Source organism: Hemicordylus capensis, chromosome 1 (assembly GCF_027244095.1).
Source record: "Hemicordylus capensis ecotype Gifberg chromosome 1, rHemCap1.1.pri, whole genome shotgun sequence".
Classification (NCBI taxonomy): Eukaryota; Metazoa; Chordata; class Lepidosauria; order Squamata; family Cordylidae; genus Hemicordylus; species Hemicordylus capensis.
Window position 1 is genome coordinate 193691081 of NC_069657.1, and position 72089 is coordinate 193763169.

Consider the following 72089-nt stretch of genomic DNA (forward strand, 5'->3'; position numbering starts at 1 on the left):
GGTGGAGAGGACTCTGAGGTAAGGGGGCTGTGGCCAGGGGTGAGGGGAACAATCAAGTACTAGCGTGCAGATGCTCTATGCAGGTTAAGCTAGTACTTTATATTTTTGGCTCATACATCCTATTTTTATACTAGTGAGCTATACTACTCTTAAATAAATTGCATCTCATATGTATTAGTTTGGGGGAAACTCATATTTATAGCAAATTTTAAGAAAAATATATTACAAATATTCTCAATAATGCCAACCTATTGGTTAAGCTAGTACTTTATATTTTTGGCTCATACATCCTATTTTTATACTAGTGAGATATACTACTCTTAAATAAATTGCATCTCATATGTATTAGTTTGGGGAAAACTCATATTTATAGCAAATTTTAAGAAAAATATATTACAAATATTCTCAATAATGCCAACCTGTTTTTCTTGGTTTCTAAACATATCTGCTAGACACGTATGTCTTTCTTGGGCTTGAAACTTCTAGACACATCTAAGAAGACAGTAATTCTAGGGTTGATTTAATCAGTTGCAGGAAGAGTATGCAATTGTTCATGTCCTGCCAACTCTGCTTATTTCATCTCTGTTATTATTTTGAAAAAAGCATCTTTCTGTCTCTTGACAAGGTGTCATGCAGCCAAAACGTGCACACCGCATACTAATGGATTGCTAGGGAAAGGAAACACTGGATCAGCATTTCTCCTCTCTTGGAGTTGCATAGTTGCTGGTTTTCAATTCAAAATTGCCAGCGTTTGTGAAACTCATGAGGGAGTGAAGCTTACAAGAATGAGATATTTGTCCACATAGTGCAGAAAGGGGACAAACTCCTTAAAGTTTTTAGCATGCCTCAGTATCCCTCTGAAGGAACACTGGTCTTGATCACTTCCAGTAGAGTGTGTGGATCTGCTTGAGGAAATGTGAAAGATGGAGGCCATAGCTCAGTGGTAGAGGACATGCTTTGAATGCAGGAGATCAGAAGTGGCATCAGTAGTTGACCAGGATTGGCACTGGCTGAAGACCCACACCCATCAGAGGGCTTACCTAATGAATGCCTACATCACCAGCCACTGTCTTAGTACCTGGTATCACCACTGGCACCAATCAGCCAACAGAGTCACAGTACTATTGCTTTCACCCAGCACCTCTCTCAGCCAATGAGAACATTCTCAGAGGCCACTAATTGTGTTGTTGTGGGAACTCTAGGGGACACTTCCATTGGTCATTGGGGAAGGTGGGAGAAGGAGGAGCTGCCATGCAGATCTCTTGGCCAAATGACTCATGCAACAGCTCCTTCTCCTGCCTTCCCTCATTAGCCAATGCAAAGAAGGAGTGACATAGCTTCCAACTCCCACCCTGCTGAATTGGAAGCCACCTTGAACATGTTTTAAACTGAAAGGACAAGTAAGCAAGTTTATAATTAATTAATTAATGTTGATCTGTTGGCCACAGCACCATGGATCAGTCACTGTCAACCATGTTGTGCTTTTTAAGAAGGGGGAGGGAAGAAATGAAGAGAGAGTTGGAGTTATAATGAATAACAATAGTTAGCCATAGAGCACTCTAGATAATTCCAAAGATTAAATACAAAGAGTTAAATAATGATTATCTCCATAAATCTTACAACAACCTATACGTTGGTTCAGCATTATTAAACCCATGTTGAAGAGGGGAGGGGGCCTAAGACCGAGAGAGATAACTTTACCTAAGGCTGCTGACAGAAGTGAGATCTGAACTGGGGACTTCCAGGTTCACAACTCAACCTAGACACTATGCGGCAGTGCGGCACTACCTCTCAGGATCTAGGTTACTAGAGATGCGTAGGCTGGCGGAGCAGGGAGCAGTTCCCTTAAGGAGCTGGAAAGAAGCTCCTCACCTACTCATCCCCGCCCCACCACTTTTGGGGGGGCAGCACCCGGTTTTCATTCAGCTGTGTGGGGCTGTGGCATTGCTCCCTGCACCCTCCACATACTGTAGCTAAGGGGACAAGTCATGCTTGCTACCACAAGACCAGCTCTGAATAGTGGCTGTTCCATATGTCCAGGTGGTAGCAAGTGGGCAGACTAGGAGAACACTGGGACGAGGGATAGATCTGTACTCTCATTCAAATTTCCCAAGTTTGGACTGGCATTGTGGAGTATGCAGATTAGCCACTGTGGGGAATCGCAAGAGAGAGGAACCCCAATTATCAGTGACCCCAGGAAAGTAGGGTTGTCATACCGGGTGAAAATGAACATGGATGTATGCCAATGGACATCTGGAATGGCAGAGGACCTGCTAGAACTGCTTTTCTGCCACAGTTGCCAAGACCAGGAAAGGTATTGCTGGGGTACCCATCCCCACAGCTTGCTTGTGTGGTGCAACCAGGCTGGGTAGCTTCTGCCATCTGGTCTGCATGCATGTCTCTATGGACTTTCACTCTCATGCGACAGTGGTCCTTGAGAGAAGGATTATCATTGCACATTATTAGTGATTCTGCCTCATTCCTGTGTACCCCAGGACAGTTCTTCTCTTGAGTAGTGACTGAGTGTCTCCATGGCTTTCATTCTCATGAGAGAGTGAACCTTGGAACAAGGGGTATTGCCACACATTATTAGTGATTTTGCAGGATCCCTTTGTACTCCTGGATGGTTCTTCTCATGAGTAATGCCACAGAGTGTGTTCTTGCACCCAAGGGGAAGGGCCCATCTTCCCCATCTTTACTGTATGAAAAACAGAACATTCAAGAATTCCTGGGTGGGGCTACCTTTTAGGCCGACCCACAGGTATCAATGCTCTGCCATATGTTATCTTTGCAGCAATCTAATTGGGTTGCCCGGTTTATGTTGCCACCGTGAAAGCATGTGCTTGTGAGCATACTGTTTTATCAATTTATTTTTGGTGACCAACACACATAGTGACCATCCTCCCATCCCCCTCCCCTTTCTCTTCTGGTTTCCAAAGGAGGGAACAAGAGACACAGTGGAAAGTGGCCATCCCTTTGACAGGCTCCCTGTTGCCAGGCAATGACTTGAGGAGCGCAGAGACAGGGGGGAAGTGCAGCAGGCATGAAGTGGGTGCATTCCTGGGTGGGCCTGGGCCACCCTCTCTATCATTATGGTTCCAGAAACAGTATGAAACCACAGTTCTGCATTCAGATGTAATGCCGCTACCATCAAACTTCAAGTTGAAACAGCAAAACTCACTACAAACCAAAAGTTCAAACTGGAGTTTGGCGAGGGAAACCACAGGTTGCAATTGACGCAAAACTGTGGTTTCATGCATGCAGATGTACACAAATTCCAATCTCTGCCCCAAACAACTCCGGTTTGGCATTATGTGCGAATGGGGTCAGAGTAAGGGGAGAGGTTTTGCCAAGAGGAGAAAGGTAAATAGGGTGCTTCTCTTTACCAACGGAATATGGAGAAAGGGAAATAAATAAGACAGATGATTTAAGGAAAGTTAGACAGGAACATAGGTTTAAATTTCAAGCGTGTGTCAACAAAAATAGGGCATAGCTAGGGAGGAAAGTCATCATGTCCAGGAAGTCTAAAAAAATATAACAACCACTGTGGCCACTTCATCAGTTCTAATCTGTTTTCTTCCCAGTACTTCTTGGGCATAATCACTATTACTCCTACATAACATTTGGACTTTGTCATAAACTCAAACATCACTCAATTTTCAGATCTGCAGAATCACTTGGTACAATTTTTCTTTTGTTTTTGTCATATTGCATGGCCAGTAGCACTGGACTGGGCCCCATTTGGAGGAGATGCTAAAGATCCATGGTAGATGAAAGCAGAGGTTTCATTCATATATCCAACATTATTTCTCGATTCCTTGCTGTCTAGCAGGCACCTTTTTCTGCTGTGCAACAGTCAGAATGGAATTTGTAATTTTATATGCTGATTTCAGAGACTTGTACACTGAAACCACCTGCTGAAATCAAGCCAGAGGATTTGTTGTACACCCTCCCAGGTGCATTAGGGAGTGAGTTTAAGCTCCCCACTTTTGGAGCTGGCTTGCTCTCTTATGCACCAGGAATAATGCATTCTTCCTGGTGCATTGTGGGGTAAATCAGCTCCAGGGGAGACATGAGGGCTAGCTATAAATAAACATTATATAAGAATAAAGAGGAGGAAGGAAATTAAAATAAATAAATAAAAATGGCACAGCAGCTTTGTCACCACACACACACATGCACACGCACACACACGTGTGTGTGGGGGGGCAGTGTGCCCCTTTATCTCTATCTATTAACCTGTGTGCCTCGGGGTGAAAGCATTTGGGAAACCCTGCTCTACAGTAGTGTCGGCACACACATGGGCCAGCCATTTGTGTGGTCAGCAGTACCATGCTGACCATGCAAATGGCCAGTGTGCATGCCGACACCACACAGAGGCGGCAGGGATCAGCGCTGCAGCCCTGTGAACCAGATGGGGACCGGGCACTGTGCCCGGAAAAACGGCAGGGTGGCGATCAGCAGATAAGGAGCTCCTTACAGGCTCCTTAAGGGAACCGCTTCCCACCCTGTTAAGCCAGCTTGAACGCTGGCTCCCAAGCCGCTTCTGTGCTTCCCAGAGGAGGTGCCAAACCAGCTAGTGCACCTCCCTACAGACTACTAACTCAGCAAGTGTTCACGCTACTCTGGCCCAGAGGCCAGTTGGAGAATGGATCTTACTGTAAGCAGGGTCCACCTTGGTTGCATATGAGTGGGAGACTTGATGTATGAGCATTGTAAGATATTCCCCTCAGGGGATGGAGCCACACAAGCTCCACACAAGCAGCAGGGGGCCTTGATTTGGATGGCCTAACTCATGAGAGTGCAGCTCTTGAAGTCTCTGACCCTCCCCAGTGGATTGGCCCTCTCATGGGAGGACTAATCCCTGGGCAACAAACCAACATGGGGGCAGGAGTGTGCTTGGGTGTTCTTGGGCTGCTTTGCCAGGGTCTGCCAACACAAAAGCATCCTTGGTCACAGTGGACCAGACCCCAGGAACCTTTGTCCTCTCTCATATACATATTGCCTCCTAGGAAGTCATCATGATCCCTTCTCAGAGTAACAGCAAAATAGTGCCCCTCAGCATTCCCCCCTTGCTAGAAATTGTGCTTGTGTGAGAAGTTTTGGCCTGGGGCTTTTACAAGGGTGGCGGTGGTGCAATTGCAATCAGACCAAGGGATAAAATGCCATTTAAAGGGATTTAAATGCCCTTTCCCTGCCAAGGGTGTGTGGTCCATTCCAAAAAGCCATGATTATGCTCAGCATGCCCTCTTGAAGATCAAGGCCAATGGCTGCCACCATGCTGACATACTGACACCTTCCCACAGTCTTGCAATGCAATTGCTACAGAGCTTGCTGGGATTCAGACTCGGCAGATCAGGAAGAGGGAGGGATCTCTCCTACCCTCAAACCAGAGGTTGCTGGGCTACAGTTGGAGAAACATCTGCAATATGATTAACAGTTACAAAAATTAGCCTCAGGTTCATCTATCTGCGGCTTCCTGTTACATGCGAATGCAGCTTCTGTGTCGAAGCAGATGGCCCAGGACAGCCCTCCAGTTACGCTACTTCGAAAAATGTTTGTGGGATTTTCCCCACAAAAAAGTGGAAAGAAAGTATGTCACACCAGGTGCTCACATAGGAACATACATAGGAAACTGCCATATACTGAGTCAGACCATTGGTCTATCTAGCTCAGTATTGTCTTCACAGACTGCCAGAAACTCCTTCAAGGTTGCAGGCAGGAATCTCTCTCAGCCCTATCTTGGAGGTTCCAGGGAGGGAACCTGGAACCTAGATGCTCTTCCCAGAGCAGCTCCGTCCCCTAAGGGGAATATCTTACAGTGCTCACACTTCTAGTTTCCCTTTCATATGCAACCAGGGTGGACCCTGCTTAGCTAAGGGGACAAGTCATGCTTGCTACCACAAGACCGGCTCTCTTCCACATGACATACAATGGACAGCAGTGGTTTTTCAACCACTTGAAAGGGAGAAATGAAATATTACAGTACCACCATGAAGTTATATGACTCGACAAAAAACAAGTTTTTTGCATTGCCTGTTACTCCAAAATTATTATTACAATGCTTAACGCATTATAATTTGTCCTAAAAACTTCCAAAGCACCTACAGCTGGGTGTATTGTGCACTTCATTCCTGCCTCCCTCTGCATGTCACTGAAGGACTGTGGCCCATCATGCATTTTTGCTAGTCATTTTTCTAGTCTAAAACCAGTTTTTCTAGTTTTAAAAAATACTAAGGTGGGGAAAAAAGAAAAATAAATCTATTACAACCATAAACCTTTGCTAAATATTCATTTTAACTGTTCTCTGATGATCCATCTTGGTTTGACTTCAATCTCCTAAATCACAGGATAATGTTTCTGCTGTATCGCTAGATAAGAGAATCTGCTTGAATATCTGAACATTTCCTCCGCAAATGAGAAAAAAAATCTTTCTTTGAATGTCAGTATGGACACTTTACATGAAAAATAGCTATCCACACATATTTGTGCAAAAAGAAACTTATTCAGATGCAAGTCAAGGCAAGGGATCAATAACTCAGAGACGTACCGTATCAAATAGCTATCCAAAATTGACCAAAATGGTGGGAAATAATTTCCTTGCTATTTGCCAAGTTTTAAAAACAACAAAGCATATTGGAAGTCTTTTAGCTTTTGTAATATACATTTTTATATATGACATATTGATATATCCTGGCTGTTTATCTTGTACAACTGTACGCTTTCCACCCTCCTGTTACATCTGGCTATCAAGACCAAGCTCTGTTACACATTTGATGGAGTAATAGATTACATTATAGGCATGTTTGCCTTGTGTGCATGGGTGTTTGCTATAGTGAACATCATAAAACAGAGATGACACTGCAGCAGGTACATTATTCTAGTTCCCAATGCCCCTTGCTCTCAAGCACCACCCCTCTTCCTTATGCACCTCAGATGTTTTATTTAACACCATCCAACCCTCTCCCCCATGAGAGCAGTGCCTTCCCTGGATTATTTGTGTCAGGAACTCACTCCATGACAGTCGCCATGGACTGAGGTACATAAGAATAGGAAGACTTTGCAACAGCCTCTGTTGAAGTTCAAGAGCTCTGTGCATCTATATGGCCTCCCAGGGGGATGTGTCTGTTAATGGAGACCTTGACTGTCAGCCTTGGGGCTGACTCTAAGTTCCAGGGTCTCTCAGCAAACTGTTCTCCATGGGCCCCCATCTACTGACCCAAGAGAGTTGCTCTGCCAGCACCACCACACAAAAGCTGTAAATACAGAAGCAATCTCAGTTATCAGCAGTTGGCTCTTCTGAAGGCCCTTGGCAGCTGCCTGATGTTAACCCTCAACATTAGCTCTGGTTAGCCCATCAGCTCTCCCACAACTCAGAATGTAGCCTATGTAGTTGTGGACCAGGGCTGCCAAGCACCAAGGGCAGACTTCATATAAAGTGTGAAGGGCAGGAGAAGAACATGCTGTGGGCATATGCTGGGGAGCCACAACCAAGTATGGCTTATGAGCTTGTGCCTACATACTGTGGCCCTGCAATGATTCACAGTTCATGGAGTTCAACAGCAAACATTCTTAATGCATTAAAAAGTGTAAGTCAATCCTTAGATCCTTTGTTGTTAAAAAGCTCCTAAAATTTACAGAAAACATACATCTGGGCTCAGTTTCAATTAGGAGTATGCATGGAACCTGTTCACAGTGATTCGGTTTGAATTTGAACCAAATTTGAACCGAACCGCCAGCCCACGCACCAGTTCATTAGAACTGGCTGGCAGTTTGGTTAATGCAGTCAAGCTAGGTTGAGCCAGTTCAACCCGGTGTGAGGGGCTATCCTTGTAAAGGAGAATTTAGTGAGGATTCCCCTTTAGAAGCAAAGGGGATTCCTACCTCTCAAGGGGTTCAAGGGAGGGCAGGGGGCAGGCATGGTGTGGCAGCATGGTGGCAGCAGCTCCTCTAGGCTCTGCTGGCACTCCCCCCCACCCCAGCATCACGGGCCACCAGCAGCCCACACTGCTGAGGGGAGAGCGCCAGCAGGGCCTAGAGGAAGCTCCACCACTCTGCTGCCATTAAGGTGCCCTCTTGCTGGCCCCCCACCCACCGTTTGAACCTCTTTAGAGGTAGGAATCCTCTTTGCTTATAAAGGGGAATCCACGCCAGATTTCCCTTTACAAGCATAGCCCCTCAAACTGGGTCAAACTAGTTGAATCCGAACTGGGCCAGGTTTGGTTCAAACTCGGACTGGCCCCCTATTTGGGGGGCTGGTCCAGCTCAAGCTCAACCCGGTTTGAACCATTTCTACACATCCCTAGTTTCAATATCTGCACCCCCAATATTCCCTTATGAGTGGGGAGGTTAATTTAGACTGCTCCGTGACTACTGCCATCTCTCAGTTTGGGTGCAGCAATATAAACTGGACGGCTTGATACTGTTAATAATGTTGATAAAAAGAAATGTTCTCACTACAGGAGATATTGAATGAATCAATTCTGAACTAAGATGCTGGTGATCAGTTACTGATGAAACTACTTTGTACTGGTGGGAGTCTCCATTTGTTTGTTATGAGGATGATCCAACCAAAGTTAAGCACTTGTGTCTCCCTTTGTTTTAAACTGAGATTTACAGTAAATACTTGAGATTGAGATTAAACCTTTACATGGGTCACACCCTATACTGGGGTTTTGTAAAGCTATTTGCAGATATAAGCCACAATGGATTTGTATTGCTATTACAGTTATTATTTCTCATGCTTTATTCCCTTTCTATTTTTAATAGTCCTTTTAACAAGAATGGTATAGACATGTTTGTTATATAAACAATAAAGCTTTCCCCCCTGCTAACTTGGCAGAGAGGCACCTTTTAATGTGGCGATTCTCTTTATTTAGCAGGGGGAGAGTTACTGGCCCTATCCACCCCCTGAACAGTACAGGTGAAACTCGGAAAATTAGAATATCGTGCAAAAGTCCATTAATTTCAGTAATGCAAATTAAAAGGTGAAACTGATATATGAGACAGACGCATTACATGCAAAGCGAGATAAGTCAAGCCTTAATTTGTTATAATCGTGATGATCATGGCGTACAGCTCATGAAAACCCCAAATCCACAATCCCAGAAAATTAGAATATTACATGGAACCAAGAAGACAAGGATTGTAGAATAGAACAATATCGGACCTCTGAAAAGTATAAGCATGCATATGTATTCAGTACTTGGTTTGGGCCCCTTTTGCAGCAATTACTGCCTCAATGCGGCGTGGCATGGATGCTATCAGCCTGTGGCAATGATGAGGTGTTATGGAAGACCAGGATGCTTCATTAGCGGCCTTCAGCTCTTCTGCATTGTTTGGTCTCATGTCTCTCATCCTTCTCTTGGCAATGCCCATAGATTCTCTATGGGGTCAGGTCAGGCGAGTTTGCTGGCCAATCAAGCACAGTACACTGTATACTTTTCAGAGGTCCGATATTGTTCTATTCTACAATCCTTGTCTTCTTGGTTCCATGTAATATTCTAATTTTCTGGGATTGTGGATTTGGGGTTTTCATGAGCTGTACGCCATGATCATCACAATTATAACAAATTAAGGCTTGACTTATCTCGCTTTGCATGTAATGCGTCTGTCTCATATATCAGTTTCATCTTTTAATTTGCATTACTGAAATTAATGGACTTTTGCACGATATCCTAATTTTCCGAGTTTCACCTGTACTTCCAGTGACTGTTGCTGGTGTCTATCTTACGTTTCTTTTTAGATTGTGAGCCCTTTGGGGACAGGGAGCCATTTTGTTTATCTTATTTATTTGTTATTTCTCTGGGTAAAATGCCCTGAGCCATTTTTGGTAGGGCGGTATAGACATGAAATGAAATGAAATGAAATGAATGAATAAATAAATAAATAAATGCTTTGGTAATAAAATATCACAATAAATTTGTCAATTCTTAGAAATTTGAGTAAACTTATTGACTGATATACTATGTAGCTTTACATGCACATTGCAATGTAACACTTATACAGTTGCACAACACTTTTGTTGCACTAAATGCAAGTCAGTGGCAAAGGGAGGGCATGGGCAGCCAATGTTCAGGCTGCCCGCTTCCCCAACCCAGCAGCAGCAGCCCCTCTCCTCACTGTGTATGGTGGGGCAGCCCTTTCCTCTCCACCTCGCACATGGTGGTGGTCCCGATAGATCAACCTGGGCTCGTAGACTACCCTTCCCCTACCACTCAACTGGCTGCCACGTGTGCAGCAGGGAGAGAAGGGGCACCTCATGCACAGGGTGGGGAGAGAAGAGGCACAGCGAGGCATCAGCGGGTGCCCATTGTGACGAGTATGGTGGGCCTGGTGGCAGCTGTGCATGGGTTCTTGGAACCTGTGCACACAATTACAGCTCCACCCTGATGCAAGCATTGCATAAATGCAGTGTTTCCATTGACAGCCATTAGAAATAATGGCTGTCATTTGCGCAACTGCATTTGTAGGATTCTTGTGTTTAGTGAAACAGTGCTCTTGCACAACTGCACAAAATTATGTTGCAACATGCTATAACATTTCACAGTATGTCAGTCACTTTTCAAACCTAATTTAATGTGAAAACTTCATTAGTTCTGCAGTACAAAACTGTTCCCCAGTTGAGTTACAGTCTGTGTATAAAAGTTCTTCCCCCGTCTGCAAAGCTGCTCTTGCCATGAAATAAACTGGGTGCTTCACATGTGCAAGAACACTATCTGTGCTAGTGAATGGAAAATGGAAAAAATAATAATACCCCCTTTCAAAATGTGGGTTCCTCCACCCTATAGCAGCCATTTGTGTGGTGAAAGAGAAGACCCATTTTTGGGTAGGAGTAGCATTTTTTTTAAGCTAGCAAAATACCTATCATTATGGGGAGGTTTTGCCCTCACTAAAGCAAGTCGCCAAGTGCCACATTTCCTTTTTCACCACTAGAGCTAATGGCAATCATTCCTTTCTATGGCAGAATTTAGAGGAAATTGAAATTGAAATTCACTCAGAGACTCCATTAGGTTGAGGGCTAAATCCGCTCTCTTCCTCTGGTGACCCACCGCAGCAATCAATCAATCTGCTGATGCCAGCAGAACAAATCAATCCTGATCCTATCTGCATAGCCTCCTTCTGAGTTTTGTTTGTTGGTCACATTAGAGTGTGACAGACTGTTGGGAATGTGGGGATGTGCACAGAACCAGTTTTCCCAGTTTGGCTTGAATCCATTTTGGATTTGAGCTGCCCCAGGAGGCTCAGGCTCAATCGAGCCGGGGACCCGGTCCGGTCCAGCTGTTGAGCTAGCTCGAGGGGGTATACTTATAAAGGGGAATATGGCAAGGATTCCCCTTGGCAAGTAAAGGGCTTTGCCATAGTAGGTACAGGCCAGGGGGTATGAGGAAAAAGTTATTTTTACCTTTAAAAACAAGCCGCTGGTGGCAGAGGGGACAGCGGGGGTTCATCCATGTCTCTGCCAGCCTCCCAAATAACAGGCCAGTCCGACTGTGGCCCATTTTGGGCCCATGCGCATACATGGCCACCATTACAGTGACCTCCGTGTATGTACAGAGGCCACATCACCACACGAATTGTGTAGTGACACAAATGGCCTCTGCACATAGGTGGAGGTCACTGTAATAGCAGCCACGCCTGCTCAGAGACCAGAAATGGGCCGCAGGCTGTGACTGGTCTGTCATTTGGGAGGCTGGCGGGGGGGGGGGATTGGAGGAGCCCCTGCCACCTCCGCTGCTGCAGCTGCCAACATGCCCACCATTGCTGGCATCAGCTTGTTTTTTAAGCTAAAAAATAACTTGTTTCTCCCCCCACCTGCGCCACATATTATGGCAAATCCCTCTACTTGTGAAAGGGAATCCTTGCCGGATTTCCCTTTACAAGTATACCCCCTGAAGCTGGTTCACGAGTTGGGTTTCAAGCCAGGCTTGACTCGACTCGAGCTCAGACCAGCTTCCCTCTTCATGGGGCCGGTTTGGTTTGAGTGTGAGCCTTCGAGCTGAGCTGGCTCAAACTCAAGCCTGGCTCACTTCAGGTTGGCTTGCAGACCCCTATGGGAATGGGTTTATTTAGTTTGTAATTAGTAATTTCATAAGTTGTTAGTTACCCATACCGACATAAGAAGTAACCGTGGTATCATCTGCTGTTGTCCTTTAGTCCAGAACAGGAGTCTTCAGTTTGGAACAGGTCCTTGTTCCAGAGTAAGGAGTGCCCTACTAAAACAAGAACCACTGTGAATGCTACCCTATGTCAGGTGTGCATTCCATGGGGTCTCCCCATTACATAATCTCTAGGGCAGCAAAGAAAGCAGCATCACAGAATCTGCAACTACACCATTCAGGTAATGTAAGAACCAAACATCATGACAGTGTGTTAATTCCAAAAGTCAGAAGTACAAAATCAGGTAATATTAGGTGTCGGGGTTTCCTCCTCTCCTCCCTGAGACAGGGAGGTGTGCCCAGGCAGCCGGCAGAGTGCCGAGAGAAGCCGGGGGCTCCAGACGCCAGGACAGCCCCACCAATTACCTCTCAGAAGCCAGAGAGGATTCAGAGAGACATGCCACAGCTGCCAGGGGATGGGCAGGTGTCACCCAGGAGGCAGCGGATTGGTAGAGAGGGAATAGCCGGGATAGCAGCTTCACAGCTGCAAGCAGCGGGAGGAATGATAAGGCAGGGGGTGGAGTTGAGGAATGAGCCCCCTTTGGAGGCCAGGGATTGGGTGTCCAGGACACGTGCCTGGCCAGGGAAGAGGGACCGGGCCAAAAGCGGGGAGGAGTGTCCGGGATGTAGGGATTTATTTAAGGCAGAGGCTGCTGAGGATGAACAGATCAGTCAGGATGGGGTTTGTGGCCCTGACAGTCTCCTGGAGAGGAGCTCAGGCTTTTGGCTACCACTGATAGGTGAAGGTGGGGAGCGAATAAACTTCCTTCCTTCCCCAACTCTGAGGCAATGCCCGCGCCTATAATTCACTGCAAGAGAGCAGAAAGGGCACTTTGGAGAATTCCTCCTCCCCAAAGACGGACATTAGGCATGGGCTTCCTTAAAGCCCGGTTCCATTTTTTGAAGCCAATGGAAAAATGAGTTATCGTTAAAAGTCTGTAAGGGTTTTGTATGAGGTTTTTTTAAAAAAAAATGTGCTTGCTTCTTTTTGTTTCTTCCAATTTTAGTTTCTATTTCTTAATTAAAACCATGCTCAGAATGGGTAATGTAGTCATTTAAACTCTCGTTACAGTGCCATTCTCTTGAGCTCAACTCTTTAATGTTGTAATTATGCTATAATTATAAATGCAACTCTCTATTATGTGGGGTGTAATATATTTTGTGGAAAGAGGGAAAATAGCTTTTATATATCGGTATCTCTGTTTTCAAATTTTCCTGGCTTCTTAAGGAGAGATAGCATTGTACTTTATCCTTCTGAACAAGTTAAGTATTTAATGTGGCTTTACTTCCACAACACTACATTTTCTCATTTATTTCATGCTCTCCTTGGCATCTTATATCAGGAAGAATAATGTTAACTTTTATTATTAATAATAATAATAATGTTAACTTTCTGTTGGTTAAATAGGGCAGCACAGGAAGCAGCATCTGTTCTGACTGTTCTGGCATTAATATATGCTGAATTTTCTAAGCATCACTGGTGTTCTGCAGAACTGACCAGTCTGACTGTGGCCACATTCACATATAATGTGGAACTGCGAGTTCAGTGGACCTGCAGTTCTGTACACACACACACACACACACACACTTCCACTCTCCTGTCCAAATTTGGATGTTCTGGAGAGTTTCCTCTCTGCAGTCTCGGGTACCAGCATTCAGACATAACACTGGCACAATGGAACCAGAGGTCCATGCGGCAGAGCTCATTACAAACCAAGGTACAAATCACTGACTAGGGAGGGAAACGGCAGTTCTATTTTGTGTTGATGCTACGGTTGCCCACTTTCGGATGTACAGTTTTTGAAACCAGAGGTCTCTTCAGTTCCAGTTTCGTGTTACGTGTGAATACAGCCTGTGTCTTGAAAGGTTACAGGATATTTAAGATAAGTAAGAAACTCTACGGAAAACTGGATTAGTTCTAGTTCTCAAGGGAATGTAAATCTCTTATTCCATTTGAGTATACACTATCAGATTATAATAGTCCAGTTCTTCTGGAGTTGGTACATAATTTCACTGGGGTACATTTATGGAGAAAATATATTTCCTGCCCCTTCTCTGGAAGTAAACTATCCATCAACTCTTCTAGCACCTCTGCTTAACTATGGGGATTACAGCTTCAGTGTCTCAAAAACAGGAACAACAAGTTCAGAGAACCTGAGTGTATTCCAACCTAATTACGTTAAGAACAACTAGCTGGCCTGGGTGCAGAGCATCTGTACCTCTAGTTCTCCCCCCCTCCTTCCCCTCTCTCATTCTCAGCCCTCCCCCATCCTTCTTGGCTCTCCCCCCCTTCTCAGCCCCCCTCCCTTGTTCTCGGCCCTCCCCCTCCTCTCCCCTTCCCTCCCCCTCAGCTCTTCCCCTGTTCTTGGCCCATTTTGGCTGCTGCTTTCCTGCCACCCCCTGCTGCTTTCCTGCTCCCCCCACTGCTTCCCCTCCGCTGCCGCATTCCCGCCTCCCCCCGCCACTTTCCCACCTCCCCTTGCTGCTTTTCCTCCTCCCCAGCCACTGCTTTCCCCAACACCACTTTCTCTCAGCCAGCCGGCCATCTATTAGCCTGTCCGTTCACTTTTTCCCCGCAGCTCGCTTGCGAACTCTCATGAGAGCTGCCACACATGAGATTAGCAATGGGTATATTTAAGAGAATTATATATATACTAGTATTTTTAAGCCCGTTATGATAACGGGCGCTAGCTTTCTATCCCGTCTTTTCTGTCTCTCTCTCTCTCTTTCTGTCTCTTCCCCCCCTTGTCCCCTCTCTCTTTTTGGTTTTTGTTTTGTTGTTGTCTCTGTTTTTGTTCTTCCTTATTTTGCTTTTACTTTTTTGGGGGGTGGGTGGGTGGATGAATAACGGCCAAAATGGCCCATGAGAAGGTGGCCGCCCCCGCCTATCGCCCTCCCGCGCACCCAGCTGCCGGAGCCCACCTTACCCGCTCCAGCCCGAAGGAGAAGAGAGGAACTCGGAAACAGAGCTATTCTCTGTGTTAAGCTGCTGCCTATACTGTCGCAATGGACGCAATAGGCGTCCTTTGCGTCCATAGCGGCAGTTTGAGCAGTGACTTAGCACAGAGAGGAGCTCTGCTCGTGAGCTCCTCTCTTTTCCCTCGGGCTGGAGCGGGTAAGGTGGTCTTCAACAGCTGGGAGGGCGATAGGCGGGGGCGGCGACCTTCTCATGGGCCATTTTGGCCCTTAATCTTTTTTGGGGGGGAGCGGGGAAGGTGATTTTGGGCAGCTGGGAGGGCGGGTGAGCAGGCGGCGGCGGCTGTGAGCGGGCGGGGGCCTCGTTGGCGGCTTCGCCGCCACCTCGCCCAGCTTCATTTTGGGCAGCTGGGAGGGCGGGTGAGCAGGCGGCGGCGACGGCTGTGAGCGGGCGGGGGCCTCGTTGGCGGCTTCGCCGCCACCTCGCCCAGCTTCCCTGTCCCCCGTCTCGGTCTTCCCCCGCCGCCATTGCCCTCGCCTTTTTCAGGGCGGCCGCTTCTGGTTGCCTCGGCCTCCTCTCGCCGTGCCGCAGCTCATGGCTGAGGCGGCGGCTCTGCCGCCGCCTCGGCCACTTTCCCCCGCCGCCACACACCGGCTAATGGCCGCCCGTGGCTGTGGGACACTGGTGTCTGAGGTCCTGTGTCCCTTGGGCTCTTCTGGGCCTGCGCTTCGCGCAGGCCCAGAACAGCCCAGGGAGGCAGGGACGCAGATCCCCAACGTTCCAAAGCCACGGCCACTCACTTAGCCTTTTATTATATAGGATATAGATTCTTCATTACTCCAAAGGCCAGCCTATAAACTCCTGGGCTTTATTCTTGTGGAGCACATGACAATGGGCAACCATCATAAGCATACTCACCAGCCATCCCAGTGGACAATGGGCAACCATCATAAGCATGCTCACCAGCCATCCCAGTGCCCTCTTCATATACTGTTTCGAAATCTCGTATTAATAATGAATGAGATTAGTATTATTCATTGGTTCACATGGGCTATTGAAAAAAGCATGTTATTTGTTTGAATTCCATATATTATAGATGCTCACCTTTAAGCAGGTGTCACTTTTGAAATATGGACTTTCTTCTAAGACAGTGCCTAAGAAAGCATTATATAAAACAGAGTAGTGAACTTAAATTATATGCTCATTAGTTAGATAAGTAGTACATGAATTGAATGAGATCCCCTAATCTTAGCCAGTTATTATAGCCATTACTCATGCATTCTTGACCAAGTTATTAACAAAGAGCCTAACAAGCAGCTCACCTTTCAGCATTTTAAATGGAACTATGAATTCACCTGCACACACATTTTGCATGAATGTAACAAGCCATTGCAAAATCTGATATACAAAATTCCTCCCTTTGAATTACTGTCTAGAGTACAGAATTCTGATACAAAATAAAGAAAATATCTTTATAATACTCTCTCACAGAGAGACACTTTAGATAATGAATGCCAATATGTTGAATGAATTTTCATTAGAGCAGAATGGTTGCAGACTTGACCTGACATGTGCTGAAGTTTGATTGTCAGGACTTGACCTTGTTCACACTTCTGAAAGTATTAATACAATTAACTAAATGATAATGTACCTAAACTGCTGTCAGAAATGAAACCAAAACGATACACATTTTTATCTGTGTGCGTGTGTGTGTGTGTGTCCACACACATCTATCTCACTGTCACTTATCTCTATAACTGTTATTATTTGTCTAGAGATAATCAGATCACCAGAAGCTAGCATTCTGCCCATCTGCTGAGAGAAATAAATTCGTCAGAAGATTTCCAACACTTTTAGTCCTCCTAATTTAACAGTACTCATACCATAAACATAATCAGCAAAATGTGTAATCCATGTCAGAGGACACCATGAGTGCCACAAAAGTAAATACACTATTTGAGAAGTTGAAGCACATTGGTACATTTTTCATCTTCTTGTACAACTTTCACTTCAAACAACCTATAAAAATAGTAAATCAGGCACTGACCGTGGTGGATATGGAAGTTGTGGTTCCCAAGATATAAGAGAAACAAAAATGACCTTTTACAAGAAGACTCAAGGAACACATAAATTGTGTAAACATGGCCTATGAACAGACCAGTTAGCAGAGTGCAACGATTAGTCTGCAGTGTGCTTTTGATATTATGGGGGCCTGTCAAAAGTAAAAGAACTATCCAAAGCTATTAAAACACAACATAGCTCCGCAAATATCTACAGGCAAAAATAATGGGCAAAACGCTCTAAAAAAAATAGAAAGGTATTTGTTATTTTAAAAAATAGTGTCTAAACATAGCAACAGGTATGAAGGGTTTCAACAAAGGCCTAGTTGAGGTCTCGAGATTTATTACATTTTATTCCCCTCCAGGGATCATGGGGGCATACATGGATTTGAAACTAGGTCTCCCAGATGGTGGTCTGACATTTGGACATAGGAATTCCAGCCATTACACTACAGTCTCTCTGTTGCTAGGCTAGAGAACAAGGCTGAACACATGGTGAAACTGGGTCACTTTCTATGAAATTCTGGATTGGGCTATGCTCAGGTGGAACCCCAAACTTTGTCTGGAATTCACCTAGAGCTCAATTAGCATCACGTTGTGCAACTCCATTCACGAAGCTTTATGACGGAGCACTGCTGCCCAGCACTGCATGCCCATCAGCCAGGGCTGTCCTTGGGGCATGGCAAGCAGGGCAACCACCCCGGGCCCCACTCTTTTAAACCCCATTAGAATTAACTGGAAGGGGCCCCTGCCCTGGCCGTTTTGCCCTGGGCCCCGCCCCCGCCAGGGCTCTCTAAGGACAGCCCTGCCATCAGCGGTGCTTACACTGGGGGTGTCACAGGGGGTGTGGGAGGTGCTCAAGCCACCCACGTTCCCTTGTGCTGAACGTCAGCCACTGTACATAGAAGAACAGAAAAGAGAGTTCTCTGCCCCAAGTGGGCTCACAATCTAAACAGAAACACAAAGTAGACACCAGCAGTAGTAGACAAAGGAGACACCAGCTGGGGTTTGGTAGGGACAGTGGCTCCCCCTGCTTAATTTATATTAAGCCACCCTTTAAAAGGTGCCTCTTTGCTTAGACTGCAGGGGTACAGTTGGATCATACCTAAGGAGGGCTGCCTAAAACGTCATGAAGTCGTCATATCATATCCAAGAAGTTACAACGCTAACTACTAAGTGATGTATCCAAACCTAATTGTTGCAGAGTGTGTTCTGTCTGAGCAGAGTATAGCAGAAACACCCATGGAAGTTTTAACAGAACTTTACTTGGCACACTTGGAGGTCAGTGCAAAAACATGCTGATTCACACAGCCACTGAGACAAGAACAAGAAGGAGAATAACAGATGCTCCTAGAAAGCCCAGCCAACAACAGAACCACCTATAACTCCTCATTATAGTGCCCCTCTGGCCTTATAGTAGATTACATGCAAACTATATTAGGTTGCTCACACAACATTTATTTGGGGTGGTGAAGGTGAGGAGACAAGATCGAACCTAACTCCCCCCCTCCCCAAATATCTTCCTTCTTCTGTGGCAAGCGCAGATCACATGCCCATACAAGCCGTGCTGCTCCCGGCTTTTACCTGCATTTTTTGTTTTCTTTGAAGCTGATGATTCAGCCTTTAAGGTACATATTTGGAGAGAACATAACTTATTCACACCCTGTACCAACATCCAAAGGGGGACATCTAAAAGAAAGGGAGATAGCTATGCTACTTAAAAATTCAAATCCACATTCACAATTGCTGTGCAGACCCTTCTCCTGCCTAAGTCTATTGAACTGACTTAGGCTGGGAAGACATGGCCGTCCCTTTGCTTTAATTTTCTATGATTGTTCAAGCATTCAGTTAGGCTTCCTTCATCTTAATACTGCCATATCAGCATAGCACATGCCCAGTAAATCTCTCATAATACATTCAGCATCCATGGTTTTCAACAAATATAGACTCCTTTTGGTTGCATGAGTGGTGCAATGAAACACTGAGAAAGATTACATGAGCAGTAGGAACATTTTTCTCCACAATCATAAAGACTGGAAAATGAATAAAGAAAGGGAAGGAAGCTTAAGTTATGGGGTCCTAACTACACTATATGCTGGGGTCTGCATGCTTCATTTTCCAAATGCCAGTAACCACAAGGGGCCATACTCTAGATCAACATGGGGGAAGGCGACTTCAAGCCTTTGTCCCCCATGCTCCTGATCCCTTTCATCACTCCACACACACAGAGCTACTATTGTATAAAAACCCCATTTGTAGCCTGAAACCCTACAACACTGAGCATAGCACTCCATAACCGTTGCACTTAATCTTCTCTGAACTCAACATTATTTCTTTTTGTATTATGTATGAGGATGGCACTGAATGCCAACATTTTATTCATTACCTTAACAGACCAGGCCAAGTTATAGGGAGGTTCACACTTAGCATATCTAAAATATACGTATGTTGGTAGTTCGCTGTTGTGATATAAAAAGAAGCTATTACGATAAAAGGCATAAAACCCAGAACTAGCCCCATTCTATGGATTATGCATCTTGAATTATATCTCTGTTGCAGCAATTTACCCATTTTTTAAAAACCCTCAACATATGGATTTAGAAATGCAAATTATTTAGCTCTTTCAAGAAGTAACAAAGAACTCTGCAAATTATGAAAACAGTATCTAGCATTAATCATACTAAGCTTTCAGTGCACAGACTCCCGAGGACGGTAAACATGTAATTATTTTGCACCTTCTTCCTCAGCTTTCTCTTAACAAATTTAAAATAAACTCTATAGATACATTTACTTAATCACATTATCCACATGCACAAAATTATATCAAACACTTGAAAGATAAATAAATGAATTAGCAATAGCTAATTGGGGTTATCCTAACAATATATCAGGAGCATGGAGCAACCATAGAACAGATAAGGAAAGGGGTTATCAAATAGATGAAATGAAAGAAGCGGTGCCATTTCCTTACTATGCTTTACGCTCTCCTTCCAGTGTTTCATTTCTTACTTAGTGTTAAATAACATACAAGGATTGTAGTTCTGCTCCATTAAAAAAACATGGCAACTTCTCTATTGCCTTTGGTAGGAACAGGTCACACTCAGATTGTATGCTGTGATGCACACCCAGACTTCAGGTAAGGGAAGGTTTTCCCATTTGCACCTGCTCTCCATTGTTGTTGTTGTTACATTTATATCCCACTCTTCCTCCAAGGAGCCCAGAGCGGTGTACTACATACTTGAGTTTCTCTTTCACAACAACCCTGTGAAGTAGGTTAGGCTGAGAGAGAAGTGACTGGCCCAGAGTCACCCAGCTAGTTTCATGGCTGAATGGGGATTTGAACTCGGGTCTTCCCGGTCCTAGTCCAGCACTCTAACCACTACACCACACTGGCTCTCTCTGTTACTAGATAAACCTGCCTGGTGGAGTCAGGGAGAAGCTGCAGCCAATAGCATGAGAAAGATAGGGAGGAACAAGGATAGAATACTGACTGAATTCTAGGAGCAAGTTCTTGCTGCTCAGAAGAGAAGAGCCTTGAGTTGACATCCTGGCTAAATTTACTTGAGGAAGTCCCGCTGAAATTAAAAGAACAAGTTAGGCATGTCTAACTTATCCTTTTAATCTCAACAGGACTTCCATGAGTAAATTTAGTTAGGATGTCAGCCACTGTCTTCCATTCCCAGCTCAAATACTTCAGCTCAGTCACCCTGTTAATATCTTCTGGTGCTGAAATTTATTTTGCTGAAAAAGATGACATGAAGAGGTGAAGCGATCTGCAGTGTTCCTAGTCATGAAACTGCTTCACATGCGTTTGGTCTTGGTCTTTGCGGTGAGCTTTGTGGAGAGCTTTGCCTTCATCTTTCCAGTACGCAATGTTGTCTTTTCAATGTGTTCTTTTAAGTGAATGAGGAGAATGGCTTTTGCCAGTCTGAGAAAAACCAATGATACATAGGGCTAGCTGTTGACTCAATGCTGCCTTTGCAGTTACGCTTTTTCACTTTAAAAATCTTCTGCCTGAATGCAATGATGGTGGAAGGGACACTGAGCTTTATTGTACACGACAAAAGCTGCTGCTTAAACAAACAGGACTCATGGAGTGTGTAATCTGTAAGTTTAGCTCCTGATTATACCTTTCTCACTACACAGAAGATTTTTGCCCTGCCCCCCACCCACCCAAGAATAATAGATTCTGAATATAGTCTGCGAAGATAACATCAATAGTGTGTGAGGATTAGATGCAATGGGAGGATGAGGGCCAGAGGACATATCATCTTGTGATGAAGAGAAACAGCGCAATCCTCAAACATTCAATGGAAGTCAGTGTGATTCTTGCGGAGTGGTGATTTGATAATTGCAACCTAGTTTATGTTTAGCCTATCAACAGTATTGAATGCAGCCAAAAATCTGATTATATATTATAGTGGGCACAGTCCAGCAAAAGAAAGGTCTGTTTCACACATAGATATACATCCTTGATTTCTCATCCCTTGACTATGTGACACTGTTGATCAGCGCGTGGACCGATACCACTGAAAAATATATTATTATTATTATCATCATCATCTTGTTTACACAGTCAGACAGGTATTATTGACTGGTTTGTTTTATCCACACATTGAGTCCTTCCCAAGGACCTGGGATGCCAGAATTTTATTGTCAATTGTTATAGATATCGTCGCAGAATATAGGCTGTTCCCAGTAAAGCTGCTTTTTGTAAATGGCTGATGGTGATTTCTGTGGCCCCTATGGTGTTGAGGTGCTCTTCAAGGTCTTTTGGAACTGCACCCAGGGCGCCAATTACCACTGGGATTATTTGGGTCTTTTTCTGCCACAGCCTTTCCATTTCAATTTGTAGATCTTTGTATTTGGTGATTTTTTCTATTTCTTTTTCTTCTATTCTGCTATCCCCTGGTATTGCTATGTCAATTATTTTAACTTGTTTTTCTTTCTTCTCGACTACAGTGATATCTGGTGTATTGTGCGGCAGATGTTTGTCTGTTTGTAGTCGGAAGTTCCATAATATTTTTATATCTTCATTTTCTTCAACTTTTTCAATTTTATGGTCCCACCAATGTTTGGCTACAGGTAGCTTGTATTTTTTGCAGATGTTCCAGTGTATCATCCCTGCTACCTTGTCATGCCTTTGTTTGTAGTCAGTCTGTGCGATCTTTTTACAACAGCTGATTAGGTGGTTCACTGTTTCATCTGCTTCTTTACAAAGGTGGCACTTGCTGTTTGTGGTGGATTTTTCGACTTTTGCTCTTATTGCATTTGTTCTTAGAGCCTGTTCTTGCGCAGCCAGTATTAAACCCTCTGTTTCTTTCTTCAAGTTGCCATTCTTAAGCTATTGCCAGGTCTTATTATTATTATTATTATTTCTTGTTTACACAGTCAGACAGGTGTTATTGACTGGTTTGTATTATCCAGACATCAAGTCCTTCCCAAGGACCTGGGATGGCTGAATTTTATTGTCAGTTGTTATAGATATCGTTGCAGAATATAGGCTGTTCCCGGTAAAGCTGCTTTTTGTAATTGGCTGATGGTGATTTCTGTGGCCCCTATGGTGTTGTTGTTGTTGTTGTTGTTGTTGTTATTACATTTATATCCCGCTCTTCCTCCAAGGAGCACAGAGTGGTGTACACATACTTAAGTTTCTCTTTCACAACAACCCTGTGAAGTAGGCTAGGCTGAGAGAGAAGTGACTGGCCCAGAGTCACCCAGCAAGTATTATGGCTGAATGGGGATTTGAACTTGGGTCTCCCCAGTCCTAGTCCAGCACTCTCTAAAAGTACTGACCCACATTCTGTGCATCAGTAGGTGCAAAGGGCCCACAGCATCCCTGCAGAGAAGGCTTCTTGCACAACTGAGAGGTCACGGAGAGGAAGGAGGGAGTGGTTTTGACTTATCTCCCTTCTCTGTAAAATACCTTTCCACTTTCAGAAAGTCCGTGAGAGCTGTGCAGCCCTCAGGGACATATTTCTGGAAGTGGAAAGTATTTTGCAGCAACAGAAAAGAAGCAAAAATTCTGTGCCTGCTTGGCTGTGCAAGAAGCCTTCTCAGTAGGGACACTGAAAGCTTTTTGCAAGCGTGCAGCCCTTCTCCTGCCCACCTATTGCTGTCCCATTCAGATATACAAGTATCAGCCTAGTTGCATCTGAATCTCATTGGATGCAACAGAATGAAACTTTGCAACTGGGTGATTTTTGCTGGATTTTGCCACATGGGTGTAATCATGTAAAATGAGACCTTTTCTCATTATATACCTAGAGTTTGATCTCTTCCTTCAGTATACTTCTGGGAGGGTGGGGGGAGAATCCAGATTGTGTCCACAGTCTCTTTTCTATACTTTTAAGATCTTCTAAAAGCCTCTATTACTTTCTCCTATTTCTTTCTGAAATACTCTCTTCCCTTCACTTGCTTGCTACACCTTAAAAAATGCAGGCTATTGCCTTCTAATTCTAAAGGCACATCTTCTGATGCTAACTGGAAAACAACAGCAACAATTAGCTATAACAGATTATGGAGATGATCTGGCAAAACATCTATAGAGATTATTAGAAACTTGCAGTACCCCCCAGAAAGGGAGATGACAACAACACCACACACAGTAAGTCATTTAAAAGAGATTGGCACATTTCCCCCACTCTTCATTTCCAGTTGCAATCATCTAACTAAATGAAGTGTGAAATAAAGCTCTGCCTAAATCATTAGACAATGCCAAAGCCCTTCCCTCAAATGTCTTCTCATCTTTTGTAGTTTTCAGTCCAAGTCTGGCTCCCACAAAATTGTTCTGAAAAACGGCCATCACTCAAAGTGAACTTACCCTCATGTTATGGGATTTTTGACACTTGGCAAGTTTATTCACCCAAGCCAACAAGGAAGTTCTACACATGCAGTTGACATGGATGCAAACCATCTGGGGGTGGGATGTCTCCATCACATCTCTGAGGGTCTGATCCACATACCTCTCTGCCTCTCTGAACTTTTCCCTCAAAGTCAAGGCGGCTGATCTGGAGAAGCTCAGGGAGGCAGAGGGGTAGATAGATGAGACCCTCAGAGATGTGATGGAGGCATCCCACTCCCAGACTGACAGCTCCTCTGCTGTCCTACAGAATGAAGTTCTCAAGGAAGGAGGGCATCAGTCTGAAGAATAGGGGAATGCTCCCTTAGAAGGGACCCCTTCCTTGAATGATATGCCCATATCATTTCATGCAGAGGATACTCCTCTGGGCATTGGGGGCCTCCTAGTAATGGGTGATTCAGTCATTAGGGGCATAGAGAGATGGGTCTGTGATCAGCTTGAAGACCACATAGTGATTTGCCTGCCTGGTGTGAAGGATGCGGATGTCACGCAGCATCTAGATAGACTGTTAGGCAGTGCTGGGGAGGAGTCAGCTGTCATGGGGCACATTGGCACCAACAGTGTTGGGAAATGCAGTCGAGAGGTCCAGGAAGCCAAATTGAGGGTACCAGGTAGCATATTAAAGTCCAGGGCCTCCGGGGTAACATTCTTTGGAGTGCTTCTAGTTCCACTCACAGGGACAGCGAGACAGGCAGAGCCAAGGAGTCTCAATGAATGATGAGATGGTGGTGCTGGTAGGAGGGGTTTAGATCTGTTAGGCACTGGGATACATTTTGAGGCAAGCAAAGCCTGTACAAAAGGGATGGGCTCCACTTGAACCAAGATGGAACCAGACTGCTAGCGCTTAAAATGAAAAAGGTTGCAGAGGAGCTTTTAAAATGACACCTGGAGGGTTGCTGACAGGAACTGGGTGCTATTTCATTTGGCAAGCAAAATCCCTTAAGGTGTGAGCGTTCAAACATTTCAGATAAACCAGAAGGGGACTGAGTAGAACCAGGAGTAGAGCAGACAGAAATACATGACAACTGGTCAAAATGTTCAAATGACAGTAAGGGAGATAGCACATGCCAATGCCAGGTAAGAAACACGGCATATAGATGTTTATATACCAATGCCAGAAGCCTCCAAGCCAAGATGGGCAAGCTGGAGTGCTTGGTTGCTAATAAAAACATAGATATAGTGGGCATAACAGAAACCTGGTGCAACAGTGAGAATCAATGGGACACTGTTCTTAATGGATACAAACTGTACAGAAAGGACAGGGAGGGGAGGACTGGGGGTGGAGTAATATTGTGTGTTAAAGAAGGGATAGAATCCAACAAGCCAAAAATAGAGGTGTCAAAGAGAGACAGAACTGTAATAATGGGTGACTTCAATTGCCCTCACATATACTGGGTAAATTCATGTGCAGGTATTGACAGAGAGGCTAGATTTATAGAGATGCCAATGACTGTGCCTTAGAACCAGAGAGAAGGTGACCTTAGAACCAGAGACTGTGCTGAACCCGCCAGAGAGAAGGTGACCTTGGTCTTAATCTTGAATGGTGTCCAGGACCTAGTGCAAGATGTCAGACTTGTAGAACTGCTGGGGAACAGTGATCATAGTTTGATCCAATTCAGCTTATGTGCAAGTGGAGCTTTACCAAGAAAATTCAACTGATGCGTTGGACTTCACAAGAGGAAACTTCTCAAAAATGAGGGGACTGGTAAAAAGGAAGCTGAAAGGGAAAGTCAGGAGGGTCAAATCACTCTAGAAAGCATGGAACTTATTTAAAACCATAATAACAGAAGCTCAGTTAGAATGTATAACAAGAAGGAAGAAAGGTACCGCCAGGTTCAGGAGGATGCCAGCATGGCTAACAAGTAGAGTCAGGGAAGCTATAAAAGCGGAGACTTCCTTCAGAAAATGGAAGTCCTGCCCAAGTGAAGAGAACAGAAACAAACATAAACTTTGCCAAAAGAAATGCAAGGAGTCAATAAGAGAGGCAAAAAGAGAGCACATAGCCAAAAGTGTCAGGGGGAATAACAAAAAACTCTTTAAATATATCAGGAACAGAAAACCTCCCAGGGAGGTGGCTGGACCCTTAGATGATGAGCGTGTGAAAGGGATTATTATGGAGGATAAGGAGATTGCCGAGAAGCTGAATGAGTTCTTTGCAACTGTCTTCACGGTGGAGGATTCTGACCATACACCCTCTCCGGAATTGAGCTTTTCAGGTTTAGTGGCTGAAGAACTGGGCCAATTTGAAGTGACAAGAGAAGATGTTCTACACTGTCTTGAAAAACTAAAAATTAACAAATTGCCAGGGCCAGATGGCATCTATCAAAGAGTAATGAAGGAACTCAAATGTGAACTTGCTGATCTCCTAGAAAAAATCTGTAACTCATCCCTATGATCAGGCTTTGTCAGACTGGAAAGGAGCTAATGTAACTCTAATTTCCAAAAAAGAGATCCAGGGGGAATCTTGGAAACTACAAGCCAGTTAGCTTAACTTCTGTGCTGGTTAAATTGATGGAAAGCATACTTGAAGACAAAATTGTTAAACATATAGAAGAACAGGCCTTGCAGAAGGAAAACCAGTATGGCTTCTGCAAGGGAAAGTCTTGCCTCACTAACCTTTGGGAGTTCTTTGAGAGTGTCAACAGGCATGTGGTTAAAGGTAATCCGATTGACATAGTACCCTTGGACTTCTAAAAAACATGTATGTATGTATGTATGTATGTTTTTATTTGTTTGTTTGTTTGTTTATTACAAAGTCCCCCACCAAAGACTTTTGAGTAAGCTTAGCAGTCATGGGATAAGGGGACAGGTTCATGTGTGGATCAGTAACTAGCTGAAGGACAGGAAATAGAGGGTAGGAATAAATGGACAATTTTCACAATGGAGGGAAGTAAGAAGTGGGGTCTCCCAGGGATTGTACTGGGACCAGTGCTCTTTAACTTGTTCATAAATGATATAGAAGTTGGAGTAGCCAGTGAAGTGGCCAAATTTGCAGATGATATTAAAATATTTAGGATAGTGAAATCCACAAGATTTTTTGAGGAGCTCCAAAAGGATCTCTCTAAACTGGGTAAATGAGTGCAATGGTAAATGTGGTTCAATGTTAGCAAGTATAAAGTGATGCATAATGGGGCAGAAACCCCTAACTTCACATATACACTGATAGGGTTGGAGCTGTCAGTGACTGACCAGGACAGAGATCTTGGGATCGTGGCAAACAACTCATTGAAAGTAATGACACAGTGCGCAGCAGCTGTGAAAAAGGCAAATTCCATGCTAGGGATCAGTAGGAAGGGAATTGAAAATAAAAATGCTAATATCATGATTCCCTTATACAAATCTATGGTGCGGCCACATTTGGAGTACAGTTCTGGTCACCATATCTTAAGGAGGACACTGTAGAACTGGAAAAGGTGTAGAAGAGGGCAACCAAGATGATCAGGGACCTGGAGCACCTTCCTTATGAGTCTAGGCTACAGCATCTGGGGCTTTTTAGTTTGGAAAGGAGGCAACTACAGGGAGACATGATAGAGGTGTATAAAATTATTCAAGGAGTAGAGGGAGTGGAAAGAGACATAGATTTCTCCCTCTCTCACAACAGTAAAACCAGAGGCCATCTCCTGAAACTGAAGGACAGGAAATTTAGGACTAGGGGTATGCACAAAACTGGTTTGCCTGGTATGGTTTGAAACCACCACCACCCCACACAAATAGAAACACACACACACACACACACACACACACACACACACACACACACACTCGGCTTGAATTCGAGCCAGTTCGGGGGGGGGTTACAGTAAAACAAACAAACAGACAACTCATTGCCTCCAGGGGAGTGCTGCCATGGTACAGGGTTCCTCTCCCCCCACTGGCTTCCTCCTCAGTCTCCCCCAGGCTGTTCCAGCTCTGTCTGACATGGCAACAACCATTTTGGAGGCCATCATGCATGCACCCTGGCTGTTGCCACGTCAGAAAGTGCTGGAATGGCCCAAAAACATGCTGGAACAGCCCAGGGGAGGCTGGAGAGAAGCTGGTGAGGGGAGGGGAAACCACCAGAGGACCCCTACCCCAGGCAGTGAGTTAAGAAAAAATTTAACTGTAGAATCCCCAAACTGGCCCCGAGCCGGCCCCAGGGGGTTCGGCTTGACCTCAAGCCAAACCAGGGCCAGACCAGTTCCATGGTGAACCAGCTCTGGGTCCAACCAGTTCGCACATCCCTACTGAGGACCAACAAAAGGAAGTACTTTTTCACATAGTGCATAATTAGTCCATGGCCTTCTCTGTCATGGGATGTGGTGATGGCCACTAGCTTGGATGGCTTTAAAGGGGGCTTAGACAAATTCATGAAGGGCAGGTCTATCAGTGGCTACTAGTCTGGTGGCTATAGGCCACCTCCAGCCTCAGAGGCAAGATGCCTCTCAATACCAGTTGCAGGGGAACAAGAGCAAGAGACAGGGCATGCCTTCACCTCTTGCTTGTGGGCTTCTCAGAGGTATTTGATGGGACACTGTGGGAAAGAATGCTGGACTAGATAGGCCTTCGGCCTTATCAAGCAGGGCTGTTCTTATGTTCTTATCTAGCCAGACGGAGATACACAAGTACATCATGATAGGCATCTGTTGTGATCTAACTGGGGTGGAGCTATAATTTGGCAGATGGGTGCAAGGAGTATGAGCTGCCCCGCATCTAGATGCCATCTCACTCACATCCCCCCCCTCCCCTTAGCCAGCCAGCCACTTCAACTGCTGCTGTTGCCAGCCACTGGCCACCCACCTGCGACCTGCTTGCCACCAGCGCTGCCTCTGATCACTGGTTCCTGGGTGGTGGGAGACAGCTGACAGCTCCCAGCTCTCTGCCCTCCAGCTGGCCAATCAGCCAGCACTCCTGTTGCCCTCACCAGCCACCTCTCCCAGCTGCAGGCCCTGGCTCCCGAGCCTGTCCTGCTTCCTTTGGGCTGGAAACCCAGATAATGTGTCTCCCTTATGGAGACACAGGGTGCATGTGTGCCCTTATTCCCAGGAGGCTTCTGGGCCCAATAGAAGCAGAATGCCTTGGCAATAAATTGTGGTTATGGGAGTTGTAGTTCAATAACAGCTGGAGAGACAAGGTTGCCTACCCTTGCTCAATGAGATACCTGAGCTGAAGGTTTCAGACGTAGGGGTACACTTGTTGCAAAAAGTTGAAACCCCCTAGTACATCTAGCCAAAAGAGGGGCATGGGCTTCAGAGTAAGGGGACAGGCCCCTTTTTTTCAAGAAGAGTGTAAGCAATTAGTTGTTGCATTAACAAATTAAAATTGATTGCACACCAATATAGCAGAGTGGTGATGGTATGTGTGTCAGCAAGCTGGTCATCTCATCTTAAAATCAAGGAATAGAAATATTTACATTAGACATGGTACATAATTTTATTGCTTAGCATATTGAATTCATCATAAGCAAGTAGCATAAAGAAAGAATTTCTCATTTTTGCCATGTCAGCCATCTTAAGATGGTGAATAATGACAACATTTGCAACACTGCACCAATCTGTGTTATAATAAACTGTGTGGCATTAAAATGGACTTTGTAAATAAGGGCCATGCTGCACCATCTAAATCATATAAACAAGGGTATTCTTTTACCAGAACATAGATCAAATTGCTAATTGGATTCACACACCATGGACACCAGCTTTTAATGTTACACTTCATTGAGCATCAAACAGCTGCGTTTGTTTCCTTCCTAATAGTCCACAGTCTCCTCAGGAATACAAAAGTCAATCAAAGCACCCAGTGCAGAGAGGAATGGGTATGAGACACAGAGAATGAGCACATAATTTCCATCCACGACAGGTTCCCTCTTTTGTTATATATATTTAATCTGGTTTTCCTTGTATATGATGCTGCTGCATGCATTAACATACACCACATTGCAATTAAACATCCCTACCAGCAGCTTACAGCAGTGTGAAAACAAAGCCATGTAATGGAAGATAACCCATTGTGATGGCCATGGACCAGGGAGACCTGATTTCAGGTTCTTGCTCAGCCATGGTGTCTCCTTGGTCAAGCCATTATGGGCACTTCCAGTCAGCAGTAAATACTGCTGGAACAGCACTTTTCAAAGAATGATTTCACTCAGTTTCCACACACTTCAGCAGTCTTCTGGAGCCTTAGACTATGGTAATCAACGCTCTGTCCAGATACAGAGCAGGGTCCTATTGAGATTTTCTCAGCACCACCTGCAAGCCAGTTCTTGCTTTCCATGAAGAAAGTATTTCTACTTTTCTGGCAAAGGGTGGTTCTTCATGGAAAGCAAATGGTGGTTTTTCATGGCCAGCAGGTGATGCTGAGAAAGTTGTGCTAGGATCCTGCTCTGTGCTAAGTCTAGGCTTCATCTTAGGACTTCTGACTTCTTAGGGAACAAAGTGTGTAAGTGTATAACAAAGTGTAAATCTGTCCCTGTGAAGTGAACTGTTCCATGTGCACATGATCAGAACAGGACATTTTAACTCCTCACAAGTGTTAGAGAGCTTGGAGGGGAGATTTCTGTATCTAACCCAGCTGCCACGGAAGTGCACAGGTAAGGAGAGCACCACTAATTTATATTATCTGGAGACATGGAGTTAAAGTTCTAAATAAAGTAGGTTATTTAGGAAATCCATTAGGGAGACAGATGGCCTACATGACTTGCTGCTAGCTACATACAGGAAGAGGAAAGGGAGAAGAAGGATGTTTCTCTCTCTCTCTCTCTCTAGCTGAGAGTCTGCAACCTGAGACTATCAGTCTAACAAAGGGGAAATAGAGTAGAGAAAGCATAGTCAGGGGATTCCCTTGCTCACTTTCTCTACCCCTAGTGCCCCTAGTGGTCAATAGGGTTGCTGGTGCTAAGAGTCGATGCTATCAGGAGCTGCATCTCCACTAACATGAACACTGTAAAATTATTTAAGCTGATTATTTCAACTGTGTGCAGTATAGCATTGTGTATGGGAAAGGAAAGGAAAGAGAATATGATGTGCAAAGTGTTCGGAGTAATGTTTAGAGAAAGGGAAATTGGTTAAAGTCAATGGCCTAATGAAGCTTGTGTGGATCAATGCTGCATATGCAAATGAAGGAGGGAGTCTTTTTAATTGTTCTCCCCTTCCTTCTGTAGTGGAGTCCCAAAAATATGTCCCTCATTTCTGATTGAATTATTTCTTCTAACTGAACCCAAAGGAATTCTTTGGGCATTTTCGTAAACATTGAAACCAGCACTTGAGCAAAACATTTCAGAAAAAAAATCACAAACTGTGTGTCAGTTTTCATGGACACAGAATTCTAAATGGATGCCAATAGTATATACCTGACAGCTGCCATTTTGGCCAACACAACAGAATGTAGTGGAGCCTTTCAGAGCTGTTATACTCTCCACAGCTTGAAGCTGGATTTTTCTGAAAGTTTGATCATGGTGATGATCATTATTAGTTATGTTACCCTTCAGTATACATGACATCTTACAAGCTTGCAATAAAACAGAACCCTGCAATCTAAAAACTAGTCAAAGAAGAAGAAATGAGAGATTTAAAAATAACAGCCAAAGAGGAAAGTATGATTGCGGTTAAAATCTGCATAAATTGTTTCCCTTTTAGAAATAAATTTGGGAGGGGTGCAATTTGACAAGTACTGTACCAATGTTCTTTATTTTTAAAGAAACTCTACTAATAACGTAAAAATTTGAGTGCCTGTTGGCATCAAATTTTAGCTTTTGTATTTGGTATCTAAAATGTGGGGGGGTGGGGGTGGTTAAAGCAATGTTATTAGTTCTCATCTTTAATAAGGTTCATGTTTCTCTCTGGTTGTCATATAATGTTGCCTCATTATTCTATGGTATAATTTGCATCTTTTTGTTTTGCTATATTTATACTCAAGAATTACAAAAAATAAACTTGGTAGCGCACACTCTCCACAGCCTTACAAGGGTAGAGTAAAACCTTCGCCCTCCTAAAGAGCTGGGACACAGCTCCAGGGGGAATCTTCTTCCCCCTCCCTGCAACAGCCTTGTTCATTGCCAAGAATAAGTCCCTGCAGGCTGCACAATCTTCAGAGACATATTCCTGGCAGAAAAAAGAGCTTTTGTAGAAAGGGGAGAAGTAAAAATTGCTTCCCAGTCTCCCTCCCTGTGCAGTGTGCTGCAAGGCAAGCCTGCAACTATCTTTTAAGTCAGAAGACACCAGGGAGGCAGTGGGTGCTCTGAACCAGGCCTTAGAGGCTGTTCTGGAATGGATCGAGCAAACAAACTGAAACTTAATCCAGATAAGACTGAAGTGCTCTGGGTTGCTAGAACTGATCATCCGAGTAATGAGGTAAATCTGATCTTGGACGGGGTCATGCTCCCTCTGAAAGACAAAGTCCGCAGCTTGGGGGCACTTCTGGACCCAATACTGTCCTTGGAGGCGCAAGTGGCAGCAGTGTGGTACAACAGCTGTGACCCTACTTGGAGAAGTCAGACCTGACCTCAGTCGTTCATGCATTGGTAACATCCAGATTGGACTACTGCAATGCTCTCTACATGGGGCTGCCCTTGAAGACTGTTCGGAAGCTTCAGCTGCTTCAGAGTGCTGCTTCAAGGATGCTCATGGGTGCAAGTCGCTTCATGAGTATTACACCCATCCTGCGACAGCTTCATTGGCTACCAGTCCGCTTCTGGGCTAGATTCAAGGTGCTGGTATTGATCTTTAAATCCCTACACGGCTTGGGGCCGAGGTGTCAGACCGCATTTACCCATATGAATCTGCCAGGACCCTCCACTCATCATTTCAGGCCCTGCTCATGACCCTGCCACTAACAGAGATCCATCTGGTGGGGACTAGAGACAGGGCCTTTTTGGTTGTGGCCCCTCAGTTTTGGAACGCCCTCCCTGAAGATCTTCGCCATGCTCCCTCCCTCAGTGTTTTTAAAAAACATCTTAAAACACATCTTTTTAAGTAGGTTTTTTAATGTTCCTTTTTTGTTGTTGTTATACCTGGTAGGTTCTTTTTATCATTTTCAGTTTTTAGCTTTTAAAATAACCTTTAATTTGAACCTAATAATGATTGTGGTTTGTAACCTGACAACTTTTTTGTTTAATTTAATTTAATTTAATTACTTGTATTGTATCTTATATTTATCTTATTGTTGTGAGCCACCCCGAGCAGTAGTGCACTGGAGGGGCAGGGTAATAATATTTTAAATAAATAAATAAGTGGCCTGGCTCCCTGCAAGGGTGGAGCTCTTGCAACACAATTGCAAGGCTGTGAAGAATGTGGGTCAGCAGAAATTAACTTCATCACAGGGTGAATACACCCTGAAGCCCAATTAAATGACCCAGTTACCAAGCAGCCAGTTAACATGGTGAATACACACACACCAAGAAATCCAGGGGAAGCGAAGGAGTGCCAAAATTTCCTTAAAATAATGGTGCACTATATAGACAACTGGCTTTCAATGTCCAGAAAGTGGCCAGATGATAAGTGGTCATCCGTATTAACTTGTATCAAGTTGGGTGTGGTCAAAGCATAATTCAAGTAGCCTCCACTCCATCACTAGCGATATCACAACCAAATCTGGTCATTGTCTATGATATTTACAGGTTCACCTGGAACTTGGACCCTTAAGAAAATAAGAATAGCTCTGCTGGATCAGACTAAAGTCTCATCAAGTCCAGCATTCTGTTTCTCACAGTGGCCAAATAGATATTTCTGGGAAGCTACAACATGAGGGCAAAACCCTCTTCTTCTGTTGCCCTCCCTCAACAATTGGTGTTCAGAGGTTCTATATAACAAGACTGTCCTGACTAGTAGCCACAGATAGTCTTAACACCACCACCCCTTTAAAACCATCTAAACTAGTAGCCGCCACCACATCCTGAGGCGGCAAATCCTACAAATTAATTATCTATTATTCCAGGACAGAAAAAAGGAAGATGTTCTTTCTTTTGCCTGTCCTGAATCGCCTGCCAGTCCAGGGGCTGAGCCACCATTGTGTGAACGGGTTCAAAGAACCTGGGCCACTGCACTTTAGGGGCTGTGCCTCGTGCCCCATCCACGCCCCTGCATCTGATGTCAGACACAGGGGCATTATTTCACTTGCAAACGGGGCCGTACAGCCCCATATGCAAGTGACGCCAGCGCCCCATTCACAACATGGCCAGGAGCGACTCTCCCTGCCTTTAAAAGGCAGGGAGAGCTGCTCCGGCAGAGCTGCGAAGGTGGTGCTGGCCGGACCTAGCTCACAAACGGGGCCGCGCAGCCTCATTTGTGAGCTAAGCCACGCACCCTGCGTCTGATGTCAGACACTTAGGTCTGAAGCAGTGGGCGGGGCTAGCGCCGCAGTGGTGGGCTGAACTCCCTCCGCCCCTGTGCCAGTCACTTTCACGGGATGGCCCAGTATTTCAGTGTTCCTCTAGAGGGAGGAAATTTTCTCTATACCACATCATGCATAATTGTATAAGCCTCTGTCATGTCCCACATTAGTCACCTTTTTTCTCAGCTGAAGTGCTCCAAACATTGCCTGTTTTTGCATATGACCTGAAGCATCCCAGTGGCTACCTTCTCTGTGCTTGCTCCCACACTGCTCTGGAGAAGCAAATATTGCTCAGTCCGGTCACAGAAACACTCTCATCCATTCCAAGTCCGTGTAGAAGCCTAACAGAACATACAGACTGGCGGAGCCTTTTCTTCCCCTTAGTTTGGTCCTAGTCTACTAATCTTTTCCTCCGGGAGAGTTAAGAAATGGAAAGAAGTTTCATGTTTCCTGTGCAAGACAGGAGGGGAGGGAGAGTCATCCTGAGCCCAAATCGCCACAGCAGTGCATTCAGCCAGGGAACAGAAACAATGCAGTTGTAATTAAGTGGAGTGAGCTACAGCCAAGCACTGGGGGTTATGTTTTTCACCAACTGCCATCAATCCATAAAAAAAGTCAAATAAATTTGAATGATGTTGGGAAATCACAGCCTAATTACTAGCATTACAGCAGCAAAGAAACAGAGAGACTAAATTCATCAAATAAATTATTCATTATGAATTATTTCCTTCGCTCCAGGCATTATTAGTATGATATACATTGATGAACTCCTGATTTAGCTGCTTTTTTTTGGCACATTATAATAATGTCAATTTTCATTATTTATGTAGTCATTTCTCACATTGCTACTATTCATGCCTCATATACAGGTGCATTTCCCACCATTAATGAACTAAGTGTTTGGCAGAGGCAAACAAAGAAAGCACCATCACCTCAGAATGAGAAATGAGAAAATGACAGTAACAAAGCTCAGTTGTGATTGTGGCTGTGTTTTAAAGTTACTCGTCAATTTTAGATTAGCATTTGGTACAAGTGCCTCTTAATGTGGTAGGTAGTACCCATAAACTTCTTGAACAGAATAACTACAGCTTTGGGAACATATACTAGTTGGTTCATTTTGGGGGTTGAGTGGTCATTTTAAATGCCTCATATAATTATACTGCTCAAAGCAAATGGAGAATGAAGATGTGGGGAAAGGACTGGATTTCAAGTGGAAGGCTATAGTATATAATTCATTTTGAGAAAAAGGAAATAGGAGGCTAGAAGTTGTGTTGCTTTCCATATAGTTTATGGCTGCAGTATGGGTATGAAGTAGTGTGAAATGAGATCACCTCAGTGACTTTGAGTCTGCCCTGCATCCATGTTCTGCTAATTATTCCATTGTAATGAGCTGCAAGATAGAAAAGTTACTAGTTACTGCAATGAGCTGCAAGACAGAAAAGTTACTCGCCCTGAGCCATTTTTGGAAGGGCGATATAGAAATCGAATTTATTATTAATAATAATAATAATAATAATAATAATAATAATAATAATAATAATAATTCATTGGTTTTGATTGGGCTGGAGCAGGAAGTGTCTGCCATGGTCCAGCCTCCACTCCAGGGATGGGGCTAGTGCTCAGCAGAAGACAGAGCGCAGGAGAAGTGCCATGCTACAGAAGTCTGCCCTTTTAAGGCTTATACTCTTCAGGCAGGAGGGATGGAGCCCGGGAGGGGCAGTATGGGCTCAGACATACTGTCAGTCTCTGTATTACTGGTGTCAAGTGAACTGAGGTCCTGCAGATTGGCCTCTGCCCTGCCTTGTGGGCTACCAAGGCAAGGCAGAGGCCGATTGTGTCGCCTGGAGCACTGGGAGCCCTCCGCTCCTGGCTGCTCCAGACCTGGGTAGCCCAACTTTGTGCCCCAGGGTTTAACTGATGTTAAACAAACCTATAGTTCATTTAACCTCGGTCGGCAATTATGTGGACAAGCCCCCTCGAGGGAAAAGACTTCCCCCTGGCCTGCCACCATTTCCGGCAGCAAGTGGGGGGAAGGGGCAGTGGCGCTCAAGGTGCAGGGCACTCTGGGATGTGGGAGCGGGAAGTCCATCACTCCCAGCTTTTGCCCTTGCTGCACCACCACTCATGTGGGTGTGTGATGCAGCAAAGGCAAAGATGGCTGCTGCTCCTCTGCCGGGGAAGGCAGACAAGCTCCTGCCTTCCCCTTAGCCCTTCCAAGTGGCAGCCAGAGGTGGTGAGAACCACCTCACACACTTAACCCTAGCACTTACCATGAGAAGCAAAACACATCTAGGCTGAAGAGATAATAAAAGTGACCATATTAGAGTTGTAGATGTGCCCCGGGATTTTTCAGGGTTGGGCAGTACCCCCTTGAGAAATTTTGCTAGCCTTTTCAAAATTTCTTCTGCTTTCCTTGTTCAGATTCACCTGAACAGGAACCCTGAAATCTGTAGCAACATTTCTCTGTAGGCAGATTCCCATGGCCATTCTCTTTGAAGACCTCTCCCTCTGCTTCTGCAAAGCATCTGAATCTAGAACTGGAGCAATCATTTTTTGAGTCCAACCAAGTTCCCCACTGTAGCAGATTAATAAAATGTCTTTGTACAGTTTGTACATTAAAAATGGTACTAATAAAGTACAATGTTCAAAAGGCCTCACTTCAGATATTGCATTATAATGTATTTTGTACCTTTCTACCACCCTGAAGTTCTGAACATAGGAAGCTGCCTTATACTGAACCAGAATATTGGTCCATCTAGACTGTTATTGTCTACACTGACTGGCCACAGCTCTCCAGGGCTTCAAGTAGAGTCTTGCCCTGTCTGAATGCAAAGCAAGTGCTCGGACACTAGCCCATGGCCCTCCCTCTTAAAGATGGTGGGAGTATTAAGTACAGTATGAACTTGAAACATAGAATTAAGTCCTGAATTTCACATGCCAAGATTTTATTCCAGTACTTCAGTGTTCAAGGGTGATATCATGTTGCAAACCAATGGAATAACAAATAGGCAGGTAGACAAGTTAAACCAAGGGCTCTGTTTGTTCAGCCAGCAACAAAAATCTTAGGGACATAATCTACCAGCTATGATAGATATTGTTAATACTATGAAGTCAACATAACTGCAGAAATAGATTGTACCTGTTTCTAGAAAATCAATGCAAACCCTCATTTGCGAATGAGAGGTGATTCTCATCTTGCCACTGCTTTTTAAGGTAGTTCTTTGTTAGCAGCTGTTTCATTGCAATTAATTGAACATAGCTGGCTTACACTTCTCATCAATTGCAATAGCAGTGCAGTAGAATGAGGATGAGCCTATCAGCGGCATTCATAGATAACTAGACAACAAATTGACAGTGATTGATACCAAATAAGGTTCACAAGTAGCTGGAAAACCAGATACTTCTAAGAGAATGCAAAAGGATAGAGGTGTGGCATTTTCAGTTAACAGGATACTCACATTTATTCATTTATTCATCTATCTATCTATCTATCAAATTTCTACACCGCTTCAAACTTTTGTCTCTAGGCGGTTAACAATAGCATAAAACAAATTAAAAACATATACAAAAACTAAAACAATTTAAAAATTTAAAAATAAACCAGAAATTAAAACCTAAAAATTTAGGAAGCTGAGATAGATTGGGCGGAAAGATGGGTTTTCGGGTGTTTTTTTTTTAATTGCCAGAGAAGGGGAGGCTTGTAACTCAGCAGGGAACGCATTCCACAATCTCGGGGCAGCGACTAAGAAGGCCCATCTCTGTGTAGCCACCAAACGGGTTGGTGGTAACTGGAGACGAACCTCCTCAGATGACCTCAATGGGTGGGGTGGGGGGCTCGTAGTGAAGAAGATGCTCTCTCTTTAACTTTGATTTATTGGTCACTGCCAATAAATCATCAGCTGGGCTTGAACTGTTGTTTTTCATATTCTGATAGGTCCACTCACATATTCATTCTGATTCATTCGCTTACATATTCCATTGGTCAGTTATTTAGATATATCACAACTGCTATTCCTGAAAGCTGGCTTGTCCAAAAGGTGGGGGGGAATGAGCTAGCCCCTTTAGCTTCCAGTCATAGCTGGTCTGCCCATGCGGTCAACTCAGGTGGTCAGTTCAAGCAATGGGTGGGCAGGAGGTGAGGGGCACTTTGTGGCTGTCAGTCTCTGGCTCCAGCTGGCACTGCCTCTGCTGGACTTCTCCCGGTGCCCCCTTACTCAGCTGCACTACTACTGCACCACCTCCCTCTTCTTCCTCATGCTCCTGGCACTATTTTGAAAAGAAGGGAAAGGAGCAGAAGAGGATGTGTGAAAAAGAGAAGGCTGTGGTCAGAGTGCTGGGGGGGGGGGGACAGGTAAATATGCCACCAGGTAGGAGGGGCCTATTTGGAATAACAAGGCACTTCATGGGGTTGGGGGGTACTTTACCTTGCTGCCTCCAGTGCTGGGGAGGCATGGGTCAGCCAACAGTCCAGTGGATCCACGGTTCTGCTTCCCACCCCACCCCTGCTCTTCTGTCCATATTTGGACATAATGGAAAGCAGTCTCTCTGCAATCAGTGAGATTTCAGAGAAGAGGGGAAACTGGCTGTGCAGGCTTCCTTCTTGCATGAAGGATATCCCACACAGTCAATCACAGCAAGAGAGAGGGAGGAGCTTCCTCCCTCGACTCCAGTTTCAGGGAACACAGCCTGCAGTTCAGAATTTGGATATAATGCAGGTTGCGTTAAACCTCAGGTTTGGGTGGCAACAGGGGCGCACCTAGGTAATTTTGAAGTCCGGACCTTCAGGGCTTCAGAGCCCCCCCCCCCCACTGCTTGAGGGCGTGTGGGGTCGGGGGAAAATTAAATCTTTTTTTTTAATTTGCCGCTGTGTGGCCGGGATGAGGTCAGCAAGCAGGGTGTGCGGGCACGCGAGGGGAGACCAAGGTGGGGGAGGTGGAAGCGGCAGCAAGAGCTCCTTCCCTGAGTCTACCTGCCTCCCAAATGATAGATTGGGCCATTTTTGGCCCATTTCAGGCCCTTATGCACATGGCCCTCAATGGGCCAAAATCAGCCCAATCTGTCATGTAGGTGGCAGGCGGGCTCAGGTAAGGAGCACTTGTCCCCTCTGCCACCTTGGTCCCCTCTCAAGTGCCCAGCCACCCCACCAGCCACCCCTGTCTCTGCTACCATGCCCACAGCACAGCTGCAGTTGAAAAAAGTACTAAAAAGATTTAACTTGCATGGCAGGACAGCAACAGGGCTCTAGGGACACCCCGCAGAACATTTGGAGCCCCCCCCCCCCCCGACACGATGCCATGGACCAAATCTCTAAGGTCCGTGGCTAGGTTCGCCTCTGGGTGGCAAAATTCACTACAATCCGTAAGTTCAAATTGAAGTTAGAAGAGCAGAACCTCAGGTTGCTCTCTGCATGGAACCGGAGTTCGGAGGGGCTATCTTGCATTCAGACATTCACATTTGGTAACCTCTGGTCCCTTCAACTCCAGTTTTGCATTATGTGCAGATGTGGCCAATCTGACTGCATTGTGCACAGAAGAAACCATAAAATGTGAGGTACAGTAAGATAAAGGTACAGTAAGATTCTCAGGAACACTAATCAGCATTGACATGTTCTAAATCTCTTTATGAACAAATATATTTCATAAATAATACAGTCTTACTTCATGAGAAGCTTAAAACATTTTCACAGGCATCTATATACGCTTCATGCTTCAATTTGCCAGAGTTTCACATGGTAACTTGAATATTTACACAATGGATCTTTTTAAATAACAGAATGTAATTTGTAGTTTAAGCAAATATGTCCAATTGATTCGTATGGGACAGAAAGAAGTGAAACTTTCTGTGAACATACAGTAAAGAGCACAACAAAATCTCTTCATATGCTGTGGTTTCCCACTCATAAGAACAGCCCTGCTGAATCAGGCTCAAGGCCCATCTAGTCCAGCATCCTGTTTCGCACAGTGGCCCACCAGATGCTGCTGGAAGCCACAGGCAGGAGCTGAGGGCATGCCTTCTCTCCTGCTGTTACTCCCCTGCAACTGGTACTCAGAGGCATCTCAGAGGTGGCCCACAGCCCTCTGACTAGTAGCCGTTGATAGACCTCTCCTCCATGAGTTATCCAAACTCCTCTTAAAGCCATCCAGGTTGTTGGCTGTCAGCACATCTCGAGCAGAGAATTCCACAAGTGAATTATGCGTTGTGTGAAAAAGTGCTTCCGTTTGTTGGTCCTAGATTTCCCTGTAATCAATTTCACGGGATGACCCCTGGTTCTAGTGTTACATGAGAGGGAGAAAAATTTATCTCTATCCACTTTCTCCACACCATGCATGATTATATAGATCTTTATCATGTCTCTCCACAGTTGTCTTTTTTCTAAACTAAAAAGCCCCAGTTGTTGTAGCCTTGCCTCATAAGAAAGATGCTCTAGGCCCCTGATCATCTTGGTTGCCCTCCTCTGCACCTTTTCCAGTTCTACAATGTCCTTTTTTAGATGTGGTGACCAGAATTGTACGCAGTACTCCAGGTGTGGCCGCACCATAATTTTGTATAAGGTCATTATAATATTAGCCGTTTGATTTTCAATCCCCTTCCTAATGATCCCTAGCATGGAATTGACCTTTTTCACAGCTGCTGCACATTGAGTCGACACTTTCAACGAGCTGTCCACCATGACCCTCAGCCCTAAAGCAAAATACAGTGTGGGCCACACACATTTTCTGCTGCATGTCCAATTGAAAAGCTTTTGCCTGCCCAGAGCTTCTTCCATGTTCTGAAGCTGCTGGATAACTATCAGCATGTTTTTTTGCAAATTTCCATTAAAGATGCTGACTGACACCACCACCAGGCTAAACTGCTTGTTCATACTTTATTTCATAAAGCAAAACAAGCAGGTTGAACAGATCCATTATGCTCTTCATTGTGTTCCAAATTTCAAAGTGCCATATGTAGCGAGGATGATACCCTTAAAGGCAGGGTATGACTCTGTTATAAATAAGAATAGAGTAAATAAAATATTTACTCTATAATATGCATGTGTGTATTTATTTAATACATTTACAAATTTGCCCCAAATGCAGCAATAGTTTATGGGGAGTAAATGTATTAAGAATGTCATATAATTAGGGTGGCAGCAGCAATAACAGTTTCTTTCTTTGTTTCTTCCTTTTAAAAAGCTTTCTCCACCCTGCTCCTGCCTGAAGCAGCTGCCTCCTAGTCACCAGCAACCTCCCCCCCGCCCCCCATAATTCCCTAGATATTGAGGCGGTTCACATGTGCAGCGCAGCTAAGATTGGGCTAAGGCAGCCAAGCCTGGGCTTGGCTGTGAGTGAGAACCACCAGGATCATGCCCGATCCCGGTGGTACTTCTGCAGCAAACCTGCCTGAAGAGCCAGCCACACCTAAACAAGGTTAAGGGAGTGAGCACTCCCTAAGCCCCATTTTCTTGATTGGGTGGAGCACTGGCTGCTTTTAGCTGGCGCTGCAGCAGTGATGGACGGACGCCCATTGTCACGGGGATCCCGCACTTGCATGGTGCATTGTGGGATTTACGGGGGCTGGGACAATGCATCCCAGCTCCCACATACCCACACTGCCAGGGGCAGCAGGAGGATCATCTACAGGGAATGCAAGTTCTTGCAACCTTCCCTGCTGCCCACTCTCAAGCCCTCTCATGTAATCGTGAGGAAGGGCCTGTTGTGTGATGCTTGGGCATTAGGGGTGGAGGTGGGGCGGAATTGTGGCTCTTACTGGCAGCTGCCATGTTTTGCGGCAACCAGCACTGAATGCATCATTGTACCCCAGAATGGAGCAATATCCATGGGATTCAAGGGAAGGGAATTGTGGCTCCCTGGAGAGCTGCTGAGAGGAGATCTGCTGTCATTGCCACAGTGGGGGAAAATGTTTTTAAAATGCGGGGGAAACCCAAGCAAAAACCCACCGCTTCTGCCCCCATTCTAACAATAAGCCCATTCCCCCATAAACTTCTAGAACATTTTTGTCTTCACCCTCCTGAAAACAATGACTGAAATGGCCCCCCAATTTCACAACTTGTAAAGCTGGCTGAGAAATTGAGGGGCCATTTTGTCCCTGCCCTTGTTATATGAAGGACATTATTTATTTATTTATTTATTTATTTATTTATTTGTTTGTTTGTTTGTTTTTGTTTATCAGATTTGTACACCGCCCCAAACTTTCATCTCTGGGCAGTTAACAATAGCATAAAACAAGTTAAAATATGTTCAGAAACTTAATACAATTTAAAAATCACTCACAAATTAAAACCTTAGTGACATGATAATCACTTGGTCATTAGTTACTACCCTCTCTGCTGAAGTGAATAGAGCTCCATTTGTATATTTCAGCAGCCGCCAGGCTTTGGACAGAACTGATAGTCTGTAGAATATTTCAAAAAATGGAAAAGGCTTTGCATACTGACATCTTTATGCCCCCTTCCCCTCCCCACACACACCATCTTTCACTTTGGGCATCTCAAACTTGTTATTGAAACATGGGTTAAGTTCTCTTGTGTTTAATACCAGCCTAGTTCAATTATTTCTCAGCTTTACTACCACAAAGTAAAATGAAGTCTTGCAGTGAACATAATGAATTCACACTCTATTCAAACAAATCCAATTTAACGTAACATTTTAAGAACAGCTTTATTTAGAATATTTATAATGCACATGCTGAGCATCCTTATTTTGTTTCACAAAGGCAAAAGAAAAAAAATATTCTTTTAGCAGCTGACTGCTGTATTTCAGATGAGAAATAGGCTTTAGCTGTGAATTTCTTTCTAGAATTTATTTGCATACTATTACTATTTGGGCACAATAGTGCTTTAATATAGTTTAGTCCCCTCGCCCACCCTACTAGGAATATATGTGTGTTATTCTTTGGCATGGCTTGATTTTTATTTTTCTGTTTTTGTATATGTTGGCATTGGAGATGTATCCAAAATATTTGGCAAAAATTTCCATAAGATTTTAGGAGTCTATGCATGACTCATTTTCAGGCTAAAGCTATAAAATGTAGACCTCAGTGGTAGGGTTGCATTCTGGGTCTTAGAGGTAGTGGGATAATATATCGTAGTCAATTGTTTTCATTCTATTTCCCTTTTTTCCCAACTGCAGATAACAGCAACTTCACAAGCTTCTTAAGTTCTTACAAAAGTGGTTGTCCTGCTGGTTCTGAGAGAAAACAGAAAGAATCCGAACAGATTCTGATTCATGGCAGAAGAGGTCCTAGTTCTTGTGACCACTAAAGGTATAGTGGGCTGCTCATTCATTCACTCATTCCCCTGGAGTGGTGTTTGCTTATCCTGAAAGGGCTTTGTTGCCTCTGGCATAGCCCCTAAATTAGAGGAAATGGCAACATCTGATCTCATTGCCAACAAGCCCCTTCAGCGGGCCAGTTGTGTTTGTTGTGGTGAACTTATGAAGTAAGAAAGGGAGATGCATGTCTCCATAGAGTGGTGCCACATGCAGTTGACATCTTCCCACAGTTGCAACTGCTATCTTTTTTCGAACATACACACTCACTACATACTTACACACACATATGGCTTTCTTTCATGCTTAATAGTGTTTGACTCAGCACACACCAGGATATATATGGGAGTTGGGACTGCTGTGTAAAGTATGAATGGGCCCCGAAAAGTCAGTTTAAATGACAAACATTCCAAGGAAATGTTACCCTCCAGGTCTGTGGTTTAATTAATAAAAGACATTCTAGATATATCTACATGACAGACATAATAGACTGGTTTAATAACTATTCAATTTCCTTTGGGATCCTGTTGAATTATAGTCCTATGGAGGATGCTAGGGATCCCTAGCAAATGATTTTTAGCACCCACAACTATCTACAGTTCCTATGGGTGTTCTATAAGGGAAGCCATTATATTTAAACTGGAAGCCACCCATGTGATATGATGCCATGTATGGACTGGGCCTAGATTGGTTCAGTGATGAAAAAAGTGCCTAGAGAATCTTCTGTGGAGACCCCCAAGGAACTGTCAGGAGTACTTAATTTAGTACATGATCTGGAAATGAAATCCCTGACAAGAAATACCAATATACAGCCTGCCATTTTATATACACCAGTGATCGGCTTTAATTTCTCCTTATCCAAAGACACACAATCAATCCTGACATACTAGCCAGGAGCTAATATTGATTAATGATCAGACGCGCAACACACATACAGGCTCATTATTCAAGGCATTTATATTTCAAAAGGACTCATCAAATATAACTCATCTGAGTATCAAGAAAAAAACTTAACTGAAAATTATTTATTCACAACTTGTCCATTTGTGTCCATTATGTCTCCGCTCCCACTATAGTGTTAGGAACTGCATACAATTACATCCCCAGTTTTTCTCTTGATTATGGACAAGTTTTACATGACTATGGAAATGTGCTGAAACATGGGCTTACTATGTGAACGGTGTGCAGTTGTGCATTCACATTACTCAAGTTGTGAGATTCCGCCCCACCGCCATGAGCATAGACATTTTATGATGTCATTAGTTAGTTCAAAATGCGGCAGCAAGGCTGGTCTCTGGGGCAACCTGGAGAGACCATATTATGCCTGTTTTGAAACAGCTGCACTGGCTGCCGATATGTTTCCAAGCAAGTGCTGGTTATTACCTTTAAAGCCCTGAATGGCTTAGGTCCAGGTTACCTTAGAGAGCGCCTTCTTTGGTCTGATCCCCACCGCACACTAAGATCATCTGAGGAGGTCCGGGTCCGGTTGCCACCAGCTTGTCTGGTGGTGACCCAGAGGCGGGCCTTCTATGTAGCCGCTCCTGGACTGTGGAATGCGCTCCCTGCAGACATCCGTAATTTGAATTCTTTATTGGAATTTAGGAGAGTCCTAAAGACCTACCTGTTCAGCCTGGCCTTCCAGTGCTCTTAAATTGTTTTAAAGGGTCTTTGATGTTTGTGAACCGCCCTGAGCTATTTTGTAAGGGCGGTCTAAAAATCGAACAAACAAACAAATAAATAAATTAGTAACCAACTGGTGGAAAGCTTAAGCAGTCACATAGTAAAATGTCCTGAAATACTGAGAATTACAAGATAAACTAGGAAAGTCATGTGCAGTAGGCAAACAGAACTCACATACCCCATTTCAGCATGTTTCTTGGCTCAGGTGAATTGATCCTGTTTATCTTTTACACTTTTTCCATCACAAAGTTTTAGGTGATATACATGAGGTTTCAAGGTGGTCTCCTGTCCCACTGAGCTTCAACATCATGCACTTTCAGAGCATGCCCTGGGATGAGGGCACTGGTACATCCTGTGCATGTTTACTCAAAAGTCCCACTTAGTTCAGTGAGACTGACTTCTAAGTAAATGTGCACAGAACTGCGGTCTTAACCTTTGGGTCAAGAGCAGTGGTCTGTATAACTCAGTATCTTGTTTCTGACACTAAAACATATTGAGTTAGGTACACAGGAAGCACACCTAAATATAGACCAGAGCTCTATTCCGTGTAGCTTCGTATCTTGTTTCTGACAGTAACACAAATTGAATGACATACATTGAGTTAGGTATACAGGGAGGATACCTAAATGCAGACTAATTTGGAGTTCTGTATTCTCAGTTGTTCATTTTTTTGAAAGAGTTGCTGAATTCTAGATAGATGTGACGTTCTGACAGATTGCCATAAGGGTTCCTTTTTGCACATTACATACTAAAAGCATGAACCAAGGAGACAACTATCTCCCTTTTGCAAGATGAGAATGAGATACACTAAACTCTCAGAACCAGGGACATAGCTAAGGGAGCAGAGGCCTGTGTTTACGCCTCTTTCTGGTAGCCCATCAGAGTGAGGGAGATCATGAAGGAAATAGGGAGGGGTGGAACTGGGGGGCCCTCAGGAGCTGGGGGCTGGATTCTTTCAACCCTTTTGCTCAATTATAGCTAAACCCCTGCCCAGAACCAAGAAGAGTATGTTCAAAGTACAATAAAACAATATGGTTATGAGTTTGGCTGACTTGTTTATTGTGAATGGGCCAGTTGTTATGATTTTGCCTACATAGCAACTAATGGGTAACCAGGGCTTAACAAAAGGAACTTGATGGTCCCTAGTGGCCTGGAATCTCTCTCCACATTTCAAGATATGAAACCTGTCAGAGCATAGAAGAGGGACAGAGAAACCTCTAGAAGTAGGCTGAATTTGGAGAATCCAAGTGAGGGCTGTGAGCTTAGCTGGACTGGAAGCAGCCTGGGGGGTTACGGAGGGCCTACACTGCTGACTTAGGATGCCGCATTAGTGGTTGTGCTTCCTGCTGTAGGACTCTGCTTCAACAAATCTATGCTTATATATTTGTAAAGAAACATATATCTAAATACATACTATATGATTCCAATGCACCTTTGGAGCACGCCCTGCTACTCAAGGAAGTAAGGCATGCATATCAACGTATTCTTATAGATTGGGGAATGGGGCCGTAGCTCAATGGTAGAGCATCTGCTTTGCATGCAGAAGGTCCCGGGTTCAATCCCTGGCATCTCCCCATAGGGCCTGGGAGAGACTCTTGCCTGAACCCTTGGAGAGCCTCTTTCAGTCAGTGTAGACAAACCTGAGCTAGATGGACCAAAGATCTGACTTGGTATGAAAGCTTCCTGCTGTACATTCTTAATTAATGCTAATGGGCATTGGGGACGGATTGGAAGCGAAGGAAGTCTCACTAAATTCAGTGGGATTGCAACTTTAAATTTGCACGTATGTATAGCTACAAGTATGCACCTATATGCACAAGTATGCACCCTACAAAGTGCTATATTGAAGGGCTTTCCGTTAAATGTCACATCATGTTATGTGAACATAATGTGGAGCTATATAGCATTATGTGAACATAATGGGGAAAATTAATATTTTCCCTTTTTCCAGGAGAGAAAGCATGCAAATCCATGTCATATAAGTAGGCAATTACCATTTTAAAAAATATTTTAACTTTATTGTTTTAGAAGGCATTCTATTGGCCAAATATTAGGCAGGTTTTGTTGTTGTTCTGGTGACTCTCCAAAGGACTGACATCTGCCTGCAGAATCCCTCACAGATTACTAATCAACTGGTGCATAATCCTGTCGATGCAAAATGAAGATGTTGCAGAGCTTCATTTGCAGCAAAGAGCTTCCTGAGGCAGGTGTGTTCCATGGGCTCAAAGTCCAGCCCACAACACCTGCAGGTGGGCAAGTGGCTCTATTGTGATGACATTTCACAGATGAAAGTAGGAAAGCACTTGTAACAACCCATGCTCATACCAAGGATTACTGCCCAGGTCCCCCACCCACTGTTACACCTTACGCTGAAGATCAGTAAGGTAGTGATGTCTGCCTCCCTCTACCCTGGTCAGTGCTGGCAGAGTCAGTGTGCAGACATCACCACCCCGCATAAGGCCTTCTCTGTCACAGCCCTGGTGCCCTTGAGACATACATATGCTTCCCAAGCTCCTGTCCTTTCAAAGACGATAAGACTTTCTTTGTTGAAAAGCCTGCAGTTGTTGCTGGTCCTTATGCTTTGCTTCTTCTGCATGCTATTAGTTATAATAGTGGTTTTGCTTGTTTCGTTGGTTTTAATACTGGGGCATTTTAAATGTTTATGCTAGGTGCTACTTCAAAGGAATCCTATTCCCGACACAAAATAGAAGATGAGAGATTTAAGGATGACATCTATTTCCAAATATTTTCTAGAAAACAAACGCAATAGTTATTTTACCAATGATAATTGTTTAAGGCCATTTTCCATACAACAACATCCATGTTTGTGGTGCTATACAGAATAGTGTAAGGGCGGCGGGGGAAGGTCCCTTCCAAGGAGTTTACCTTCTATGTTCTGGCTTTACAACAAAAATGGAGGGGAGGGGATGGCAAGACAGGCATGACATGCTTTGCTCTCCAGAAATGAAGCGACAAAGAGGTATGTTCGCAAGCACATGCACTCGAGGTAGCAACATAAGCAGGGCAACCCCATTAGAGCGCTGGGATGGCAACATACGGCAGGGTAGCGATGATACCCGGGGTCGGGTTTAAAAGGCAGTCCCACCCAGGAATTCTTGACCGGCTAAGATCTGTGTTTTGTACAACGATGTTGGAGAAGTGGGGTCCCAAGGCTTACTCAAAGGAAGGGCCAGGCAGCAGGATCAGCATTGCCCCAGTGGAAGGAGCAATTCCTCATGTGATGGAGGTGAATGCTGCTCCTGAGCAGTCTGCTCACTCATGAGAGGGTATGGCCATGGAGCTACCCCCTCACGAGAAGAACTGTCAGTGGGGATAGGGGTGTTGGAATGAATCGCCAATAATGAGTGTCAACATCCCTTCTCCCATGGACTGCTCTCTCATGAGTGTCAGGCCATGGAGACATGCATAGGGGCTGGATGACAGATGCTGCCCAGACAGATTACTCTATACAAAAAAGTCATGGGGATGGGTACCCTGGAAACAGCTCTCCCTGTCTTGGCAACTCCCATGAATATTTATTTTATTTATTTCTTTATAAAATAAATAAACTGTCAAAGTATGCCCTCTGCCAGCCTGTCTGTTCATTTGAACATAACCATCTTTATTTTTGCCTGGAAGAGTTACCTGTTGGGACTGCCCGGAACAGTGACTCTCCTGGGGTCGCTGGAAATCAGGGCACCCCACTTCTGTGATTCCCCACATCGGCAGAGTTGTATACGGTTCAGCACTGGTCTGAACCCAGGAAATTTGAATGAGAGTAAAGCTCTGTCCTCAGTCCCGGTGTTTCCCCAATCTTCCTACTCGCCTGTGCCTGGACACATGGGATATCAAAGGCTCTTTGGGGTGTGTGAAAGGCTTCCCTGGAGCGGGGGCTACTGTGCAAGAGTTCTATCATTAACCAGAGAGAATAGAGGCCCCTCACAAATGGGGGTCCCTTTTTGGGTTTAGCTCAACTCATGAGCGCTCAGTCCAACAGAAGAAAAAAGTTTGGTGATTCTAAGGTCTTCCCCAGTAGACTGGCCTTCTCATGAGTGCTAGTCCCCTGGTGGCAAGCCAACACAGGGGAAGGATTGTGATTTGGTCTCCATGGACTCTTTTGCCGTAGGGGTGTGCAAGTCAGCTCCATTCGAATCCGGACCATGATTTGCATAGTGACGGAAGTGCCTCTGTGCATGCACAGAGGCCTGAACTGGGCTGTAGCTGACTAGGCCTCTCATTTGGAAGGCCAGTGGGGAGTTGGAGGAGCTCCTGCCACTTCTCCACCGCCTCCATAGACTGCTTTGCTGTAGGGGTGTACAAGCCGGCCATTCAGCCAGCTCAGTTTGAATCCAGACTATGATTTGTGTGGTGATCCAGATGGCCTCTGCGCATGCACAGAGGCCTGAACCAGGCTGCAGCTGACCCAAACTGTCATGTTGGAAGCTGGTGGGGGGCTTGGAGGAGCCATCACCACCGCTTCGCTGGTGCTGCTTCTCCTCCACCTCTAAAGGTATGGAGGCCACTTTCTTTAACTATGCCCGCACAACTGCACCATCTTTGCCATTAGGATTAGGGATGCCCTTTACTTGTATACCTTTTACAAATATACCCTTGTGTACCCTTTACAAGTATACCCAAGCCGGCCCACAAGCCGGTTCTTTGCACTGGAGGCCGGGCCTGTTTGAAGTCAGAGCAGCATGCCCCACCAGAACTTGGTGGGTGGCCTTGTTCAAATTCAGACTGCCCAAACCAGGCTGGCTCGATGTCAAGCCCAGCTTGAAGCAAACTGGCTTTCACATCCCTGGTTTGCCAGGGTGACCCATTGCAAGAGCATCCTTGGTCATAGCAGGCCAGACCCCAGATCCTTTGCAGTCTGCAGTCAGTCAAAGCAGTCCATGGCGACTCTGAGTCACCACCAGACGAACCGGTGGTAACTGGAGACGGACCTCCTCAGATGACCTTAACGTGTGGCAGGGATCATGCAGAAGAAGGCGCTCTCTAAGATAAATTTAAAGGGATTTAAATGCCCTTTCCCTGCTGAGGGTAGGTGCACCGTTCCGAAGAGGCACGATCATGCTCAGCATGCCCCCTTAAAGTTCGTGGCCAATGTCTGCCACCAAGGAGACATGCTGACGCCTTGCTCACAGTCTGGCAACACGAACACTATGGAGCTTGCTGGGATGCAGCCTTGACGGAGCAGGAAGAGCCCTGAAAATGGAAGTTGCTGGTCCGCAGTTGGATGAACGTCTGTGATGTGATTCACCGTTTGAAAAACCATGGGGTCAGCAACCTCTGGTTTCACGTTGTGTGCAAATACAGCCATAGATTAGAGCCCTCTTTATCAGATCCATCTGCTACATTGTTTGCATCTGACAAACTGATCTCTAGTTGATAAAAGCCTATGCTAAAATAAATGTGTTTGTCTTTAAGGTCCCACAAGACTCAGTGGGCTGGTTCAGATGCTACTTTGCCTGACCATTCCTCCCCACATGATAAAGATGTGAATGTGCCATGAGAGCACACAATTTCCCTCCTGCAAATTGACTGCTGCTTAATCACATGAGGCATGCTTTGTCAAACTGCTACATGCAGTCCAAATATTACTACAATGAAGTAGTACTTGGACTGCATATAGAGCAGTGGTTTGGAGAGCAGCCCATTGCAAGGAAGAGACACACGCTTGTAGCATACTCATGTGGGGACATTTGAGCAAGTGTCATCCAAACTGCTATATGTCATTTTTGTTGCAGCAGTCGTTACCATTTTAAATGTTTGCCTTGCAAAATCTGTTGCGGGCACTGTGTAGCCCCTTCTCATATTACAATTTTTGTTGCAGCAGTCGTTACCATTTTAAATGTTTGCCTTGCAAAATCTGTTGCGGGCACTGTGTAGCCCCTTCTCATATTACAATTGTATATATTTAAAGATATTGGCCATCTACAAATATCCCAGTTTCTTTAATAGCTAGTGTGGAAAGTGATCCTTAGAAATATTTTGCTTTTGTTGTCACTCTTTGGAGTGTGTGTGTGTGTGTGTGTGTGTGTGTGAGAGAGAGAGAGAGAGAGAGAGAGAGAGAGAGAGAGAGAGAGAGAGAGAGAGAGAGAGAGAGAGAGTGCACATGCTGTTCCACAAGATAAATATCTATTACCAGCTCCAAAACTCAAACCATTTACTCTGGCTTAATCCAATTGAGGTCAGTGGGATTATTACAGTGTAAATACTCAGAGAATGAGTGTCACTATGTGTTTATTGTGTGAGAAATAAAGCTGTAATTAAGCAGTGACTATTCTGATAGGTGCAGTGTTCAATGGCATTAGCTACCTAAATTAGTTTGTAAATGGGACCAAATCTGCTTTATTTTAATTTTAAAGGAAAATCGTGATTCTGTGGAGTATTACAGTACAGTAACAACTTTAAAAAGGAACTCATTGCACTCTTTAGGACTTTAATTTATGGGAACAAAGTAAAATAGGAAGATCTAGAGATCGTATTGATTTCTTAAATTTATAGTCCCCCCCCCTCATCCAAGGAGTTCATATGCAAAGTGGTCTTGTTTGGACTTTGTCCAGCTCTCCTCCTTAGACATTCTGAAGTGTGCACACTCCAAGGTACTATAGGGACATGCTGGGAGCTCTCACACACAACCTCTCCATCCTGTGCACACATTGTTGTGCCAGAGTTCTTAGAGTTCAGAGTACTGCCTACACTCTGAACTCTAAGGCTCTAGTGCGACAGCATGCATGCAGCGGGACTGGGAGGGTTGTGCAAGGGCTCTTGATGCATCCCCATAGTCCTATGAAGCACACACACTTCATTAGTCCGCATACCAGCCATTTGTTTTGAATTGTTTAACTACCTTGGCGGCTTGTTAAGGGTCAAAAGGAGGGATATACATAAATAAAATGGCACAACATATGACAACCACCAGCCTGGATGGCTTTAAGAGGGACTTAGACAAATTCATGGAGGAGAGGTCTATCAATGGCTACTAGTCTGAGGGCTATAGGCCACCTCCAGCCTCAGAGGCAAGATGCCTCTGAATACCAGTTGTGGGGAGAGAACTATAGCAGGAGAGAGGTCATGCCCTCACCTCTTGCCTGTGGGCTTCTCAGGGCACCTGGTGGGCCACTGTGCAAAACAGCATAGTGGACTAGAAGGGCCTTGGGCCTGGTGCAGCAGGGCTGTTCTTGTGTAATGTGATCATTCTCTGTGCTGTTTTGTAGAAGTTTGTACTGCTCTGTTTTGTAGGAGTTTGTACTGTAAAATAATATATATCCTGACTTCCATGAGTGAGTGGTTTTATTTCATGTGGTATATATGTACAGTTATTTCCGTCAATACGTTCCATAATGGAAGCACTATGTAACTATCCCATGCACATTTGCTGATGAGCAAATCCAATTGAGCTCAGTTGGACTTACTGCTGAGTAAACATGTATAGGATTGGGCTGTTATAATTCCATGTGCAGATTTCCCATTTGCCCAGCTGTCCTTAATAGCGTCATTTTCATTCAGAACTGTATTGCACACTGTACCTCAAGACAGTGCCGCCCCATCTTCTGTTCTGAGAGGAGCAAGTTTCCTGCAGCACTCTATAAATGTATAACATTATAAAAAGAATGATTTGCATGCAAGACTGCTATCAAGAATGGATATTTTGCTAAGAGAAGCACAATTTCTCTTTTATTACAATGGCCTAGTTTCTAAGGTGCTTAAATCTCCTGTTATTCTTTGCTATAGATACTGATGTGGCCTCTTTAACATTCTGCTTAAAGTAACGATTTTAATAAGGTATTCTCTTCATAGAAATTGCAAAATTCATTTATTTTTAACGGTCTTGAGCTTGAGATACAAACTTTGATTGGCAGTAAGGAATGCTGGTGCTGGAATCACACAGAGAAAGGCACCTGAGACTCCGAAGATAACACAAGATAACTATTCCCTTGATTCCATCCTCCATGTGTGCTCATCAGATTAGTAGCCACTAGCAAAATGGCGACGTGATCATTTTGCACAAATACTTAGAGTGGCTTCACACAACACAGTGGCAAGCAAGGTGCCGCCAACCCCCAGTTCCCACCAAGCGCATGCTCCCAGTGCAAGCTGCAAGTTTGGCACATTTCATTTCATCTGAACCCAGAAATGTCGGGTTGCTGAGCAGCACTTCCCTCTGCCACCCAACTTCAAATCTTGGTTATGGATGTTGGGTGGTAGAGCAAAGTGCTGCTTGACAAACCAACATTAACAGCTTCAGATGCTATGAAATGCACCGAACATGCAGCTTGCGTCAATAGCACATGCTCCGTGGGAACTGGCGGTTGCCAGCACCTCACATGCCACCTTGTTGTGTGAAGCCACCCTTGGCACAAGATCACATGATCTGTTGGGCAATGCTCATGCATAAACGTTCTCCCGTACAACTTCTCTCAGTGCTCTAGTTCAGCATGCATCTGGAAGTCACCCAGTCCATGTATAAACTATTGCCTGTCATTTGAATTGTGAATCCTCCTGAACTTTGAAGGGGTTAGATACATAAGTGTTTGTTTATATATTATAAAATGTATAGACTGCCTTTCTACAAAATGTACCCAGCCTGCAGTGCAATAAGCTATTGACATTTGTGTTTTATTACGGTGGACTGAGGATATAGAATTATCTCAAACATCCTAACCGCAAGATGGCATGGGTTAGTTATGGTCTGTTGGAAATCTAATGAAGCTAACAAAAAAATCAATTTGGATAGGAGGGGGAAATGTGCAGGATTTATGTACAGGAGGGGCTACATGCTGTTGAGGGGTCAAGTACATAGTAAGTTTGAGAGACAGAAGTACCAGGTGGAGAGGATGATGCTGAAAAGCTTTATACAAGGCCAAGCCGCAAATGAAATAATATGAAATCAGTAGGGATCAAGGCAGAAAGGGGAAGTGAAGTTCATGTATATTGGTTCAAATTCAAAATAGCCACCCAAATCTATGACCGCAGGTCTTTAGTATATATTCATAAACATTAACATCAATCTACTTGCGTATGGCCATCAGCTGTTCTTCATTAGCAGACAGTTAGACCAATAAGAATGGAGACCTGGCATGTCATTGGATGATTTGGAATTCTTGCCACTCAATTTTAAAAGGACAAGCTAGTCTAAAAGAAAATGTAAGGGTGGGAGTTTGAGAGTTAACACAGGGTTTTATTTTATGTACACATTGCCAAGACAGGGAGAGAAAGCGCATCTAGGATAGCTAAAATTCATTGCATTCTGGTGGGGAAATGGAACAGAAAATAATAGATCTAGCCTGATTAAAAATACTCATAGTCGTATATCATGGGTCGCATTTCAGGATCAAGGAGGAATACTTTTTTCCCAGAGTTTCAGTAAAGAAATATCTCCCAAAGAATAAACATACATTAACTCAGATTTGCAGCTGTTGTCTTCGCCCGCCCTTCTCTCAGCAGCAATGACATTATTCAGACCAAAGGAGGCAAAGTAGACAATTCATTTTATAAGACAGGAAGAGAGAATACAGGAGGGAGCTGGCAGAGCTCTGGTATTTCGGACTCAGAAGAAATAACGTAGCTGAAGCCACCCCATAGACTGAAGTCCAGTTTTTTTAGTGCAGAATTAGTTGCAGCCCACAGGCTCTTCGGAAACTCAGGTTTCGTTTTGTTCAACAGTAAATGAAGACAGTGGGCCAGTTCACACCTGTCCCCTGGCCTTCATGTGATCACTCTTGACCATCAAATACAGATGGACCATCATATACATAATTGCATGGAAATGTGTACTGTCTGACCAGGCACTCCAAGGATAGATTGGTGCTGTAATTTCCACTATTATGGTGCCATTTTTAGCCTACTTGTCCAGTGGGCTTATAAGATCACTTGGCATTCTGTGTGTCTCTCCTCCATCAACTTCGCAACGCCTGGACCAATATGAACCAAATTGGGTACAGTTGTAGGGACACATAGGGACACCTCAACGGCATAGTTTGTGGTGATGTCACCCACCCTAGTTCAATTTGGCGGATGCGTAAACATTTGAGGCACAAGTGGGCTGGCTTGTGGACCACCTAACCGATTTGAACCAAATTGGCTGCAGCTGTAGGGACACATAGAGATGCCTCAATGGTGTAATTTGTGATGATTTCATCCACTCCAATTCAGGATGGCAGATGTGTGAATGTTTGAGGCACAAGTGAGCTAACTTGTGAACCGCCTAACCGATTTGAACCAAATTTGGTCCAGTTGTAGCGATTGACACACAAGGAGACCTCAATGGCATGGTTTGCGATGATATCATCCACCCCAATTCTAGATGGCAGACATGTGAATATTTGAGGCACAATTGGGATAACTTGTGAACCGCCTAACCAATTTGAACCAAATTTGCTACAGGTATAGGGATACATAGGGACGGCTCAAGGGCATAGTTTGTAATGATGTCATCTACTCTGATTCAAGATGGTGTACACATGAACGTTTGAGGTGCAAGTGGGAACTGATTTGGACCAAATTTGGAACAGTTATAGGGAGACATAGGGACACCTCAAATGCACAGTTGGTGATGATGTCATCCACCCCAATGCAAGATGACAGATGCATGAACATTTGAGACACAAGTGGGCTAATGTGTGAACTGCCTAACCAATTTGGACCAAATTTAGTCCAGTTGTAGGGATAATGAAAGGAAAGCAGTCAGATTAGTCCTTACTTGAACAACTTGTTTTGGAGCGGCAGTGAAAGTGTATTTATGACATGCCAATTCACTCTGTATACACCACACAACTTCTATACCCAAGGATGGTTGAGAAGGTGTGGAGGCTATTCAGTGTGTGTGAGCTGGCCCAGTGTGTGATAAAGGCTTAAGGCCTTGGGCAAAGTTCCCAGCCTCTGGCAAGCGGGCCACATTCATTCCACAGCATTTCAGCAAGTGTTGCAAGCACCATAAGAATGCTCTTGCCAATGTGTTTGGAATTAAACCTTGCATGTAGTCGCAGGTTCACACAAACAGTTCATCATAGTCCATGAGCTGGCATTACAAATCCATTTTCCTTGACTACCATGTGAACAGATGCCTATGGGACTAACTCTACAGAGGCGAGAAGCAATCTCTTTATAGAGCTTTTTGTCCACCTCCATTCCTTGTTCACTTCTTATACTAAGTTGTCTCAAGAGTCCTATACTTTCACTAGTGTTATATCTATTTCTGAAAGAGCTGGCCATATTGTGATCCTTATGGATACATAACCGGAGCACCTGGGGGCAAAAGGAAGGTACCGGAGGACTTAAGGTAATCTGCAGATACATCAGAATCACTAAAATATGAAGAAGAAAAACTTGAGCAATCCACCCCCAACCACATCAGTGTAACTCAGTGGAGCAGAATGCTTGCCGATGCACAGGGCAGCTAACAGACAATGCAGCTCAATGGCAAGGTGGGGCAGGGCAGGGGGAGGGCTCAAAGAAAAAGTGGGAAATTTCTCAGCTTGAAGAATGCTCCCTCAAGACAGCCACTACCACATCTGCTTCTGTGGGGGAAGGTGCCTAAAACTTTCACCATGCACAGGCATAGGCACAGGTGCACCATGGATATACTGCAACATTTTGTTGTGGAGCCATAATTGTATTCCCTGGCTGACATACTGCACAGAGCCCCACTGAACATAAGTACAGCCCTGCTGGATCAGACCCAAGGCCTATCTAATCCAGCATCCTGTTTCACCCTGTGGCCCACCAGATGCCTCTGAGAAGCCCATAGGCAAGAGCTGAGGGCATGCCTTCTCTCCTGCTGTTGTTCCCCAGCAACTGGTATTTAGAGGCATCTTGCCTCTAAACCTGGAGGTGGCCTAAAGCCCTCGGACTAGTAGCCATTGATAGACCTATCCTCCATGAATTTGTCTACCCTTCTAAATTCTATCCAGTCGAACTAGGCTCGTTCTGGCTCAAGAGCAAGCCCTCGAGTGTGAGCCAGCTCAATCTCGAGCCTACTGAGGTATAGTGACCAGAACTGTACACAGTACTCCAAACGTGGCCACCAGCATCATAGTTTTGTATAAAGGCATTTTTAATTTTCAAGCCCCTTTCCTAATGATTCCAAGCATGGAATTGGCCTTTTTCACAGCTGCCGCACTCTGAGTCGATACTTCCAACAAGTTGTCCACCATGACCACAAGATCTCTCTCCTGATCAGTTACCAATAGTTCAGACCCCATCAGCGTATAAGTGCAGTTTGGGTTTTTTGTCCTGATATGCATCACTTTACGCTTGCTAACACTGAGCTGCATTTGCCATTTTGTCACCCACTCCCCAGTTTGGAGGTATCTTTTTGAAGCTCATTGCAATCTCTTTTGGATTTCACTACCCTAAATAGTTCAGTGTCATCTGCAGATCTGGCCACCTCGCTGCTTACCCAAACTTCTAGGTCATTTATGGATAAATTTAAAAGCAATGGTCCCAGTACTGACCCCTGGGGGACCCCACTTCCTACTTCCCTCCATTGTGAAAACTGTCCATTTATTCCTACCCTCTGTTTCCTGTCCTTCAACTAGTTACCGACCCATACATGAACCTGTCCTCTTATCCCATGACTGCTAAGTTTACTCAAGAGAGTTTGGTGATGAACTTTGTCAAAAGCTTTTTGGAAGTCCAAGTATACTATGTCAACTGGATCACCTTTATCCTCGTGGAAGCGCATGGTGTACACACTCCATCTTCCTCCAAACCACATCTGCACTGTGCTATGGTGCTCAGAGAGGCTCCGTGGCTACTAAAAATAGAGTCAGTGCTGAAATGACACTCTCTGAGCTCCATAGCATAGCATGGCTGTAGTCAGGAGTAGGAAGGAGTGAGTGTTCGGTCTGAGTGGTATGTGTCAGCCTCTTTTCAAAAGCAGTATATATGCATTCACAATGCATATTCCACCACAATGCAATGTGCAAACTAAGTGTGTACTAATTTGCATGATTTATTCCCAACACAAAGTGTGTGTTTTCTGGTTGTAAAATTGGGGGCGGGGGGAGGATGTGAGGCAGTGTAATGTTACAGTCCTCAAGTAATATCATGCCATGCTGCTTCCTTACAGACAAAAATTTTGCTTATGCACAATGCAGGAAAAGGATCTATAAATTAAAATAAACAAATAGGCAAGGCCATAGGATGAATACTTCTGGCTATAGCTTAGTTGGACCATATTGTTGTTTATGTTAGATATATAAATTAAATCTATAATGTTTTATCATGTATTTCCTAATAATTTTTAGCATGAAATAGTGTTGGTTTTGCTGATGAAGATTAGTAAGTTAGGTATTGGCTTCCATTGAGTTCATTTAACCAGCCTTCTGTTGGACTATGGCCAATAAGTGGCCACTCTTTACCCAAATAAAAATCCAGAGAAAACTGTTTTTCAGTGCCTCCGCAGTAGTTCTACAATCATGGACAGAGCTTAATGTATCATTGCTCTCCATGGATGCAAGCTTGTCACATAACTCTTACCTCAATAGATTGTATGAATGGATCCTTAAGTGTATACAAAATTAACTACAAGGTTTGTGGGACAAGAGAACAATTAAAAGAACACAGTCAACTTATTTTGTCTCCCCATTGTCCATTTAAAACATTTTAATATTACAGCAGGAATAATGTTAACGGGTTTATTAACGTTTTAACTATATTGCCTGCGCAGAAGGTGTTTATATGGAACAGTTATCCTAAATGTTTCTTTCCAAGATAAAGAATTGACCTGGGAATATAAAAACCCCAAGGCTAATCCATTAGCTTGCAGACAAAATCAATTACCTAAAGGTCCAAGTTTTAGATAAGTATCTTGATCTCTTGGGTTTGCAGTACCAGTCAGCACATTTTATGACACTATCCTAAAGATTTCTAAGTATGGTATTTCTGATCCAGACTGCATAAGGGAAGAATAATGCATTTGATATGCTTTCCAAAAAATAAAAGTTAGTGGATAAGAAACAGAACTTAGAAATGAATGTTTGTGGAGAGTCATGCTCACAGCTTTTGGCCCCAACCCACATGTTCAAGATCACAATTTGCATAAAGACAATATGCACGCCATATACGCCCTACTTTATTTATTTCCTTTATTTTATTTATTTTTACATTTTCTTCCTCGTGCTTCAAATGCAGTACTTACAATGACATCCTATGCATGTTTACTTGGAAGAAAGCCCCCTGTCTTCAATGACATTGCCTCCCGTATCAGTGTGCATGGACTTGCAGCCTTAGAATAGGCTTCAGAATAGCCTTTGTTAAACGTTCTGTATAAAATGGGGTTCTTGAACACACACAGAGGTCAGGGAGTAGGGCCAGCAACCCTGATACCATGCTCCATATATTGGGCCAGTTCAGATGACACTTCTTTGGCCCGTGCAATTGAAAGGGGACATGCCAAGTGTGGGTCCATTGTGACATCATCCACAGATGTCCCAAAGCCTTCCCAGTGCATCCCTTTATTGTGTGTGCTTGTGTGGGGGACTGCTCATCCAAACAGCTGCCTGGCTGACATTGTACTTAGCATTGCAGAGCCCTCATGTTGTGCCGGATTCCTAAGGCAGCTCCAATGCTGTTAAGAACCGATGGCAGAGCAAGCAATGCTTCCATAGTTTCCCCCCCTGTTGCAAATGGGAGAAACTGTGGAAGCATAGCTTGTGTGTTACCACCCATTCTTATGAGTGTCGGGGTTATCTTAAGAGTCTTCGGCAGCCCCAGGGCACAGTGTTATGGCTCTGTAACGTTGCGCATCATGTCAGCCACTAGTTTAAACCAGTATTTGGAGAGCATGGAGAGCTGCCATTTAGGAACATAGGAAGCTGTCCAGGGATTTGTACACCCAAAACTCATCAACCATGAACACAATTTTGGAAACAGGAAGAGTAAGCGGTTTAATTACATGAACCAGGAGGAGAATTTGTGCTCTGTTTTCTCAAGATGAGGTGAGGAATCCCACCATGTACTGAGGGCAGGATTTTCATTCAGATTGTCTACTTCAGTGTTTCTCAACCACCGGTCCCTGGACCGCTGCCGGTCCCCGAAGGGTTGAGTGCCGGTCCCTGACTGGGAGTCAACCCCCCCCAACTGAAATCAAGGCACTCATTTCCTCAGTTTTGCACATGGCACGGAAGAGGAAGAGTATCACGGAGGCATGGGATCCTTCTTGTGCCTTGCCTCCACATGCTGCTGAGATCTTCCTACAGCTATCTTATTCCCTATCTTTACAGCTTCAAACTGTATGCGGTGCGGGGGCATGGAGGAAAAAGTATGGCAGTGGGCGCCACTTGAAGGGCTGCTGGTTCTTGCATGCTCATTGTTTGCAGCCAAAGGTTGGTTGATTGAAACCGAGCTGCCTGTTGTAGTCGAGGCGCCTTGAGAGGGAACGCTGTTTCCCTCTTGCATCAGTGGGGTTTGCTTGTATGTTGTTTTCATTGGCCCCATGTAGCTTTTGAATTTTTCTAATGGCCCAACATCCCCTCTCCATTGAGTAATCACAAGCACCTCCACTCCAGACATACTGGAGACAAATTTGTTCACCCAGGCTTTTAGATTCAGGGGTTCTCAACCTTGGGTACCCAGACGTTGGTGGACTTCTACTCCCATAATCCCCAGCCATAATGGCCAAATGCCATTGTTGGGGATTATGGGAGTTTAACTGAGGGGCCCAAGGTTAAGAACCCCTAATATTCCATGTTTGCAAAAGATTCCACATTTAATTATTTTAATGCTTATATTATTTTCATTCTAAACTGCCCAGAGATGCAAGTTTTGGGCAGTATAGAAGTCTGATAGATAGATAGATAGATAGATAGATAGATAGATAGATAGATAGATAGATAGATAGACAGACTTGAAACCCCTTTACTAACTGCTGGTCCGGGAAACTGCGCATGAAGAATGTAGCGGTCCTTGAAACTCTGCACGAAGAATTTAGCGGTCCTTGACTCCAAAAAGTTTGAGAAACACTGGTCTACTTGATATTGCACCACCCCAAAACATGGTCCCACAGTCACAGAACCGCAGTCGCAAGATATTGAACTAGCCATCCCACATCACAGGAAGCAGCAGGCATTTGATGTTAATTGGTGTTTTATCAGCTTTTGAATTTTTATGAACTGCATTAAATAAGCAGCTCTGGAGAGTTATGGAAGTCTGCCCACTCTCTCCTCCCAGGTCCGGCTGCCCCTAAACTGCCAATAGCTCATCCTTGGCTTTCAGCTCCCCGCCCTAGGCAGGAGGAGGTGCCTGGCTGCAGCCTGGCCGTGTTTACTCTAATAGCAGCCACCAACACTTCTTTAAAAATAGTCAGGGCTGTTCTACTACCTGTATTACAGTATCACAGGGTGGGGGGGACGAACCAACGAACCTAGGAGTCAGCAGGCAGGCTTAGCATCGCAAGCTTCTCAGCTGCTGCAGGAGTGGACAGAGAGGGAGCTTGCCTAGCAGCCACGCTTGGGCAGAAAGGAAAGCCAAGCGTGGAGAACTAGGTGGGCTCCTGCCGCTGCTCTGCTTTGTCTTGGCGCGTGCATACATACATGCCATCCACCATCTCCCAGTCAGTCTCAAGCAAACGGTCAGAGTGGAAGAGAGAGTTAAGCCGTCATCGCCCTTCTCCCTCCCTCCCCCCCGGCTTCAGGCTGGTTCTTGCCTGCCCAACCGTGTGCTGCCGTCCCATCCACTCTACCCCACCTCACCCCACCCCTCCTTGCATGGTGCACATTGCAAATGCACTTTTTAAAAGATTCACTCCCACACGCTCACAGAGGTGGGAATTCAGAACACGTCTGAGGCACACACGGCCAACATTATTCACTCCAAAATTTGCCGCTGCAGGAACTTTGCCACTCGAGGCAGCTGCCTCTCGTGCCTCTCCTTTAATTCTTCCCTGGGCACGTAATATAATGCTTTCAAAAGTTCAAATTATTTAACGTACACTATGTGGCTGCAAACCTTACAAGGCCCAGAGAAGTAGGTCATTATTCTCACCTCCACAGGAGGCCAAGGCTGATAGAGAGGGGCTTCTTAATGGCACCTCTTCAGACATTAATGTTGTGCATGCATACTGGTATCTATATTATATTATTATTATCTCTTGTTTACACAGTCAGACAGGAGTTATTGACTGGTTTGTTTTATCCAGACATCGAGGCCTTCCCAAGGACCTGGGATGCCAGAATTTTATTGTCAATGTTGTTGCTGTTGTTATAGATATCGTCGCAGAACATAGGCTCTTCCCAGTAAAGCTGCTTTTTGTAATTGGCTGATGGTGATTTCTGTGGCCCCTATGGTGTTGAGGTGCTCTTCAAGGTCTTTTGGAACTGCACCCAGGGCGCCAATTACCACTGGGATAATTTTGGTCTTTTTCTGCCACAGTCTTTCAATTTCAATTTGTAGATCTTTGTATTTGGTGATTTTTTTCTATTTCTTTTTCTCCTATTCTGCTATCCCCTGGTATTGCTATTTCGATTATTTTCACTTGTTTTTCTTTCTTCTCGACTACAGTGATATCTGGTGTATTGTGTGGCAGATGTTTGTCTGTCTGTAGTTGGAAGTCCCATAATATTTTTACATCTTCATTTCTTCAACTTTTTCAATTTTATGGTCCCACCAATTTTTGGCTACAGGTAGCTTGTATTTTTGCAAACGTTCCAGTGTATCATCCCTGCTACTTTGTCATGCCTTTGTTTGTAGTCAGTCTGTGTGATCTTTTTACAACAGCTGATTAGGTGGTCCACGGTTTCATCTACTTCTATTATTAATTATTATTATTATTATTATTAATTTGTTTTCTATATCGCCCTTCCAAAAATGGCTCAGGGCAGTTTACACAGAGAAATAATAAATAAATAAGGTGGATCCCTGGCCCAAAGGGCTCACATTCTGAAAAGAAACCCAAGATAGACACCAGCAACAGTCCCTGGAGGTACTGTGCTGGGGGTGGATAGGACCAGTTACTCTCCCCCTGCTAAATAAAGAGAATCACCACGGGAAAAGGTGCCTCTTTGCCCAGTTAGCAGGGCAAAGTATATGCATGTAACTGTATTCCTGTGAATGATTGTACATGCATTCGTTTAAAAAGTGAACCTTGGTATAGCACCCTCAAAAGCAGGGTACACATAGGAAGTGTATTACTGTGTATACATGATGAACATAATGTGTGCATAACTGTACATGTTTGCGGATCTGTATGTGTGTACGTTATACACAGATTGTACTGTACATGTGTTGAACATTATGTGTGAATAGAGCTCTAGCAAATTGAGATTCAAACCAGGACCTTCTTGTTCTGTTTCTCAGCCTCTTAGCCTCTACGACACACCCACCTCTCTATTAGAACCTTTAGCACAGATCAAAAAGTAAAGCTAATTAAGTATTACTATACTGGGCATGAATGCTAAGTCAATAAAAGATTAGTTGCAAGATATTGGTGACACTACTTCATGTGGGTCTCTTTGGGTCCTTGATTGATTTGCTGGTGCTACTAAAAGATGCAGTTATGTATGAGCAGCAGTGTAAGTAACAGGAGCTCATAGTCAATTTAATTATTACAGCAAGAATGGAACTAGCTGTGCAAATTGAAAAGAAAAGGAGAACCTCAGCTTGAAGTTTGGTTAAAATGAATTTGAAACACATCAATTACCATTCCACTTTCACGTTCATTAAGATTTAGGGAAGGAATAAATAAGGTTAAAATGTTTTATATCTGACTAGAATATCTTTGTGTCATATTGGAATATAAAGCATGCTGTAGATGTGCCAGGTGAAATCTTGATGTCTTAATAATATATTTTACTTGCTGGTCTTTGTAAAGAAATGCCAAAATGATGTGAAAAATGTAAAGATCAGTCATTTTAGTGAACAGTAATCTTATATAAGAAGAAAAAAGTAAACAAAAATACAGGTGAAACTCGGAAAATTAGAATATCGTGCAAAAGTCCATTAATTTCAGTAATGCAAATTAAAAGGTGAAACGGATATATGAGACAGACGCATTACATGCAAAGCGAGATAAGTCAAGCCTTAATTTGTTATAATTGTGATGATCATGGCGTACAGCTCATGAAAACCCCAAATCCACAATCTCAGAAAATTAGAATATTACATGGAACCAAGAAGACAAGGATTGAAGAATAGAACAATATCGGACCTCTGAAAAGTATACAGTGTACTGTGCTTGATTGGCCAGCAAACTCGCCTGACCTGACCCCATAGAGAATCTATGGGGCATTGCCGAGAGAAGGATGAGAGACATGAGACCAAACAATGCAGAAGAGCTGAAGGCCGCTAATGAAGCATCCTGGTCTTCCATAATACCTCATCAGTGCCACAGGCTGATAGCATCCATGCCACGCCACATTGAGGCAGTAATTGCTGCAAAAGGGGCCCAAACCAAGTACTGAATACATATGCATGCTTATACTTTTCAGAGGTCCGATATTGTTCTATTCTACAATCCTTGTCTTCTTGGTTCCATGTAATATTCTAATTTTCTGGGATTGTGGATTTGGGGTTTTCATGAGCTGTACGCCATGATCATCACAATTATAACAAATTAAGGCTTATCTCGCTTTGCATGTAATGCGTCTGTCTCATATATCAGTTTCACCTTTTAATTTGCATTACTGAAATTAATGGACTTCTGCACGATATTCTAATTTTTCGAGTTTCACCTGTAATGACTAACCCCAAAGGCTCATAGTATTATAGGGCATTGTAGGAGGACAGTGTCAAGTTACAAAAGGTACAGCTGCCAAAGAGTGGTGGACAAAGGGAAGAATGTCCCAGACCCAGCCCAGTTATTACTATTGCAAATTGTCACGGACTCTTCAGAAAGCATAAGAGTGGGGAGAGAAAGAGACTGAGGGCTGGCTCAGATTATACTCCCCTCTGCCCCGCCGTGGAGGTATTTTAAAAAGCAGTATGCACTGAGAGCATAAGAACATAAGAGCAGCTCTGCTGGATCGGGCCCAAGGCCCATCTAGTCCAGCATCCTGTTTCACACAGTGGCCCACCAGATGCTGCTGGAAGCCTACAGGCAGGAGTTGAGGGCATGCCCTCTCTCCTACTGTTACTCCGCTGCAACTGGTACTCAGAGGCATCCTGCCTTTGAGGCCGGAGGTGGCCTATAGCCCTCTGACTAGTAGCCAATGATAGACCTCTCCTCCATGAAGCACACCCATCCCAACATCTTTCCCTCTGATGTCTTTCCAATACATTCTTTTATCTTGTGGGAAGACAAGCTAGTCCAAATTTTCACTCTACATGCAACACAAAAAATAATTTATACTAATGTTTGAGCAGGTGTACAGTAGTGGTTCAGATGAACTATCTCCCCACACAATAAAGGAATGCACTGTTAGGATTCTGGACATCTGGGATAAATGCCAGGAGGGCCACATTCTTGGTGTGTCCCCCTTCTTAATCACACGGACTGGTTGGCAGAGCGGGAGGAGTAAACCTGAACCAGTCCTGAACAATGCTGATCATCACAATAAGCTATGGGAGTCAATCTTATTTGTCTCTCAGCCTAATTGTCCCTCACAAGGCTGTAGGGAAAATAAAAAAGTATATAATAAGATATACAATAAGTATAAGATAAATGTGCTCTATGTGAGGCTGCCTTTGTACGTAGTCTGGAAACTGCAGTTGGTCCAGAATGCTGCAGCCAGGTTGGTCTCTGGGTCGTCTAGAAGAGACCATATTACTCCTGTGTATTGAAAGAACTACACTGGCTGCAGGGCAAAATACACGATGCTGGTTATTACCTATAATTATTACCTATAATAATTACCTATAAAGCCCTTTGTTGTAAACCATCCAGAGACGTAAGTTTTGGGCAGTATGAAAATATGTAAAATAAATAAAATAAATAAACAGTTTAGGCCCTGGGTTAAGATCATCTAGAGAGGTCCGTCTGCATTTGCCACCGGCTCGTCTGGCGGCCACTCAGGGATGGGCCTTCTCCGTTGCTGCCCCTGGACTTTGGAATGCGCTCCCTGTCGAAATAAGAGCCTCCCCATCTCTGGCAACTTTTAAAAAGGCACTGAAGACATATTTATTCACCCAGGCTTTTAATTAGATCTGTGGTTTTAAATTTTTAATGTTGGTTTTAAATGAGTTTAATGTTTAAATGATTTTAAATATTGAATTATTTTAGTTTTGATAATTGTTCTTATTTTGTTGTAAAGCACCCTGAGCCATTTTTAGAAGGGCAGTATATAAATCTAATTAATTAATTAATTAATCCCCATTTGCAGGCTGCTAAACTATAGCAGATTGGATGGTGGGGGTGGGAATAATACCTGGGCCCAAATTAATGTGCATTGCCTTCAGTCATCTACCCACCCACCCTTCATCAAAAGGTATTGGGGAAATACTCGCTGGAAACTTAATAAAAGGAAAAGACCAACAAAAAGTGTGTAATTAACAGGGAAGCAAACAAGAGAAACAACAAAACACAGTATTTACAACTTTAAAGGGGATCTTTACATGAGCTTGGAGAGGATAGGCTCCTGCTAATTCATTGTCTACAGGTGAATGAAAAACAGGACTTGAGGCTTGTGGGGTGGGGGGTCCCACTTCACCTTGACCTGGATTGAAGCAAAGCCATTGCTGCAGCCCCAGAAAAGACTGTTGATTCCATGAAACCTTGTAACTTTCCCAGAATTGCAGGGAAGAGCTTTAAAAAAAAAAAAAAAAAAAGCTTCCAAGACTAAGAGTCATTTTTAAAGCCACTGTGGAAGATGCTGTTTCCTCACTGCACTTAGATAAAAATAGAGCCAACGTGACTCCTGCCCATGCCTGGTAAATACCTATAAGGGTTCAGAGGAGGGATGAAGCAGTCAAATTGTTTCAGAAGAGATTCCCCTGTTTCAGCCACTTTATTTATTTATTTATTTATTTATTATTTCATTTCATTTCATTTCATTTGTATACCACCCAAAACTTGCATCTCTGGGCAGTTTACAATTAAAATTTAAAACATCGTCACTTAACAATTAAAATCATTTAAAACATTAAAAAAATTAAAACATTTAAAACCCAGTATTTAAAAAGAAAAGAAAGAAAAAAGTTTTTTTCTTTTCTTTTTAGAACCATAGATCTAATTAAAAGCCAGGGTGAATAAATGTGTCTTCAGTGCCTTTTTAAAAGTTGCCAGAGATGGGGAGGCTCTTATATCAACAGGGACTGCATTCCAAAGTCCAGGGGCTGCAACAGAGAAGGCCTGTTCCCGAGTTGCCACCAGGTGTGTTGGCGGCACCCGCATACGAACCTCTCCAGATGATCTTAACAGGCGGTAGGGATCATGGCGAAGAAGACCTTCTCTTAAATACCCAGGGCCTAAGCTGTTTAGGGTTTTATAGGTAATAACCAGCACCTTGTATTTTGCCTGGAAACATATAGGCAGCCAATGTAGTTCTTTCAACACAGGAGTAATACAGTCTCTCCTAGATTATCCAGAGACTAACCTGGCTGCCTCATTCTGAACCAACTGCAGTTTCCAGACTACATACAAAGGCAGCCCCACATAAAGCGCATTACAGTAACCCAGCCTAGAGGTTACCAGCATATGTACTACCATTTTGAGGTCATTCATCTCAAGAAATGGATGCAGCTGGCGTATCAGCCCAAGCCGATAAAAAGTACCTCTGGCCACCAACGCAACCTGGGATACCAGGGAGAGGTTCAGATCCAGAAGCACCCCCAGACAGCGTACCTGTTTCTTCTGGGGGAGCACGACCTCATCCAGAACAGGCAGATCAAAATCATCTCCCGAGTTCCAACCCCACACAATAAGTACCTCCGTCTTATCTGGATTCAGCCTCAGTTTGTTATCCCTCATCCAGCCCATTACTGCCTACAGGCAGGGAGGTTATACCTTCTCCCGATGATGTTGACATGGAGAAATAGATTAGGGTGTCATTAGCATACTGATAACACCCTGCACCAAATCTCCTGATGATCTCTCCCAGCAGTTTCATGTAGATGTTAAACAACATTGGAGACAATATGGAGCCCTGAGGGACACAGTTGCTTTAATCTGGACCAAGTGATCTGGACCAAACTGTCAATAGGCTGGGTTCACACGTACACTTTAATGGCAGTTAATGCTGCCAGAGCTTTTAACTCCAGTACACCCAAACGCACAAAACCCCTGTTAAACCTCAAAGGTTATTTCCAGTTTATCCCGACAAACACCAACTGAGGTTTTCTCAATGGTTCACTGTCAGTGGTTCGCTGCTGATAACTGTGGTTTTGCCACAGAAGAATTACACCCGAACGCTGACTTGTCCATAACTGCGGTTAAGCACTTCTGTCGGTGAGCAACTGCCTCTTGGAGATAAAGCACCACCCCCACATCCTTTGCTCTCTTCCCTGTTCTGTCAAGAAATTTAAAGAGACACAAACCTCCTAATTCCTGCTGAAAGGCAGTGAAAAGTTTTTTATTGCCCAGTAAAGCAAAATCATTCTTTCTATATCTATTATGTTTCTTTCAGTTAGAAGTGCAGTCGACATACACGCCTCTAAAAGCAAGCCAGACTTCTACAGCTGTAGTCCTATGTACTCTTACTTAAAAGGAAGCCCATTGAACCAAATCATTTGCTTCTGAGTAATCCTAGCAAGCCTTCAAACTATTCAGAGATTACTCAGAAGTAAATGATTTAGTTCAATGGGCTTCCTCTTAAGTAAGACCCAAACCAACAAATATTTATATACCGCTTTTCAACAAAAGTTCCCAAAGCAGTTTACATAGAGAAATAATAAATAAATCATTTCTCTCCAGGAGCGTAGCAAGGTTGGCGTGGGCCCAGAGATAAGATTTTAAAATGCCCCCCCCCCCCACTGAAGCTCAGAAGCTCAGCTCATGAAGTAAAGAAATCTTAAATGAGGCTGAATAGTGGTAACCAACCTATGTGCCACAATAGAACATCATCTTAAATGATTTTTTTAAAGGCTTTGTAAATTAAAAGATTTTGTAAATGTGGACGATGCAAGTCATTTAAGGGTACTAGAGAGAGACATGCTCTTCTGGTAGCTCCAGGTCTTAAGACTCACATCAATTTTGGAGGATGAATGCAACTGAAGGAAGCCCGGGCGGGTGCACAGCTGGGGGAGTCAGTCATGTGACTTGCCTCGGGGGGGGCAAGGCAGTGGGCCCCCAGACAACTGTCTCCTGTTGCCCTATTATAGTTACGCCCCTGGTTCTCTCTCCCTGCCCTGGGCTGCTCCATTGCTTGCTTGCTCAAAAGGGGAGAACAAAAGGAGGTGTGGGAAAGGACTGCATTGAATGACTCTCTTTGCTGCTATGCTGTAAAGTCTTCTTTTGTAGAGAAAAAACAAAAAAGAAGGGAAGATGGGGAAAAGAGAAGAGGAAAGGTTAACTGTTTTGCAGAGAATAAGGAGGGGACCTTGCATGCTGTGCTCACCACCATCACCCCCTCCCTCCTCTATGCACTTTGTGGAGGAAGCAGCCCTGGACTCATGTGACCTGTCCCAGCACCGCACTCCCCTTGGGATGGCCCTGCTGGAGGATGTGCCCCTCTGCTGCCAAGTATTAGTCCCTCAATCCACTGCTTTGCAGAAAATTAATTAGGATAACATAGGAGCAGGGTGAGGAAAGGCATCTGCCTGTCATCTTCCTGAGAAAGCTAGCAGAGCGGACACCCCCCCTTTGAGATTGTGGCCCATTGCAGCCACTTTGTTGAGGTTGTAACACTTTGCCCACAGCTGGGCTGCAGAGCTTGCTAGGTTGTCCTGGAACTGGAGTTTTGCAGGCCACTGCTAGTTGTATGTCTGCAGCGCAAATGGGAGTTTCGAATTTTAACTTCCAGTTAGTGCAAACTGCTGTTAAAGTGTACGTCTGTAGCCGGCCAATATATCAGTTCAGATCCAAATAGGACATTAGTGGTTGAATTGGACCAAATCTGTTCCAAAGCAAATCAGTCAACAAACCTTCATAAGGCAAGGTCTTGTGATTCTCCAGGAGTCTCTCAGTCTCTTTCCTCTCTCTCAAAACTCCACCTCTCTGTATCCCTCCAGAATTTCCTTCCTTCTTAGCCTTCTTTATTACAGTAGCTTCCCTGAGTCAAAAAAAAAAAAAAGGTTTGCAGCAAATAGCAAATTGTTAAATAGTAGACCTGTTTATACACAAATATTTTTCCCTTATTGAATAAAATATTTTTCCCTTATTGAATAAAATATTTTTCCCTTATTGAATAAAATGTTATGTAACTATTGTTTGTGTTAGCTCTTATACATTTTATATATACATAAGAACATTAAAAAGCCCTGCTGGATCAGGCCCAAGGCCCATCTAGTGCAGCTTCACACAGAGGCCCACCAGATGCCCCCGAGAAGCCCACAGGCAGGAGTTGAGGGCATACCCTCTCGCCTACTGTTACTCCCTTGCAAGTGGCATTCAAAGGCACCTTGGCTCTGAGACTGGAGGTGGTCTATAGCCCTCAGACTAGTAGCCATTGATAGACCTGTCTTCCATGAATTTATCCAAACCTCTCTTAAATCCATCCAGGCTGTTGGCTGTCACCACATCTTGTGGCAGAGAGTCCCAGATTAATTATGTGTTGTATGAAAAAGTACTTCCTTTTGTTGCTCCTAAATTTCTTGGCAATTAGTTTGTGATAACAGACATCACAAGCCTCTTAGGTGTTACAGCCTCCTGACATTGTTTGGGGTGCAGGCTCACTATGAAGTTCATCCTCTTGGCCATGGACAGAAATATTGTTTCTTCTTCGCCACCCTCACCCCCACCCCCCACTGAATCATAGCTGCTGGAAGCTCTTTATCTTGCTGCCTCAAATCAGGAAACTTGGTGACCAACTCCATTTGGTCACCAATAGACAGGAAGGAGGATTCTCCTTAAGTGCTGTAGGGATGTGCGTTTCGTTTTGGATACAAAACATTTTGTACACAAAACAGGCCATTTTGGCTGTTTTGTAGCCAAAACAAAACACCCAATGCTCAAAACAGAAAATTTTGTAGCCAAAACAAAACGTCCCTGTTTCGAATACAAAACGTTTTGTTGTTTCAGCTGTTTCGGAACTCCATTTTGCAGTTGGGAAAAGTCTTTCTCCTTCGGTCTTCATTTTGAGTTTTGACATCTGTTCAAATTTCTGGCCCTTCCAGCCTGCAGATTGGCCAGCGAAAGCATGGGCTGATCTGCTGGCAATTGCCTCCTCATTCCTTTTAAGGAAATTTGAGGGTAAAATTTACCCTCATTGGTCAGTGGGGCGTGTGCATTTACCCTCATTGGCCAGTGGGGCAGTGTGCATTTCATTGTTGTTGTTTCACACTGTTGTGAATAGATCAATTGCATTTCTGGGGTGGGGGGGAAATGTGGATATGCCTTTGGAAATCTGCCTGGTTCTTTGCAAAGCTCTGCTGTTGTTGATGTGTGATGTTGATGTTATTTGGGGTGGATTTGGGGCAGAAAGGGGGCTTTGGGGGCAGAAGAATAGGTCAGGTGGTAGTGCCCCAGTGGGTGCCTGATGCCACCCAGATTCCAAAGGAATTTGGAAAAGACTGATTTTTAAAGAATTTATGAAGTTGACATTTCTTTGAGGCAGATTCGAGGCAGAAAGGGGGCCTGAGGGGCAAAACAGTTGGTTGGGTCGCAGTGCCCCAAGGGGTGCCTGCCACAACCCAGATTCCAAGGAGTAGGGCAAAGGGCTGATTTCTTAGGAATTGTTGAAGTTTACACGTCTTTAAGGTTTTTTCCCCCATAGGGAATAATGGAGGTTTCTGAAGACCCATAACTCCACCTGGGGGGCACTGGGGTGGCCAGGAGCGAGTGGTGGTGAATGCACATAGGGTGCCAAC